The following is a 72,089-nucleotide window of genomic DNA, read 5'->3' on the forward strand; positions in this document are numbered from 1 at the left end:
GACAAGTGACTTCAAGCTTCGGTGTGAAACCATCGACCCGACTGACAGTCGCAAAGCCTGTATTTCCTTCTTGAGACATGTGACTTCAAGCTTCGATGTGGCACTATCACGTCACTGGCACGGTCAGACAATCCTGTTGTGGAAGACACATGCCGTGGCGATGTGGAAGAGGTCGTTTCAGGAGGTGAAGATGCAGCCATATGGAGGGAGGTGGGAGGAGAAGATGCAGTTGAAGAATGGCTTGATTCAGGTCATCTTCCAAGAATCAGGAACTATAACGACGTGAAGAAGATTGTGTTAGGTCATACAACCTACATGCACAGACCACTAAGGTCAGCACATAACCTAGCTACCAACTTGCTCATACTATCATGCACTTTACAGATATCTGTGAAGACGAGTTAAGATCTTTACTAAAATAATTAGTCATGACAAAAAGGAAAAAAGCAAACCCACATTCACCTTATTTGCAGGATTTGTCCTTGTCTTGGTTCGTTCTTGCTGCACATCCTATTAGATACAAATATAAATTATGAACTTCAAAGAAACGAAGTGAAAATTCAGTTAAAAACGTTACCAAGTATAAAAAACACAACCATGCAGGTATCTTTAAAAAGGAGTAATGCATACGCTACACACCTCTCGTTAACTCTTTCTAACACTGGACGTGCGACAACCCTGAAATTATAAGGATTCATAAAAAAAAGCAAGGCACATCATAAGGCACATCATAAGTGGAAAAACAGAGTATGTCAACACGGTCTATAATTTATCGCCGTCTTTCCATATCTGGATCACTTATCACTTTGTTTCATGGTCGTGTCGGTTCAGGTGTAAACACATGTTAATCAAATTATGTTCATAAATACAGGCCCGTTGCTGGTATAAGGATATACTTGCAGATGGTGCTACATAGTATTGTCTCATATTGTCTGGTGCTAGATAGTATTGTCTAATATTGTCCGGTGCTAGATAGTATTGTCTAATATTATCTGGTGCTAGACAGTATGGTCTAATATTGCCTGGTTCTAGATAGTATTGTCTAATATTGTCTGGTGCTAGACAGTATTGTCTCATATTGTCTGGTGCTAGATAGTATTGTCTAATATTGTCTGGTGCTAGATAGTATTGTCTAATATTGTCTGGTGCTAGATAGTATTGTCTAATATTGTCTGGTGCTAGATAGTATTGTCTAATATTGTCTGGTGCTAGATAGTATTGTCTAATAATGTCTGGTGCTAGATAGTATTGTCTGATATTGTCTGTTGCTAGATAGTATTGTCTAATATTGCCTGGTTCTAGATAGTATTGTCTAATATTGTCTGGTGCTAGATAGTATTGTCTTATATTGTCTGGTGCTAGATAGTATTGTCTAATAATGTCTGGTGCTAGATAGTATTGTCTAATATTGTCTGGTGCTAGATAGTATTGTCTAATAATGTCTGGTGCTAGATAGTATTGTCTAATATTGTCTGGTGCTAGACAGTATTGTCTCATATTGTCTGGTGCTAGATAGTATTGTCTAATATTGCCTGGTTCTAGATAGTATTGTCTTATATTGTCTGGTGCTAGATAGTATTGTCTAATATTGTCTGGTGCTAGACAGTATTGTCTAATATTGTCTGATGCTGGATAGTATTGTCTAATATTGCCTGGTTCTAGATAGTATTGTCTTATATTGTCTGGTGCTAGATAGTATTGTCTAATATTGCCTGGTTCGAGATAGTATTGTCTAATATTGTCTGGTACTAGATAGTATTGTCTAATATTGTCTGGTGCTGGATAGCATTGTCCAATATTGTCTAATGCTAGATAGTATTGTCTAGTATGGTCTGGTGCTAGTAGTATTGTCTTAATAAGTACATATGGATTTATAGTGCACATATGGATCCTGATCTATGCAATATGTATTAAATTCTAGTTGAAACCTTGGCATGAAATATTGTTGCGAAGTTGAATAATGCCAATGTAAGATATACTTGTATCCTATCAGAGCTCCCGTGTACCTCCAGATTATTTCATTAATAACAATTAACCTTGAGTAACAGATTTTCATATTTTTTAATTTGTATCTCTAAATTAAGCTACGAATGTACATTTTCAAGCAGTTGCTGTGTGACGTAATATTTACCATTGTTCTTTGACTTAAACAATATGTTCCTTGTTTCTTCTCCAGGTGAAGAATTGACTTGCCTCTGCGTGTGTTTGTGGCGGATATCTGGGATCATCACTGCTGATAGCGGTTCATAAACACCTGATATGGTCGGAATCGTACAATCGAAACAAACATTTCTCAAAAATAAAATGTTATTCAAACATTACTTGACTTCTATTAGATTTAAAAGGACAATAAATAGAAGCAAATCTGAAATAGCGTGATAGATTTGTGTTCAAGCTCTGAGTGAGTGAGTTGGCTTTAACGCAACTTTTAACCTTACTGAATGTCTGCTTAACAGTCAGCTTAGTGTGGTCGGAAATCCCGAAGTGATGCAGGTATCAGACGTTTACCACTTTGGTGAAGCCCACGAACACGGGTATGGTGCTCACAAACCTAGAAGAATAATCGTGGCGAACCGGATTCGAACCCACAATCAAAGGTTTTCAAGCTGTGATGTGACTGAAGGGAACTAAACACTGTAATATACACGGTATACACACCTTGCACAGCGACAGCTTTCCTACGTTCCGTCTGCAGTCCCCCGGAAGTCCTTGGATTGCAGACCTTAGATGTGCAGGATTTAGTCGGAACCTTTAGACAGCAATAAAACATCTTGTGTAACAAAGTGTATGTCTAGGAATCAACATGATGGTCGAAATATACATTGCAAGCGTTTCCGCGAACGAGAGGTCACGGGTGGCCGCATTGTGCAGAGTTGCGTTCCTTGGGCACGCCAGAAACCTATGATTGTGGGTTCGAATCCCAGCCACCCCGAGGATAGTCTCTGACTGCATTCGTCTGTTGCCAACGTTGCCATAAACACCAAATGGTGTTTCTGTGGACGTTAAATTGTCTTGCAACATCACGTTGACTCGATCCTGCTTCAAGCATACCAATGACTCGCAGACGCTCATTTTTTATATCCATTCTTGGGTAATGAAATGCATGGGGCTTGCATAAAAGTCAACTTTTGCATGGAATGCATGCTTTTCTGTAGCAGTTGCGTTTTTGTGACTTGATTCGATTCAATACATGTATTACAATATTGAAAACCAAACTTTAATTGTTTGAAAAATACGCTAAAATATTGGTGTCACAGTAACTTTTGTTGTTGAGTATAGAGTCCTATGGTAGACGTGATAATATTCTTATCCACGGACTACCGAAAGCTGCAGGTGATGAAAAATCAATGACAAGTAAAGATACTGTGTTATCTGTCCTCAATGAACATGCTAAATTCAAAACGTGGCAACCATTGGACATAAGACGTGCGCACAGACTTGGAGTTAAATGTGTAAATGCAAATCACCCTCGCCCAATGATTGCTAAGCAACATTCGTCTGACGACAAAGTTCGTACCTTGAAAGCGAGACCCACATTCAAGGAAGGGGGACTTGGAATTACTCGTGACCTAACGTCACGTCAACGTCAACAGCTTCAGGCACTTAAGGGAATCAACACTTTCGGGTATTTCAAAGACGGTCGTTTGGTGACAAAACCCCGCACCATGGAAACAACATCAACAACATTTAGCACTACAGACACGACCCGAGAAAACCGACCTTTTTATAAAATACCGGATGGAAAAACAGTGTCTCATGCTTCTATCAGCTAGGACATTTGCCGAGGCCCGGATAGTTTTTCACAAGATCCTAACACTATCAACACCGGTGTTACGTTAAACGTTGATTGTCCAAGCGAAACATTCACCTTTCTAAGTTGGAATTTTAATGGACTTCGAAACAAAATTGATGATGCTGATTTTATATCATACTTACAACAATTTAAAATAGCATGTCTTGTGGAAACTTTTGTCGACTGTAGTTTTGATAATAACTGGTTAGTTGGTTATGATATTTATTATAGTCCAGCAATAAAAACATCTGACTAAGGAAGGCTGTCAGGTGGTATTTGTGTATGTGTCCATCACATGTGTCCGTCAGTAAATTTTGTAAGTTAATTAAATCAGATGTTGATAATCTCCTGTGCTTGAACATATCAAAAGTGTTACTTACAGTTGACAAAAATGTAAACTTGTTATGTACATACATACCACCAGCTGGTTCGCCGTATTATAACCATGTGGTCTCAAACTGTAGTATTGATCATCTTGAAGAGTACATGTTAAATAATCAGTCGCAGCTTAAAGATTCTATCAGTTTAGTCTGTTGAGATATGAATGCTCGTACTGGTAAAAAAAACAATCCTCTAGTCGATACGCAAAACTATTTTGTTCATAGTAACTGTCCATTCCCAGAAGATGAAAACGTATGTGTTGGAGATCGGAAATCCCATGACACCGTTATTAATAAATTTGGTCAGATACTGCTAGATATGTTGTATACATTTCAGTTGTTCATTGTCAATGGGAGAGTGTATGGGATACCCTTGGAGAATTTACCTATTGTGGAAACCAAGGTGTGAGCGTTAATGATTATTTTATATGTTCCCCCGATTTCTTCGATTATATTAAGATGTTGAATATTGGCGATCGTCTAGAATCTGATCATTTACCTAATGGAATTGACCTGTAAGTCCCTCATATGAATCAAACACATACCAAATTAAAATATGAGGGTGTCACTAAGAAGAAACTAATATGGAATGACGAACTTTCGATCAACTTTCTGAGCAAACTATAAGAAGGTATAACATATTTTAAACAGCTACTTCAAGATAAACTTGATAATAATATTGAGGGGGCAATTGATGACTTTGTTGAAATTATAACTCCAGCATCTTGTATGAGAAGGGAATTAAAACTGAACATGGATAAAACTAAAACTTATAATACTGGATGTAGAATTGCAAGGCGTAACGCCCACAAAGCGCTGCGAAGATCCGAACAACCCGTACTAGTCTTGACAGAAAGAAATATTGCGAAAGTAGGAATAAATATAAAACTTGCTGTCGGAAATACAAATTTGATATGCGTAGACAAAGACAAGACAAACTGAAAAAGTCTATTAACAACCTTTCTGCGTTCTAGAAACAAGTACGATCTCTTAAGAATAGATCTTCTGCTACAGATAACATAACAAAGTCGCAGTGGCTTAGTCATTTTAAGAAGGTTTTTTTTTCAAATGATGCAATATTTACTATGACAATTGATGAAATGCAAAATTATTTTAGTGAATGCTACACAAATGATGATGAAGTTCTGCTAGATTCACCCATTGTTGAAACACGAAATATTAGATGCGAATAATCACCTCAAGGAGGGAAAAACAGCTGGTCCTGATGATGTAGTTATCGAAATGTCGAAGTGTTCTAAGTTTGAAGTTATGCCTTTTCTTTGCATCTGTTTCAATAAGTTATTTGAAAATGGAGTTTTCCCCAGCAATTGATCATGTTCTATTATAACCCCCCTGCATAAAAAAGAGACAGGAGTGACCCAGATAACTATAGAGGTATTTCATTAATGAATATTTTAGGAAAAGTATTTACTACAATATTAAACAATAGAATTTCTAAATGGGCGACCATGCGTGATAAGATTTCTGAATTTCAAGCTGGCTTTAGAAAAAGTTATTCCACCGTAGATCATGTATTTACACTTTATGCACTTATTCAAAAAACCTTGTCACGGCGTAAGCATAAACTGTATGTAGCATTTGTAGATTTTAAAAAGGATTTTGATTAAGCTATGGACATGTCTACGAAAAGCTGGTTTACGTGGGAAAATGTTTACTATTCTAAAATCAATGTATTCTAATGTGAGATCATGTGTTCGTTGTGGGGATAGTTTAACAGATTTCTTTGATTGTCCTTTGGGCCTAAGACAAGGCTGTATTTTGAGTCCGGTCTTATTTTCATTTTTCATCAATGGATTATATTACGAAATAGCTGCTAGGGTAAACACGGTATCCAAATGTTTCAAGATTTGATAGAAATATTAATGTTACTTTTCGCAGATGATGTCATTCTAGTGTCAGATACTGTTGTTGGTCTACAAAGGCATTTAAATATTTTAAGTACATACACGAAAGAATGTAAATTATCAGTAAATTTGGAAAAAACCCACTAAAATTGTGATCTTCAGAAAAGGTGTTCCAATAGCGTCGAAAGAGAGATGGTCATTCGATGGTCAGTTAGTCAAAATAGTAGATCACTACTCATATTGAAGAATGTGGTTCTCACACACAATGAATTGGAAGAAAACGTGCCCTTGACTTGTCCTTGCGTGCAAAGAAAGCTTTAATAAGTGTAATGTAAGTTGGATCGATGTCACCTAATATCTTCTTTAAGCTTTTTGATACCAAGATACAACCAATTTTATTGTATGGTTCTGAAGTATGGGGATTTCAACGTTATGACTGTTTAGAGAAGGTTCACTTATTAGCATGTAAAAAGTTTCTTTGTGTCGGATCTTCTACACCAAATTGCATGGTTTATGATGAATGTGGTAGATACCCGTTTTATATTAACTCTCAGATCAGATGTTTAAAATACTGGTTTAAAATTCTTCATATGCACGAACAGCGTCTCCCCGAATTAGCTTATAACATGCTTCTACATTTAGATTACATGGGAAAGAATACTTGGACATCACATATAAGAAATCTTTTATTTTCGCATGTTTTTGGTTTTATATGGCTATGTCAGTCAGTCTGAAATGTAAATATGTTTCTTAATTAATTTCGGAATCGGTCTATAAATATGTTCTACCAAGAATGGCACTCAACTTTAGAGGATAGTTCACGTTATGAATATTACAAAACTTTCAAGACTTTACTTCAACCAGAAATATATTTATCAGTACTCACTACGGAAAACTTAAGAAAATAGTTAATAAAAGATCGACTTGGTTTGCTAGACCTATTTGTAAATGAATGAAGAAAACTGTCCATTGAAAAAATAAAAAGAATTTGTCCATTGTGTAATCTAGAGATAGAAAATGAAATTCATTTTGTGTTTGTCTGTCCATTTTACAATGATCTCCGAAATAAATATATAAAAGATTATTTAATAGCATTTAATTTAATTATTTAATTTAAGAACGACAAAGAATCAAATATATTAAATCTTTCTCTTTATATTAAGCATGTATTAGCCAAAAGAAATGAATTAATCAAACAACGTGTATATCCCAATGTGTAACATATATGATTGTATCTACATGCCGAACTCCTTCTTGTATATGGGCCGGAGCCCTTTTGTACAATAAATTTCTTTTTCACCTTTTGAACAACAAACATCTTATATCGACTCGTGTTGATGCAATTGATATCAAAGGACACTAGGCTTAGATTATCTGTGTAACGCTAACAAGTATGGCGTCGCGTATATCGATAAGCATTGCGAAAATACACATGTAGCTCCTAGAAAATTGTCTCTCTCAAATGTTGGGGAAATGAAAGGCCACGGTCGAACAAGAAGTTGGTGTTGGATTTGTCGGGATTGTTTGGGCGACATTATGATCCTAAGGACAAATTCTATCCACTTGAGATATTACACAGGCAATGCTATTTTCAGGGCAGTTTTATTTTGTCTGTTCAATTGCTGACATGGGAAAGCCTCGGGATTCTGTTGATCATAATCCCCTGACAATTCGCCTTAACCACACGTATGTTTATCAATACATCAGATTTGTGTATTGAACGTTATCAAAAGTAACATAAAGTCACACATGTTTATACAATCCATTGTTTTGCTACATGACATTGGCTGACAACCCTTTGCAATGTATAGTGCAGACTTTTGTTTCACCCCAAAATACATTATTGTGTGGTATTCAGTAGGGTTCCTGTAAATCTACCTACATGAGTGAGTTTGTTGAACTAGCTCCATGTAAAATCCACACACATCCACACTCATCAACTAACCATTAACTGAACATCAACTAAACATCAACTGAACATCAACTAAACATCAACTGAACATCAACTAAACATCAACTAAACATCAACTAAACATCAACTAAACATCAACTGAACATCAACTAAACATCAACTAAACATTAACTAAACATTAACTAAACATCAACTAAACATTAACTAAACATCAACTCAACATTAACTCAGTATTAACTAAACATCAACTAAAAATCAACTAAACATTAACTAAACATTAACTGAACATTAACTAAACATCAACTCAACATTAACTCAATATTAACTAAACATCAACTAAACATCAACTAAACATCAACTAAACATTAACTAAACATTAACTAAATATTAACTAAACATTAACTAAACATTAACTAAACATCGACTAAACATCAACTAAACATTAACAACTTACAAGGGGGTGATTCTGAGGACGCACACTGGATCCTCCCGTCTTCTCAATCATCTTCAGTTGACGACAGGATGCAAAAATGAAGTCATCTTGGCAGATAAATTGGCACAACTTGATGTCAATATTCCTAAAAGTGACAGATCTTTTCTTCAGTCTCTCTGTCAACTCCAATCTACATTCTTGTGTGCTGCACGGGGGAAGTCCAAGAAGGATGTACACAGCTGCTGCTAAAGCCAGCTGCAGACAGCTTCTCGAACACAGCGGCCTCATCTTGAAGTGTTCGGAGAGGAGTGCAGGATCCACAAGCGTGCTAGAGGACTACCCGAGATTCCAGCGCAAGGATCACCACCGGGTGGACTGATTCCTTCTTTAAGCAGTTGACGTCACGTGATATGTTACACATGACGACGGTAACTGACGAGATCGGTTTAACGTGCGTGTCAACCTTTGCTGACACCAGCAATACAGATGGAGATGTCGTGAGCTTTTTTTGATGTATTCAACATGGGGAAAACAGTCCCATCAACTACACGACCGTCACCCCATCAGTCCGGTCACCTACATCACCGTCGTCCCACAAGTCCCATCACCTACACCACCGTCATCCCACCAGTCCCGTCACCTACACCACCGTCATCCCACCAGTCCCATCACCTACATCATCATCCCACCAGTTCCATCACCTACACCACCATCATCCCACCAGTCCCATCACCTACACCACCATCATCCCACCAGTCCCATCACCTACATCATCATCCCACCAGTTCCATCACCTACACCACCATCATCCCACCAGTCCCATCACCTACACCACCATCATCCCACCAGTCCCATCACCTACACCACCGTCATCCCACCAGTCCCATCACCTACACCACCATCAGCCCAACAGTCCCATCACCTACACCACCATCATCCCACCAGTTCCATCACCTACACCACCATCATCCCACCAGTCCCGTCACCTACACCACCATCATCCCGCTAGTCCCATCACCTACACCACCATCATCCCACCAGTTACATCACCTACACCACCGTCATCCCAATAGTCCCATCACCTACACCACCATCATCCCACCAGTTACATCACCTACACCACCGTCATCCCAACAGTCCCATCACCTACACCACCATCATCCCACCAGTCCCATCACCTACACCACCATCATCCCACCAGTTCCGTCACCTACACCACCATCATCCCACCAGTCCCATCACCTACACCACCATCATCCCACCAGTCCCATCACCTACACCACCATCATCCCACCAGTCCCATCACCTACACCACCATCATCCAGCCAGTCCCATCACCTACACCACCGTCATCGCACCAGTTCCGTCACCTACACCACCATCATCCCACCAGTTCCGTCACCTACACCACCATCATCCCACCAGTCCCATCACCTACACCACCATCATCCCACCAGTTCCGTCACCTACACCACCATCATCCCAACAGTCCCATCACCTACACCAACGTCATCCCACCAGTCCCATCACCTACACCACCGTCATCCCAACAGTCCCATCACCTACACCAACGTCATCCCACCAGTCCCATCACCTACACCACCGTCATCCCAACAGTCCCATCACCTACACCACCGTCAACCCAATAGTTCCATCACCTACACCACCGTCATCCCACCAGTTCCATCACCTACACCATCGTCATCCCACCAGTCCCATCACCTACACCACCATCATCCCACCAGTCCCATCACCTACACCACCACCATCCCACCAGTCCCATCACCTACACCACCGTCAACCCAATAGTTCCATCACCTACACCACCGTCAACCCAATAGTTCCATCACCTACACCACCGTCATCCCACCAGTTCCATCACCTACACCATCGTCATCCCACCAGTCCCATCACCTACACCACCATCATCCCACCAGTCCCATCACCTACACCACCACCATCCCACCAGTCCCATCACCTACACCACCGTCAACCCAATAGTTCCATCACCTACACCACCGTCATCCCACCAGTTCCATCACCTACACCACCATCATCCCACCAGTCCCATCACCTACACCACCCGTGGGGGTGGACGGGAGCTATATTTTATACATTTTACAGCATTATACATTTTTTTATAATCTTTTACATTTCAAACACATCAACCTCTAACTTATTAATATATTCAAAATGACAATGTGTTTCTCTTGATTCCTGATACAGTGTGTATGAACCTAATATTTTTTGGAATTACAAAATATACTGAACAACAACCTATGACATTGAATAAGAAAATATACTGAACAAGATCCTGTGACATTGAATAAGATTTAATGCAAAGTTATGTTTTTTACCAAATCTAAAACAATTTCGGTTTGCAACAGACAAAAGACTCCTGTAAGTGTTCAAATGGTTTGATTTGACATACTGACTTCTGAAAATGCGTGATTTCATAAAAAATTAAGCATGCCAAAATGTCAATTTTCAAATCAATAGTATAGCGTGTGTGATCACCTCTGGTTTCAATGCAAGAAACACATTTTCGTCTCATGGAATGGACCAGGCGTCGCATAAAGTCCTGTGGGATATCTATTCATATCTGCTGAAGCATGTTTCGAAGTTCCTGAAGTGTCTGTGGAACACGTGTTTTTGTGTCCATTCTTGGGTAGTGAAATGCTTGGGGCTTGCATAAAAGTCAACTTTTGCATGGGATGCATGCTTTTCTGTAGCAGTTGCGTTTTTGTGACTTGATTCCATACATGTACAACAATATTGAAAACCATACTTGACTTGTTTGAAAAATACACTAAAATATTGGTGTCACGGGAACTGTTTTAATACAGTACATTTAGTTGTGAATGGGGAGGGTAGGTTGAGAGTTGTCTTTCTTTTTTCCAGCCAGTATGTTTTAACATTCTCTCATTCCAGATATACGTGAGCTGATGGTCACTAAGAGCTCGGTTGCAGCTGGGTTAATGTCTGTGATATTACAGAGCAAATCCATCTTTCTTTAGAGTGTGAGTGAGTGAGTGAGTTGGATTTAACGCCGCTTTTAACAGTATTCAAGTTATATCACGGCGTGTCACCTTAATGTGGGAGGAAAGCCCGAAGTGATGCAGGTCTTAGACGTTTACCACTTCGGTGAAACCCACGAGCACGGGTATGGTTCTGACAAACCTAGAAACATAATCGGGACGAACCGGGATTCGAACCCATAGTCATAGGTTTCTGGCGTGTCCAAGGGACGCAACTCTGCACAGCGAATCGGGGCGCCTTAGGCGACTGGGCCACCCGTGCACTCTGCGGTGACGAACAAAACTCTGCGAGGGTGTCCACTTCGTTAGCTCATGACGTTTCAATGTCTTGAAGTAAATCGGTGTAAAAAACATGCTTAAACATTAATACCAGTCAATTTGCTGACACCAAATAGTTTGCTTCTTTGGTAATGGTGCAATGAAGATAAACACCAACAATAATAACAACAACAGGATGATACAAGTTGATAAGTTAACCCGCCTTACTTTGAAAACATACTATTTTTATCTGCTAAATGTCTTCTGTGAGATTTGTCATTTCAGGCGAGACAAAGGAAAATGGAAACCTGTTGTTTTTCCACCATGTACAGTTTCAAATCTGTTAGTTTCTATCTCTTTAAAGTTCCACTAAACCAGGGGCGGTCGGGTAGCCTAGTGGTTAAAGCGTTCGCTTGTCACGCCGAAGACCCGGGTTCGAATCCCGACCTGGGTACAATGTGTGAAGCCCATTTCTGGTGTCCCCCGCCGTGATATTGCTGGAATCACGGACGTACATTCTATATACGTCTTTGCTGGAATGTATTGCTAAAAGCGTCGTAAAACCATACTCACTCACTCACTCCACTAAACCATACCTTTCTGCATAATAGCTAAAAGATGTTCAATAGTGGTTATTGATATATTTAAATCTAAAGCTGCACAGAGGAATTAAGAACTATATTCCACTCCACAAATGGCAATCGCCTCATTCAAAATACCTCTTTATCGTTGAATTACAAAATGAATCGTATTATTTAAAAACACGTATTGTTATAAAAGAAAATGGCTTCTCCCCTTGCGTTTGAACTTTATTGAGCAATAATACACTGTAATCACTATTTATTTCTCATTGTACAGTGAAACCTCGTTGAGTCGAACACTTGATTGCCTGGGGGAAACTTCGAGTTATCCGGGGTTCGAGACAACCAACAAAATGATCTTTTACGCTAAATGTTTATTAAATTCTCAGACGTTTACGTTTTTGATGAAGCCAAAGCGCACGGTTGGATCTGGAATGGGAGAGAACCTCTTCATATCAAACCATGGCGCCTTTTACGACTTGATAACGTGGGAACCCCACTTAAGATTTGTGCCGCTGGAAATTCCGGTTTTTACCTTTTTAAAATGAAAATTCGAAAACATATACACTCTTCAAAAAAAAAAAATAGCACAGGTAGTATGTACTTCATTGAACCTGACTACACAAAACTCCGGTCTATAAATTGGATATATGTTATTGGAAAATGTTGTTGGAAGATATTCGACAAACGGAGCGTCAAACCGCAGCAATTTTCGATTTACAATGTCTTAAACGGCATTTTTTTCACACTTGTTCAAAAATGTCATGGAGGAAAACAGTAAAGATAAATGCACGTGAAAGTTATGGCAATCGTAACTCGTATTAGTGGCTGTAAAAAGGCAAGCAGAAGCGAATAATTTGTCATTCAATTTCAAGTTCGAAAAAGCCCAGACTCAGCGCTGCCCATCGAAACATCGCTATTGGACGAAAAGAGGGGAATCGCAGTCTTCTGTTGCACGCCACTTCAACGTCCACCACAGCACCATTTGCCGCCTTTGTGACCGACACACAGAGTTCAATTCCACTGCAGACCTTCCGAGAACCCGTCGACTACTACTGCAGACCCTGTCTGGCGCTCGGCATTAAGGGGCTAAAACAAGGACTGGTCGGCTCGGAGTCAGTATACTGTGTCTGAGTGGGGTATTCATGCTAAACTGCGACATTGTATCTCAGTGGGCTAGCACTTTAAATCGGCATCAGTCCGGACTAGTACAAGCAGCCACACACACACACACACACACACACACATGCATGCACGTCGCTATATAAGTGCAATAATCTTGGACGCGACGTTAAACCCAATTTCACCTCACCTCACTACTGCAGAGGATCGCTACATTCGATCACAATGCCACAGCTATGGATACTGCAGGACTGCAATGAACAGTTTTCAATGTCTTAGTACAACGACAACATGTGCCTATCTAGCTCCAAAATTTCATATTTGTATCTATGATACTAAATTAAATATATCGACTTTATTAGGTGCAATAAATTTACTAAAAATCTCCCTGTGCGTTTCTTATTATTTGCATAGTGTATATCACCACTTTACAATTCATAAGGGTAATATTAGAAAACGATGTCACAAGTGAGTGGTCAGTGCAAGCGCCAAGAAAGAACTTCAGATTCCTCAGCGGTATTATTAAAAATTCTGTCACAAGCGAGCAGTCAGTGCCAGCGCCAAGAAAAAACTTCAGATTCCTCAGCGGTTTTATTAGAAATTCTGTCACAAGCGAGCAGTCAGTGCCAGCGCTTAGAAGGAACTTCACATTCCTAAGCGGTTTTATTTGAAATTCTGTCACACGGAAGCAGTAAGTGTCAGCGCCAAAAAAGAACTTCAGATTCTTCAGCGGTATTATTTGAAATTCTGTCACAAGTGAGAAGTCAGTGCCAGCGCTAAGAAAGAACTTCAGATTCACAAACAGTATTATTAGAAACTCTCTAAAAAATGAACAACGCTTGGCAGCCTGAACGAAGAACTGCAACTGACAACTGTCTAAGGCCATCTTAATATTTAATTTTCAATTTATCTTTGGTTATATCGCCGTGGAATTGACAACGGCATTTAAAGAAAAGACTGAGTATATATTTCAACCTCATAAGAAAGGGAACAGTCCCAGCGGTGTGGCGGTTGTCTGTATATATAAGTCTTGATCCTCTGTTACAGAAATATTGTGAAACTTGTTGACTATGCATGAAGATGGTTGTCTTTAATCACCTCACCGTATATAAGGAAGGTAGGGACTGAGATGTGACAGGGGAACCTATTCATCACCTATTCAGATGTGAAGCACTTCTCCAGGTCCACGCCGAAGACCCGGGTTCGATTCCCGACATGGGTACAATGTGTGAAGCCCATTTCTGGTGTCCCCCGCCGTGATATTGCTGGAATATTGCTAAAAGCGGCGTAAAACCATACTCACTGACTCAGAGGGAACATACTTTTGACCTAAAGACGACCCATGTTGAGGTGAAATAGGAGATAGTAACAATGAGAGCAGTTTTTGAGAGAAACGAAATTTTGAGAAGTAGCTGTTAATGTCTCATTGTAAGATGTGATTTTGTAGGAAAATATGAGTTCCGTTGAGATCAGTCAGGTCCATCTTTTGCATGATCTTTTTGTGATGGGGTTAGGAGAATACATAATTTACGAAAATGGTATTGTCATTGAGCAGTTGGTGCGATTTGACACATGTAGTACGACTTCCGTAGATGTCGGAGAAGTGGTTTTATTGGACCAAGGCCGTAGTTAACGGGGGGGGGGGGGGCAAATATTTGTACCAGTATCACTTGTCCCCAACTTGTATTTTCATGATTCAAATAAAACTGTTTTCTATAAAAAAAATCCGGGGGGGGGGGGGGATTTACATAATGAGAGTAGGTTATAGCAGAAAGGAAGAAAATGTTTTATTTATGTCACATGTTGTATGTGTATACATTAGACATATAACAACTGGCATAAAAAACATACATCAGGCCATGAAAAGCCCATGAGACACAATGAACTATGAAAAACATAAACATTTATGTTATATCATGTAGGATACATTTGTGGGAGCGGGTTCTACTAATTACCGTACCGCAGGAGGAGCTCTAGACTCGTAGACGCTAGCGCGGGGTTGTGTATAAGATGGCCGTTGCATAATGGCTACCAAGAAAGGTAAAAGTTTTAAATATCTTTAACGGAGAGGTAAAACTTTATCTTTTACTGCGCCAGTTCAAATGAATAAAGTAGTGCCGTTTTCACAGGCCTGTTAGATCAACTCGAGCCTTGGCATAATGTCATTTACAATTTCTATTCTTTTCACCGTACGTTAATAGTTTACGATCATGAGTTTTAGAGTATCTGTCAATTGTGTTGAGATGACAAGCATCAATTGTAATTCTCGGTGACCATGAAACGATAAGTGAGTGAGTGAGTATGGTTTTACGCCGCTTTTAGCAATATTCCAGCAATATCACGGCGGGGGACACCAGAAATGGGCTTCACTCATAGTACCCATGTCGGGAATCGAACCCGGGTCTTCGGCGTGACGAGCGAACGCTTTAACCACTAGGCTACCCGACCGCCCTGAAAACATAAAACGTCCCATGTAAAACATATAGTAAGAAAGATGGTAAATAAGTATATCCAAATCGCATAAAAATACAATGATACGTTTGTAATCCTAATTGTAAAGCTTGGGTCCCACATGCCCCAAAATAGATGGCAGAACAAGTTCGCCATTACATACATGAAGAGACATCATCTTAATGAATATAACTATATATGTAAATGTTACCATAGTCTACCTAACGACACGAACTATTGAAAAATGGGCCTAACGTCATGAAGACACAGGCCAAAGATATAATACCACCATGAACAATGCATGCAGTCATTATTGCTTCATTACAGCGAGGATACCCTGAAACAACAAACACTCACCCAGTAGAGTAAGAGATGTGCAAATAAATAGATATCTACCGATATGATGGAACCCATTAACAAAACACTCTATCGAATGTAATTCTCACAATTTGTCATAACAAAAACTAGCATAGTTTTGATTTTTCAAATATCACAAATTCGATTGTTTATATATATGCTAAACTACATAATGTGATGTATTGAAATTCTACTGATATCGAAAAATCTATTTTGCGACATCAATCAATATAACTTGATATAAATCAAATTTGTGATATAAATTCATTCTTTGGATTCAATAAATGGATTACTAATATCATAAAATAAGGAATAAATAGTTAAGAATGGCGCCTTATATAGTGTTTATTGCGAGTCTGTTTCTGCATCAATATTTCTTTCATCTTATGGAAAACTGTTTAATAATATCAACTTATAAGTAACTATTATATGTAACGAATGAATTATATGTTTAGTTATCTCTCGATCGTGTTCACTGTTAACATCTATCTATTTTGAGTGAGTGAGTGAGTTGGGTTTAACGCCGCATTTAACAATATTCCAGTTATATCGCCGCGTGTCAGCTTAATGAAGGAGGAAATCCCGAAGTGATGCAGGTCTCCGACGTTTACCACTTCGGTGAAACCCACGAGCACGGGTATGGTGCTGACAAACCTAGAAACATAATCAGGGCGAACCGGGATTGGAACCCACAATCATAGGTTTCTGGCGTGCCCAAGGGACGCAACTCTGCACAGCGAATCGCGGCGCTTTAGACGACTGGGCCACCCGCGCCCCCTATATATTTTGAAGTGTATATACTTAAACTAGACATCGTACTGATCACGGAATGACACATCGTCTTAACACATTGACATGATGTGCTGTATACACAGCGATACTTTGATTCTAGAACGCAGCAAATGGTACCCCGATTATTGCTGTATAACGGTTCGCCCCTTGTATTCAGGCGTGCCATTCAAAGACATATGTCAGGAGTAACAGTTATCACAAGCTTTCTCATCGGTTATGGAGAGAAGTCTGACCTACCTACCTACCCACCTACCCACCCACCCGACTTGGGATTTCCGACACGGTTGTCGAAAGGGATATTTTCCAAACGAAGGCAACCGGGGGTGGGGTGTGGGGTGTGGCCGGTGGGAGGTGGGGGCTCTAGGGACGCTTAGTTATCTTCCGTAGAAATTGTTGAATTTGGTAATATATAGCATACCTCAGGGTGAGTATGTGTGTATGTGTGTGTGTGTGTGCGGGGGGGTGGGGGGTGGGGGTGGGGGGGTGTGTGTGTTGCGTGTGAGTGTGTGTGTGCGGGGGGGGGGGGGGGGGGGGGGTGGTGAGTGTTTATAGTTTTAGGATTTCTGTTTTATTCGTAGATTGTTTGATTGATTATTTTAGATGCGCCCGAGTTGACCTGTTTTTATATGGTATATGCCTAGCGCCTTATGGGTTTGTAAGCTGTTTAGTGGGTTTAGAAGAGTTGGTACTGTCAACTGATTGTAGTTTAGTTTTGAGTGTTGTTCTGTGTTGTTGGCAATGTGTGTAATGTAGTAATACGTGTTTGGGAGGAGAGGTTTGAGTTTAATTTAGTGTGTCCTGTTTAGTGTGCCCTGTCAATTCTCGTGGTTCTGTAATAGATTTTTACTTTTTTTAGTGTATTTTTGCAGCAAGTTTTTAAATTTGCTGTTTGATTTCTGATAGTTGGTTTTGTGTCCGGATGAAAGGACCCGTCTGTGTATGTGACACCACTGATGGCCCTTTTTCGTGGAGGGGCGGTCGGGTAGCCTAGTGGTTAAAGCGTTCGCTCGTCACGCCGAAGACCCGGGTTCGATTCCCGACATGGGTACAATGTGTGAAGCCCATTTCTGGTGTCCCCCGCCATGATATTGCTGGAATATTGCTAAAAGCGGCGTAAAATCAAACTCACTCACTCACTCACTCACTTTTTCGTGGATGTGTGCTTGTGTCGTGGGTTTGCCGGTATTTAGTTCAGTGGAGAGGGTTATGTCTTTTGAGGGGGTTTTGAGTTTGGGTATAAACAGTTATTTGGTGCTTATTTAGTTTTAAATCGTTTAGATTGTGTGTGTTTAAGTAGTTGGGGACCAAAAGGGTTTTTTTCGAGCGAGAGGGGGGGTGGGGAGTCTGTGAAGTACATATTCTCGCACTTGTCTCTTGGTTGAGTCCCGTCCGGGGTTCGAACCCACACTGCCAGAGGCACCTAATCGCCAGCACACAAAGTCAGCGATCTAACCCACTCAGCCACCGAGGCTGCCACAACAATGAAAATCCGGCAACTGGTAGTCTAGATCACATACTTGGTGTACCCCTCTGACACGTGTAAAGTGGCAGCGCTCCAATGGCCGAAAGCTATGAACACACAATGCCATTAAGAAAGTAGACGCAGATGTAACGAATGTTATATTTGGGATAACACATTTTGAGTTAAGTACTAAAACTCGTACTTTTGGGGGTTGAATCCCATTCGGGATTCGAACCCAAACTCCCAGAGTGAGACATGAAATCCCCAGCCCACAAAGTCAGCGATCTAACCCACTAAAAAGTGTTATCACACTGAGAAAGAGTCAGTATACTGTGTCTGAGTGGGGCATCATGTTAAACTGCGGCATGGTATCTCAGTGAGCTAGCACTATAAAATCGGGATCAGTCGGACTAGTACAAGCAGCCACACACACACACACACACACACACGCGTGCATGCACGTCGCTATATATGTGCAATAATCATGGACGCGACGTTAAACCCAATTTCACCTCCCGTCACTCACCAATAGTTTATCTGTCTGTAAACATCAGACAATCCAGTGATTGATAGTATGAACAACGTCCTGTGAAGCAGACTAACAGAGCCTGACTATACTATGCTGGTCGTTAGAGACGGCTAAATTGATCGGGTGGTCAGGCTCGGTGATATAATTGGTTGATGGCGAGTGAACGGATCTCGATAGCAGGGGTCGTTGTTCAAATTAACAGTCACTGGATTGTCTGCTTTCAGGCCTTTTTATTGGTGTTTGTTTCTTTATCGTTTAACGGCGAAATCGACCCGTGAAGATCCGGGGCAGAATAGGTCTTCAGCAACCCATGCTTGCTGTAAAAGGCGACTATGCTTGTCGTAAGAGGCGACTAACGGGATCGGGTGGTCAGACTCGCTGACTTGGTTGATGCATGTCATCGTATCCCAGTTGCGTAGATCGATGCTCATGATGTCAATCACTGGATTGTCTGGTCCAGACTCGATTATTTACAGACCGCCGTCATATAGCTGGATTATTGCTGAGTGCGGCGTTAAACAACAAACAAACAAACAAAACAAATAACGGCGAAATTAATCAGAAATATTCCAGCTACATGACAGCGGTCTGTAAATAATCGAGTCTGGACCAGACAATCCAGCCATTAATATCATGAGCATCGATCCACGCAAATGGGATCGATGACATGCATCAACCAAGTCAGCGAGTCTCACCACCCGATCACGTTAGTCATCAAGCATATATAGTCGTCTAGCTGTCACGGCATGCTTTATTGCTAGAATATTGATGACTACTAAAATACAGAAATTCTTTTCTAAGGACAACCAAAAAAATATCCTTTTTTAAGTAAATCACACAGGACGTTCGTTCACGTGAAATCCTAAACCAGCTAGACAATATTAGTGGCATGCGACTATTCCTGTTGTAGAATTATTTCCCTTTGTACACTAGGCGGCGCTTCGGGATCCATGGCGGCATGTAAACAAATTTACGAGAGAGTTATTTGAGTACTTCGCTTTTATCATATACACCGTCTGGACCATCGCCGATGATGTGATACACGTGGAGTATGTCGGTAGAAGCTAAGGAACACTTTTGGAGGGAACACCAAGACTCGTAAGTGGGAAAACTGTACTTGAATCGAGTCTCATTCCGTCGCGCATTCCACAGCACTGTGACTCTCAGATGTGGCAGTTTTGACGAGTTTGGAATAACGCCTATTTCAGGCCTAAACCCAACTGTTTTCTAGGGATGCAAGTTCAACTTTGAGCCAGTATATGTGAAAGGATATTTCATTAATTTGTTTGTTTGTTTGTTTGTTGTTTAATGCCACACTCAGCAGTATGCCAGCTATATATATGAGGCGGTCTGTAAATAATCGAGTCTGGACCAGACAATCCGGTGATTAACATCATCAGCATCGATTCACACAATTGGGATTTATGAGGTGCATCAACCAAGTCAGCCAGTCTGACCACCCAATCTTGTTAGTCTCCTCTTACGACGAGCATAGTCGCCTTTTAGGCAAGCATGGGTTGCTGAAGACCCTGAATCTTCAAGGGTCGGATAATCCATGAAACGAATCTCTACACTGTTTAAACTTTAGGTTCATACCAGGGTTTCAAATAGATCTAAGTATAGATGTCATGATGAAATAATTTTCAAATTTGGTGATGACATAGAAGATAGATGGTATAGATATTAGGGCTGGGACGAGTCCACATTTACTACCCGGGTACACACCCCCCTATTACTTGACCCTACCCGGGTACCCACTGTAGGTCTCGGGAGATGTCTCAAAATGTCCGATTGGGAACAGTTTTAGCATAACCCTGGCAAACGTATTTAGATACATGTTTTAAACAATCAGGTCATTCATACACTGAATTTGATTTAAGTTATATCTATATTCAACCATATGAAAAATCAGAAGGAATGGGTGGACAGTCAGAAAGAAAAGCGAACATTAGTGACTTGTAGTGTAACCATAGAGTTCCAGATAATTTGTGTCATTAAACAATATGTCCAGTGAGCAACCATGGGTCTGGGTAGTCCTGTGGGTACCCCGGTCCTATTCAGTACCCACCCGACCCAGGTACCAGAGTTACCCGTCCCAGCCCTAATAGATATGTCTTATCAAAAGTATGTAAAGTCTTGAACTAACAACATGGGTCTCAAGCACAATGACTGCACTACTAGTCACCAATCAGTTATCAGTTTTCATGTTATTTCTGACATATTCTGTGTACAAAGTTGACTACCAATAAGTTACCAATATATTTTTGTGAAACCATGATCAAAAGCAGCCATTTCTGTCAGTGAAATAAGATTCAGTTGATTTCTGTTATAACGCTACAATAGGGAATCAAAACTGTGGAAATAAAACTTTCCTGTCAACTTAAAGTACCAGTTATTGCCATCGTTTTTAGAGCACGTATCACGTGCACCGCTTCAGTTATTCAAAATAATTTTGTTAGTATCTCTGGTATCACACTTAATTTTTTTATTCATCAAAATGAATAAAAAAGTGCTGCTATCAGTTTGTCTGCAAACTGACAAAAACCAACATTCCCCTGATTCAATCTTCACTTGCTTATCCTTAACACTGTGTACTATGGATTTCGCGATATATACAGGCTATGCATGTTGCCTTTTACGACAAGCATAGTTGCCTTTTATGGCAAATTCATGGGTTGCTGAAGACCTATTCTACCCGGATCTTCACGGGTTTCTACCAGAAGTACATTTCTCTCGTATGAATCAAGTTCTGTAATTGAAAACCTATTTTGCTGAAAGTTGTTGCAAAAAAAGCAACCGGTGCTAAAATTCTAGCCTGAACTTGGCATCAGTTTCAGTGGAATTATTTTATTTTGTGCATGTTAATATGTGGATTATTATTAGCTGAGCTTACTAACCCAAGCATATATTTACTTCGAACTAGTGGCTTAAGAATCCGGGGTAGAATAGGTCTTCAGCAACCCATGCTTGCCATAAAAGGCGACTATGCTTGTCGTAAGAGGCGACTAACGGGATCGGGTGGTCAGGCTCACTGACTTGGTTGATGCATGTCATCGATCCCTATTGCGTGGACCGATGTTCATGATGTCAATCACTGGATTGTCTGGTCCAGACTCGATTATTTACAGACCGCCGTCATATAGGTGGAATATTGCTGAGTGCGGCGTCAAACAACAAACAAACAAACAAAAGTGACATCAAGTTACAGGCTGAAACAAAACATCCCCTTTTTCAGTTTACGCCGCATCAGGACCCACTTAGTGAGTGGGAAGAGAAGTCCTGCCACCAAGACCCGGACCCCAGTGTACGGGAGGAGGTCCCCAGCAGCCAGAAATACCCACCCTCCCTACGGCAAGTACAGACGGGCCACGCCCCCTAACTTACCCAGGTAACATTTATACTGGGAATTTCTAATTTTTAAGTGAAACTTACTGAAACATTAGTGTTGCATTTTGAATGCTAGTTTCATATCACCGAAGTCTGTAAATAATGGGGTCATGGCGACATGGTAAACAGGTGGATGATAGCATGAACAACTGTAGTGGTTATTCTTGTATCGGGCACTTGACCTATAAAAATGTAACATACATATTTATTTTCCTAAGAAGAGGGTTCTCCCAGTCAATCAAGACTCGATTTGTCTCTTATTTTTTGTGATTTTTCCCTATTTAGAACGTTTGAATGCGGGTGGGCAGGTAACACTAAAGATGGGCAGGCAACGCTTATGGGTCACCTGCCTGTTTGCCTTTTTGGGTTGTAAAATTATTTCAAACACTAGTTGTCCCCCTGCACTTCCCTGCAGCTCCACTGCCCTCCCCCCGCCCTACCCCCACCTTACCCCGCCTACCCCTGCAGCTCCAACACCCTACCCCTGCAGCTTCACCGCCCTACCCCCACAGGCCTACCGCTGCAGCTCCACCAGCTACTCCTGCAGCTCCACCTCCTACCCCCGCAGCTCCACCGCCTATCCCTGCAGCTCCACCGCCCTCCCGCTGCAGCTCCACCACCCTACCCCTGCAGCTCCACCACCCTACCCCTGCAGCTCCACAGCCCTACCCCTGCCCTCCCCCTGCAGCTCCACAGCCCTACCCCTGCCCTCCCCCTGCAGCTCCACCACCCTATCCCTGCAGCTCCACAGCCCTACCCCTGCCCTCCCCCTGCAGCTCCACCACCTTACCCCTGCCCTCCCCCTGCAGCTCCACCACCCTATCCCTGCAGCTCCACCACCCTACCCCTGCAGCTCCACGGCCCTACCCCTGCCCTCCCCCTGCAGCTCCACCACCCTATCCCTGCAGCTCCACCACCCTATCCCTGCAGCTCCACCACCCTACCCCTGCAGCTCCACGGCCCTACCCCTGCCCTCCCCCTGCAGCTCCACCACCTTACCCCTGCCCTCCCCCTGCAGCTCCACCACCCTATCCCTGCAGCTCCACCACCCTACCCCTGCAGCTCCACGGCCCTACCCCTGCCCTCCCCCTGCAGCTCCACAGCCCTACCCCTGCAGCTCCACCGCTCTACCCCCACCATACCCCTGCAGCTCCACCGCCCTACTCCAACCATACCCCTGCAGCTCCACTGCCCTACCCCTGCCCTACCCCTGCAAACCCGCTCATCACTGCAACCCACCTACCCCTGCACTTACCCCCACCGTTGTGTACTGTGCTGTTTGTGTGACAGACTCGACACCCCCCCGGAACATGAAGAACGCAGGTCTCACAGAAACCTAAGGAAAACAAGATACGAGGAAGTACCGCCAGTAAAACCAAGAAAAGCTTTTGTCAAGTAAGTAAAGAACTAACTCGGGAAAATAATATTCCTGATAAAAAAATAGTTTCAGTTACAATTTTTCCCAATCCTTGCATCAAAATCCTTCAAAGTTATATCATTGGGAAAGTTTTAACTGAATCACCAGTAGATTCCAAGAAAACGTGTGTACAGCTGATTGCTGTTTTTCGGATTAGTTTACAAGAAAATTTTTAATCTCAAATTTCAATTACTGAGCAAGGAGTACGTGTAAGTTTTTTTGCGCTTAATATATTATTTTTTTTCAAAAATACTCAATCTGCTAGAGAGGGTTGCGCAATTTACTCAAACAAAATATGGTATACCATAAAAAGCAATATTGAGTCTTGCTTTATATATTGATATGTTCATGCCATCTTGTTGCCATGGTTTCAGCCCTCCTGAATATGACAGCTGGGGGGAAGAAACTGACGATGACGAGGACGACCAACTCAAGCCCCACCCCCTCCCTTACCCTATATATGCCCCGCCCAATGTGGTCTACGGTCAGCCCTTCCCTATGTACTACCCTCCTCCACCAAAGGGGGCGGGGCGGCACCAGAAGCGCAGAGACAAGAAGAGGAAGTCTGACAGAGGATACAAAGACATTCACAGAGATCGATTACGTCTCTCGGAGTCCACCTCGAAAAAGAAGGGCCGCAAGTCCCGCCGTGACCCTGCTCGAAATTCTGTTCCTTTGAACAACGGGTACCCGATACCCCTCCACAGCTACCCGGGGCCGATGAACGGGTACCCGGTACCCATGTTGAATGCTTATGTGATGCCTGTGCATACAATAGCTGGGGGATCAGATTCAGAGGATGATGAAGAGGAGTCGGAGGAAGAACCTGTCCGGCACCGTAGAGCCTACACGCCACCCAGGAGGTCGTACCGGGTAAGTAAAGGCACCACCTCCATCATATTAACCTTAAGTCATGCTATTGTTTTTAGAGGTTCTCTAATTGTCAGGATAACAAAATCTCCAGACTGATGAAGCAGATTCTGTAAGGGGACTTCCTACAGATCGTCCCTCATCCCAAGAACATTCCAAGGTTTTGGAGTCTACAGAAGGATCTACGGACCCAGAATCTCACTTTTGTTTCTAGTCCCTGGAGTTGATGAATTTGTTTCATTGTGTCGTTGTGTTGTTTCCAGTCCCTGGAGTTGATGAATGTGTTTCATTGTGTCGTTGTTTTGTTACCAGTCCCTGGAGTTGATGAATTTGTTTCATTGTGTCGTTGTTTTGTTTCCAGTCCCTGGAGTTGATGAATGTGTTTCATTGTGTCGTTGTTTTGTTTCCAGTCCCTGGAGTTGATAAATGTGTTTCATTGTGTCGTTGTTTTGTTTCCAGTCCCTGGAGTTGATGAATGTGTTTCATTGTGTTGTTGTTTTGTTTCTAGTCCCTGGAGTTGATGAATTTGTTTCATTGTGTCGTTGTGTTGTTTCCAGTCCCTGGAGTTGATGAATGTGTTTCATTGTGTCGTTGTTTTGTTACCAGTCCCTGGAGTTGATGAATTTGTTTCATTGTGTCGTTCTTTTGTTTCCAGTCCCTGGAGTTGATGAATGTGTTTCGTTGTGTCGTTGTTTTGTTTCCAGTCCCTGGAGTTGATGAATGTGTTTCATTGTGTCGTTGTTTTGTTTCTAGTCCCTGGAGTTGATAAATGTGTTTCATTGTGTCGTTCTTTTGTTTCTAAGTCCCTGGAGTTGATGTATGTTTCATTGTGTCGTTGTTTTGTTGCAGTATGTTCAGCCACTACTGGACATTGAGCCGGACCACATCTCGGTGAGTTCTCGTGTGGACGGAGGTCGTGGGAATGTGTTTGATGTGGCGTGTAGTGATGGAGCCAGGGCATTAACAGTTTGTGCCAATCAGTAAATCCTTGATTATCTTCTCTTTTTATTCTGTATTTTTATGGCATTCAATGTCAAACGTTATAACAAAACTGTGTGCTTGTAATTACATGACTACCGTGTGGTGTGTTGGTGCAAGAGGTTTGATGATATCCAGGTGTGGCAGAAATCTCCTTCACTGCTCATTGGATCCTTGAATATTGAAAATATTTTTCTCATTTTGCCAACTTTGTTTGTCTATTAATCTGAATGCAACATATGGCATAACACTTATATACATTAGGGGCGGTCGGGTAGCCTAGTGGTTAAAGCGTTCGCTCGTCACGCCGAAGACCCGGATTCGATTCCCGTACATTGTGTGAAGCCCATATCTGGTGTCCCCGGCAGTGATATTGCTGGAATATTGCTTAAAGCGGCGTAAAACAATACTCACTCACTCACTCACTTATATATCCTGGGGAGTAGGCGAAAGTGTTAGGCTGTTTTTAATCAAACCAAAGTATTCACAAGCATGCTGGATTAAGGGCGGATCCAGCACTTTTAAAAGGGAGGGGCCCAGGATATCAAAATCCTCTCCCTGTTGGGGTGGGTTGTCTACAACATACTATATCTCTCTCTCTCTCCTCCCCCCGACCCCTTCCTGCTCCCCTCCCTTGCTGTAAGAGGCGACTTATGGGATCGGGTGGTGACTCGATGACTTTGTTGATGCATGTCTTCGTATCCCAATTGGATGGATCGATGCTCATGAGGTCACTCACTGGATTGTCTGGCCCAGACTTGATTATTTACAGTCCGACGCATATAGATGGAATATTGCTGAATGCGGGGATAAACAACAAACAAATAAACACGCAAACAAATGCTTGGATACATTTGTCTGCCATCCCCAACAACTGAAGGGATGGTGTAAATCCTGCCGGGTTCCATGCAGGTAGCTTAAGTACTGTAAGTCCCCATGGTCCCTAGTAGGGTGATCTACCTTCAGTTGCTGGCGATCCATAGCCCTTTTTTATATTGTATTGTTCCATATGGTACAAGGCAGACACAATTTTATGGATAACAACTTCTTTAATACTGTAAAAAGGACGTTTCGGTATAGATCCTTACGTCGTTGTCAAGCCGTCAACTTGTAAGTAATGTCTATCAAACAATTCTTTCATATAGTAGTATCTTTTTATGGTTGTATGCTAGTTTTAAATATTAATCTGGGATATTCTAGTTATTTTACTGTCCATCGATGACAGGTTTTTATTTAGACTAAATATATGTATTTATAATGAAAAACTTCTCGTCACGATATGGCTGAAATATTACCGAGGACACGTTTAATATTAACTCACTCACTCAATCATCCATGACATCTTCTCAAATGGTTTGAGTCAATCAAGAGTAGAAATATTAAAAAACAAAAACAAATTTGCTCCGTATTTGGAATGGCCTTGTCAATAACCGGTTTCAGCCACTGCCAACCAGAATCATCAAAGATTCAGAAGTACTTTTCAAATTATGAAAGCAATATGCATTTTCTACTAATACTGATTTATCTAAATATCCTCAAACCTCTACTCGAACTGTGTTGTGGTGAAATGTTGAAATGTTTTGTTGTGTTTCGTTGTGTTGTGTTGACGTTTTGTTGTGTTACGTTTGTTGTGTTGACGTTTGTTGTGTTGACGTTTGTTGTGTTGGTGATGGCTTTCGACTTTATTTTCAGGATGAGACTCACACACATTTCATTAAACATCCGCTGTTTGCCGAGGACTTTGTCACGTGGTTTATAACCGATTGTTTAGAGGAGGAGTTTGTGCCCGATGTTTTGATAGATGCTCTTACGGAGGTTGACAAGTTGGTGTGTATATATCGTAATGACCCTTCATATAGCACACTGACCCTGCCTTCACACCTACCTAGACTTGGCCAAGTCTGTTTGGCAAATAATATATGTTTTCTCAAGGGAGATAACCCCTCGTATTAGAAGTTTCTTAGAAATCACATGAATTGTCATAAAATCCCTCCTGGCCAGGTGTCTGTGAGGGCTGGGATTTTGGGTTTTTGTTTGTTTGTTGTTTAACGCCACACTCAGCAATATTTAGCTATATGACGGCGGTCTGTAAATAAACAAGTCTGAACCAGACAATCCAGTGATTGACATCATGAGCATCGACCTACGCAATTGGGATATGATGACATGCATCAACCAAGTCAGCGAGCCCGACCACCCGATCCCGTTAGTCGCCTCTTCCGACAAGTAGCTAGGGCCAAGGGATGTAGTGAGGGCATATGACAGACAGACTTGGCCAAATCTACATACCACTACTAAACCCTCGCACAACATTCCCCAGTTCATAGTCTGGTATGTAAAGTAGATTTTCAATATTTTTATTTTTTAAAATTTTAACAATATTTTGAGGAATTAATTGATAAAATTGAATTTTGGAGTGAATTCAAAATTGCTACATAGCTTTTAGGAAATTAATTCAAAATTGATCAATTTTAAATTTTCTTAATGTTGTAGATGCTGCTCAAAGATACCTATAGACAGCTTTCTTCATATTAACACCCAACTCTCCACACCAGCTTACACCCATCTTGATAGCACTAGTTGTACTGAAGTTAATATTGGTTTGCGTCACAGTAGCACATATGTGATATTAGTTTAGCCGTCCTATTTATGTTAGAATCACAACATTAAATTTCTTTTAAAACATGAATTTCTTGTAAATTTAACAGGACATTTTGAATGTTTTTAAATGTTAGTTTTCTATGAGACTTGCTATAATGTAGAGTAGGGAGTGTGTGGTTGAGCTGTGTGTGATGATGTAGTTTTTTTCCCTGTATTGACAGTTGTTTTCTTGCTCCTTTTCTGTTTGTACACACTGTTTCTCCACAGCTGTCACACCCCACATAGTGGACCCCTCCACACCCCTGTCACACCCCACATAGTGGACCCCTACTGATGTCACACCCCACATAGTGGACCCCTCCACCCCTACTGATGTCACACCCCACATAGTGGACCCCTCCACCCCTGTCACACCCCACATAGTTGATCCCTCCACCCCTCCACCCCTACTGATGTCACACCCTACATAGTGGACCTCTCCACCTCTACTGATGTCACACCCCACATAGTGGACCCCTCCAAACCTCCAAACATAGTCGACCCTTCTACCCCTCCACACCCCTGTCACACCCCACATAGTGGACCCCTCCACCCCTCTGTCACACCCCACATAGTGGACCCCTCCATCCCTACTGATGTCACACCCCACATAGTGGACCCCTCCACACCTCCAAACATAGTCGACCCCTCTACCCCTCCACACCCCTGTCACACCCCTCATAGTGGACCCCTCCACACCCCTGTCACACCCCACATAGTGGACCCCTCCACCCCTACTGATGTCACACCCCACATAGTGGACCCCTCCACCCCTCCTGATGTCACACCCCACATAGTGGACCCCTCCACCCCTACTGATGTCTCCCCCCACATAGTGGACCCCTCCACCCCTACTGATGTCACACCCCACATAGTGGACCCCTCCACCCCTACTGATGTCACACCCCACATAGTGGACCCCTCCACCCCTACTGATGTCTCCCCCCACATAGTGGACCCCTCCACCCCTACTGATGTCACACCCCACATAGTGGACCCCTCCACCCCTACTGATGTCACACCCCACATAGTGGACCCCTCCACCCCTACTGATGTCACACCCCACATAGTGGACCCCTCCACCCCTACTGATGTCACACCCCACATAGTGGACCCCTCCATCCCTACTGATGTCACACCCCACATAGTGGACGCCTCCACCCCTACTGATGTCACACCACACAATTTGGACCCCTCAACCCTACTGATGTCACACCCCACATAGTGGACCCCTCCACCCCTCCACACCCCTGTCACACCCCTCATAGTGGACCCCTCCACACCCCTGTCACACCCCACATAGTGGATCCCTCTACCCCTACTGATGTCACACCCCACATAGTGGACCCCTCCACCCCTACTGATGTCACACCACACAATTTGGACCCTGTCACACCCCACATAGTGGATCCCTCTACCCCTACTGATGTCACACCCCACATAGTGGACCACTCCACCCCTACAAATGTCACACCCCACATAGTGGGCCCCTCCACCCCTACTGATGTCACACCCCACATAGTGGACCCCTCCACACCCCTGTCACACCCCACATAGTGGACCCCTCCAATCCTACTGATGTCACACCCCACATAGTGGACCCCTCCACCCCTACAAATGTCACACCCCACATAGTGGACCCCTCCACCCCTCCACACCCCTGTCACACCCCACATAGTGGATCCCTCTACCCCTACTGATGTCACACCCCACATAGTGGACCACTCGACCCCTACAAATGTCACACCCCACATAGTGGACCCCTCCACCCCTACTGATGTCACACCCCACATAGTTGACCCCTCCACACCCCTGTCACACCCCACATAGTGGACCCCTCCAATCCTACTGATGTCACACCCCACATAGTGGACCCCTCCACCCCTACAAATGTCACACCCCACATAGTGGACCCCTCCACACCCCTGTCACACCCCACATGGTGGACCCCTCCACACCCCTGTCACACCCCACATAGTGGACCACTCCACCCCTACTGATGTCACACCCCACATAGTGGACCCCTCCACACCCCTGTCACACCCCACATAGTGGTCCCCTCCACCCCTACAAATGTCACACCCCACATAGTGGACCCCTCCACACCCCTGTCACACCCCACATAGTGGACCCCTCCACACCCCTGTCACACCCCACATAGTGGACCCCTCCACCCCTCTGTCACATCCCACATAGTGGACCCCTCCACCCCTACTGATGTCACACCCCACATAGTGGACCCCTCCACACCCCTGTCACACCCCACATAGTGGACCCCTCCACACCCCTGTCACACCCCACATAGTGGACCCCTCCACCCCTACTGATGTCACACCCCACATAGTGGACCCCTCCACACCCCTGTCACACCCCACATAGTGGACCCCTCCACACCCCTGTCACACCCCACATAGTGGACCCCTCCACCCCTCTGTCACACCCCACATAGTGGACCCCTCCACCCCTACTGATGTCACACCCCACATAGTGGACCCCTCCACCCCTCTGTCACACCCCACATAGTGGACCCCTCCACCCCTACTGATCCTCACTACAGCACTGATTGTCACAGTATTTCAAATTCAGACAAGTTCCGGCCAGACTTGCAAGTCTTGTTAAATGTTGCCAATTCGATTACAAATCGAGAAGTCCAGATTTGAATGAATAATCAATATCAATAACTACAACTGAGAATTATATGTACTCATTTCATAAGTTCTTATCATTTTTGAAAAAAAATCAAGCAGAATATCGGCTGTGCATATTGTAAAAGTCGACTGTCCAAGAGGAAAACAGCTCGTCTTGGACATTCGGGCAGGCGGGTATTTTAGACACTGCTATAAAAACTATTCACATGATTTCATGTTCATGGAGGGGGCACAGGTGGCCCAGTCGTCTAAGGCGCCACGATTCGCTGTGCAGAGTTGCATCCCTTGGGCACGCCAGAAACCTATGATTGTGGGTTCTAATCTCGGTTCGCCCCGATTATGTTTCTAGGTTTGTCAGCACCATACCCGTGTTCGTGGGTTTCACCAAAGTGGTAAACGTCTGAGACCTGTATCACTTCAGGCTTTCCTCCCACATTAAGCTGACACGCCGTGATATAACTGGAATACTGTTAAAAGCGGCGTTAAACCCAACTCACTCACTCACTCACTCACTCATGTTCATGGAGAGGAAGTAGCACAGCTGCCCAGAGTTGTTAAGCACAACCATTAAATGTTCAGAGTTGTGGCCCTTTGCGACACCAGGATCAGCTGGTAGTTGGTTTGAATCCAATACTTGCGTGTGGTAAACACCTCGGGCCTACATCACGTCTGTGACTTGCTGTTAAGTTGTTTTAAGTTTTGTTCCTCATCTCATTTCCATCTATGTGTTATTAAACATTTCTTCTGTTTACCATAGTTGCTCTTTGTGTTTCCAGCAGAGAAGGTGAGGAATCTGCAGGAATAATTCTGTGGTGGGGCCTTGTGCTCTTAGCCCCTAATTTTGAAAAAAAGGCCCACATTTTCAAATACAATGGGGCATTTTAACATTAACAATTTAAATGCCTTTTGCTGTAATTGACCCATCTTTTGTGTCTATATATAGAGATGTCTTCCCAAGGCAAGGGAATTAACTGCCTTTAAATGTCCAGTCTCCACCGTTGTCTTACTAGACTGCAGGATTTGCAAAAGATGTGTACTGTCCACTGGGCATTGACAGATATATTCCCAATCAAGGTACTTACATTCTTTTATGTAAGATAAGACCCGTTTTATTGCAATATATATATCTTGATCATCGATTAGATAATCTTGATGTGGCGCTACCATATTGTTTGAAGCAAATGAAAGTGATATAAGGGGTGGAATCTGATTAGTCAATAGGAGGCATATAGAAGGGACATGACTCGTAATAGCCACTGGTAGCGCTGTATTCGAGCCCAGAAATTCCAGCCTAGTTCGGCAAGGGTGGAAACTGGACTTTTACAGTCAGTTAACTCCCTTGCCTTAGGAAGATGATATAGAGATGGATGTATACAATTATGAATATCAGCAGCTGGATTCCTGTGTTTGTACCAATTAGTCTGTTGATGGTGATGATGATGTTGTTGTGCTGCAGCCAGCGGAGCATCCATGGTTCATGCCGGCGCTGCGAGCGTGTGACGACGTCCTGACGCGGGAGATCGAGGAGATGACGGTGGAGATTGTGAGGGAGGCTATGCTGGAGGAGGCTAGACCGTAGGTCATCATTTCTCAAAACATCAACATGTTCTTTATCACGACACAGGTGACCTAGTCGTGCGGAGTTGTGTCCCTTAGGCGTACCAGGATCATAAGATTAAGGGTTCTAATCCCAGATTCGCCTGATAATGTTTCTTGGTTTGTCAGCACTAAGGGTGTACGGCATTACCGGTACACCTTTATATTGTGGTGCAAATCTTCAGCAATACGTATTGCGATACGTTTGTAAATATAGCGATATATTGGGGCAAATATAAATAAGTATATTTATGTGTTCCTAATCGATATCGAGATGGAAAATAGTATCTTTCTGGTAAAACTTGCCTCTGCCGATCTTTTTATCAATTAGCGTGTACACATCGTGACTATCAAGCTCCTCACAGCGATAGCCGGTTTGCGGAGCTCTCTATACCGAGAGTATAACGAAGGTGTCACGCGCTGGAAAAAAGGAGATTGATGGTAACTGACATTAATACAGGGTATAACTCTAATTAACTCTGAAAAAGTAAATTGGCAATATATTGCAATATGTATCGCAATACAGGTTAAAGTATGGCAATTTATTGCAATACAATATCCAGGTAAATACACAGTCCTAGTCAGCACCATACCCATGCTTGTCTAAGACTTGGCTTTCCCCACACATCAGGCTGACATGCCGTGGTATAACGGAAATATTGTCCTAAGTGGTTTTAAACCCATTCTCTCACTCACTCACTCAAAAGGATTGTTTTGCCACGTCTTAATTGCAGAAATTCTGCTCTTGAAATAAGGTGCAAAAGGCTGTCATAAATTAGTATTTTCTTTTCTTCCAAAATGATCAATACTAAAGTACTCACAGAAATGAAAAAACCCTGATTTTTTTATCTCAGATTTTAAATAAATGCAGTTAATATACAAAATATATAAATATTCAAACAACTCAATTAGTTCTAATTGGCCCTTGGCACAAACACAGCGTATCAAAGGTTTTTATGTCTTTTTACACGTAAAAGTGTGTAAAAATATGAACAAAACAGACTATTGTGAAACTGAGCATAACCTGGTGTTAGTAGATCAAGGTGAATGTCCATGACCTATGACACCTTGGCGACAGGTGAAAACAGGTGCTTGAAACCCACGTGCATGTGATTTGTCAGTGGTTAGTGATTTGTGAGTTGCATTGTGGGATAGTGAATCATCGACAAAATATCAGAACGTAAAAGTAACATATTCCCTTCTCAAACAACAACTTATATGTCATTATTATTATGTACATAAACATAGCTGTTATTTTTATTGTTGTTTTGATAACTTTTTTTCCAGTCTAATTTGCATAATGCTTATAGCCTGTTTCTGCCATGTCAATTTAGACTTAGTTTTATTTTTGAATGTTGAAAGTGCCTACAAATTACCTCCTGTAAAGTACATTTTGTATTGAGCTCTGAGATAAAACTAGCAAATCCAGACTAGTACTTTTCCAGTTGTTTTGTTATTTCGTATTTACATCTACGTAATGCTTTGTGTCGATTATTAAATCCAGCAAAACAGGGTTTTTTTCATATTCATGAGTACTTTAGTGCGAGTGAATGTTGTTCTGTGTCACAATCAGCAATACTCCAGCTGTATCGTGGCATCCGGAAATAACAGTTTATGCTAGGATGGATGGATGGATGGATGATGGATGGACAGATTGAATGTGTCACTACAAGACCGAAGTGCTTCAACAGTTGATGGATGGATGGATGATGGATAGATTGAATGTGTCACTACAAGACCGAAGTGCTTCAACAGTTGATGGATGGAAAGATGGATGGATAGATTGAATGTGTCACTACAAGACTGAAGTGTTTCAACAGTTGATGGATGGATAGATGGACAGATTGAATGTGTCACTACAAGACTGAAGTGCTTCAACAGTTGATGGATGGATGATGGATGGACAGATTGAATGTGTCACTACAAGACTGAAGTGCTTCAACAGTTGATGGATGGATAGATGGACAGATTGAATGTGTCACTACAAGACTGAAGTGTTTCAACAGTTGATGGATGGATAGATGGACAGATTGAATGTGTCACTACAAGACTGAAGTGCTTCAACAGTTGATGGATGGATAGATGGACAGATTGAATGTGTCACTACAAGACTGAAGTGTTTCAACAGTTGATGGATGGATAGATGGACAGATTGAATGTGTCACTACAAGACTGAAGTGCTTCAACAGTTGATGGATGGAAAGATGGATGGATAGATTGAATGTGTCACTACAAGACTGAAGTGTTTCAACAGTTGATGGATGGATAGATGGACAGATTGAATGTGTCACTACAAGACTGAAGTGTTTCAACAGTTGATGGATGGATGGATGATGGACAGATTGAATGTGTCACTACAAGACTGAAGTGCTTCAACAGTTGGTGGATGGATGGATGATGGATAGATTGAATGTGTCACTACAAGACTGAAGTGCTTCAACAGTTGATGGATGGAAAGATGGATAGATTGAATGTGTCACTACAAGACTGAAGTGCTTCATCAGTTGATGGATGGAAAGATGGATGGATGATGGATGGACAGATTGAATGTGTCACTACAAGACTTAAGTGCTTCAACAGTTGATGGATGGAAAGATGGATGGCTACATTGAATATGCTGATGTGTCCCCTGTGCAGATACACCAAGGTCAGCCTCCCTCCCACCCCCCTCACCCCCTACTACATCCCCCCTCCCGACCCCCTGGAGATGTTCCTGGAGGACGTGGTGGCGGCGGCGGTGATGGAGCAGTGCCGGGAGGTGGTGCGTGAGACGGTGCTGGAGCTGGCACACAACTACCTGGAGGACGTCATGGCCGACAACATCCTAGACGAGCTGCTGGCGGAGGAAGTCCAGGACATGAGGAACGAGCTGGTGAGTAGGAATGGACTCGGTATGTGTTTTGTGATGAAACTAACCTGAAAATGAAATGTCTGGGACAACATGTTTGTTGTACACATTGAGTGATGATGCTCTGAATCTATCTCACTATTCCTGGGGGGCGGTCGGGTAGCCTAGTGGTGAATGCGTTCGCTCGTCACGCCGAAGACCCGGGTTCGATTCCCGACGTGGGTACAATGTGTGAAGCCCATTTCTGGTGTCCCCTGCCGTGATATTGCTGGAATATTGCTAAAAGCGGCTTAAAACCAAACTCACTCACTCACTCACTCACTCACTCACTCACTCACTCACTCACTCACTCACTCACTCACTCACTCACTCACTCACTCACTCACTCACTCACTCACTCACTCACTCACTCACTCACTCACTCACTCACTCACTCACTCACTCACTCACTCACTCACTCACTCACTCACTCACTCACTCACTCACTCACTCACTCACTCACTCACTCACTCACTCACTCACTCACTCACTCACTCACTCACTCACTCACTCACTCACTCACTCACTCACTCACTCACTCACTCACTCACTCACTCACTCACTCACTCACTCACTCACTCACTCACTCACTCACTCACTCACTCACTCACTCACTCACTCACTCACTCACTCACTCACTCACTCACTCACTCACTCTTCCTGGAGAGTTAGATGATGCTACTCCTGCCTTGCTCTGCTGTGGTATTTGAATCTTAGGACCACCTAAATATTTAAGTTTTAATATTAGGCTATGACAAGGATTAATCGATTTTCATGCTTAATTTCCAACAGCATCAGATATGTCACCTTGGCCCAATGACCACAACAGCTTTCATTTGGAAGTGACAATCGTGATACCTCTAATCACTAGGGCTGCAACAAATACACTATGAGGCGAATACGATTTGTATCACGAATATAGGGTAACGAATACGAATTTTAATTCACGAATACAATTACAAGTCAGCAGTTGGTGTATTATTTGTTCTATACAGTGAAACAATAACATAAATTATTTGACATGGTTTGTTAATTATTAATATATTTAACATTAATATACTGCACTTGTCCAGGTACAAGTATATGCTCAAATGCGACAATGACCAGTGACCACAATACTGTCAAATTAAATATTATAAGAGTGTTGTTTTTGAAGAGATCTATGCATTTAATATGTTTTGATAAACTTTTATGAATATTTTTAGGTACAGGGTATGTAAATGCACATGATTGCATATTCATATATATTCGATTCTAGTGGCTACGAATAACGAATTCAATTCATGAATGAATACGGTTCGATTAACCGCATACACGAGTGAATCGTAACAGCCCTACTAATCACCAACTCAGTACAGAGGATTTCTCTCGCTCAATAACTCAATAATCAGCAACCAATCAAAGTGCCTCTTTTGAGCACGAGTTTGGCAGAGATCTGCAATAAAATCATGTCAAATCACACTGTTATTATGAAGTTTTTCTTCAAAGATGTTCCGAGTTGTATTCAAGAGACATGCAACAAGGAGAGTCATGTACTGGAACAATACCTGCTTGTTTCAAACATAAAAGGATTTCCTGTGGGTGTTTCAGCTGGAGGAGGGTTAACTGAGGACGTCCTGTTGGTGTTTCAGCTGGAGGAGGGTTAATTGAAGATGTCCTGTTGGTATTTCAGCTGGAGGAGGGTTAACTGAGGACGTCCTGTTTTTGTTTCAGCTGGAGGAGGGTTAATTGAGGAGTTCCTGTTGGTGTTTCAGCTGGAGGAGGGTTAACTGAGGAGGCAATGTTGGTGTTTCAGCTGGAGGAGGGTTAACTGAGGAGGCAATGTTGGTGTTTCAGCTGGAGGAGGGTTAATTGAAAACGTCCTGTTGGTGTTTCAGCTGGAGGAGGGTTAACTGAGGAGGCTCTGTTGGTGTTTCAGTTAGAGGAGGGTTAACTGAGGATGTCTTGTTCAGGTTTCAGCTGGAGGGAGGTTAACTGAGGATGTCTTGTTGGTATATCAGCTGGAGGAGGGTTAACTCAGGAGGCAATGTTGGTGTTTCAGCTGGAGGAAGGTTAATTGAGGATGGCCTGTTGGTATTTCAGCTGGAGGAGGGTTAACTGAGGAGGCAATGTTGGTGTTTCAGCTGGAGGAGGGTTAATTGAGGACGTCTTGTTCGTGTTACAGCTGGAGGAGGGTTAATTGAGGATGTCCTGTTGGTGTTTCAGCTGGAGGAGGGTTAATTGAGGATGTTTTGTTGGTGTTTCAGCTGGAGGAGGGTTAATTGAGGACGTCTTGTTCGTGTTACAGCTGGAGGAGGGTTAATTGAGGATGTCCTGTTGGTGTTTCAGCTGGAGGAGGCTGTGTTTGACATTATAGCGGAGGACTTCCTGGAGGACGAGGTGATCGGTCCGGAGGTTGAGGATGAGGCTGTGGTGGTTGCCAAGGACATCATCCAGCACTACGACAGCAAGATCACACGGCGTGAGATGAAGTCAGTGAGTAAACAGGACTGAACAGGTCATGTTCTTGGGGTGGGAGAGGTGATTATAATTAGAAACACAACATATTTTCAGTCACTGAACAATCTGTTTCTCTGTGTCTGGACTCCAGGTACCTAATGTCTGTGTCTGTGTCTGGACTCCAGGTACCTAATGTCTGTGTCTGTGTCTGGACCCCAGGGCCCGGGATCATGAAAGTGGTCTTAGCTCAAATTTTGCTAAGCACGAATTTTGTCTTCAGTTTTTAAGATTTTGCTTAGCTAAGATTCGCTCTAAGACTGGATCTTGAAACGGTCTCAGCAAAATCTTAGCTAAGTCTAAGTCTAAGACCGTCGTCAAAGGGACACGCGCACGTAATATCGCACTACTGTAATCATTGGATGCCGAGGTTATTTTTCTGACGCACATTTTCCTAAGATCGGAAAAGAGAAGGTTGTGCGAGAATTGCGCTCACTCGGCACTGCTATAAAATTACGCAGTGATGTAGAATATTAAATTTCCTATCTGATGGTGTAAATTTAACTGTAAATATTAAACCGGTTTGAAAAAAAGACGCTGCTAAGTTTTGTTCGAGAATTTATTTTTCTCTGCTTTTTAGCGTACACCAATAAAAGTACTGTGCGACAAAAAATAATAATTTAGCAGCTTTACCGAAACTGAGCGAACAAAATACTGCCTAATATTTGAACGACATAAATATATATCAAATGGAGTTATATGAGTATGTATAACGACATAAATTCAATGCAAAAAAATAGCCTGCCGTAAATGACGAAAACTGATTTACCGCTATGACGTCAAAAGGCGACAGAGAGGTTACACACGTTCAAAGGAAAGGGGGCATAACTCCGCTATGCTTAGCACTAGTTTATTGTAACTAGGGTCACTTGGTGAGAATTAGCTGTGGGTAAGGACAGTGTATTTTCGTGGTGTTTTGTTCATGAGGAACCAAACTATTCCAACACAAATATTGATATTGAAACTGTATACGTTTAGGCATAAAAAACCCATCAGAAATTATACTTCATAAAAAATGAGTGATAGCGAAATGGATGGCCCTATGTAAACCATAAATAAGTCCTTAGATTCCAACATTCTCCTGATTGTGCAAGTGTAATTTGACTAATGTTGCACCTATCTAAATGGATCACTAGAAGTATCATCAAATGTAATTAATTACTAAGAAAATGACACAATTCTATTTGACGTCATGGCTGCTTGTTTGTCTTTGATAACGTCGGAGAAAGACGACACTGGTATTTTGATTGATATATATCTCCCCTAATTTTCGTTCATGATATGGAAAAAGTCCATGTGTTTAAAACGGAATTTGACGCTTTTTCGACACAACATAAAAAGACTGCGTTTACCATGTAAATAATGTCTTGAATAGATAAACAATTCGATAATGTACAGTGTATCTTAATTGGACAAGACACGCACCTGTTTGGCATCAATTTTACGTAATCATGCAAGTACTCAAAAAATTATTTCAAACCAAACAAAATTATTATTCAATATTGTACATGTATTTGTTCATTATTATGTATTTATATTTCTCATCAGCTTGTCTCAAAATTATACCATAAAAGATGCGAAAAAGCTTTCTTGGTATAGAATTAACAGGATAATCGTATAAGGATAATCGTCCACCAACGGGGTACATGGCACGGGTTATATTTTAAAACTTTTTACAATTCTTGTAGAAATATAGTAAACAGTTTCATATCTTGTGGTCACAATATTTGATAAAGGATGAACCCATTGACTATATAATGCAAAACTAGAGAAATAATTCATAAGTCGTTTGTGATTAACGCGCACCTGGCGAATCGTTAGATATCACTGTTCTGTATATCAAACGGCATAAAAAAAATTCCAAGACAAGGACAATTCTTCTAGAAATTTGTGCATATATTTTAACGAAAAATAATATCAATTTTCTTTAAGTTATATCTTCAGTTTAGTTATACAGCTATTCGTGGACACTGTTTATATGAACTTATAATATTGACTATTACACTCCCTATAAATACATACATGTTGCAGTTGCATTTACATTTCATCTAGTATCACTTGTCCAAAATAAAGAAATATCGTATACGACACTATAAACTTATCAATTTCATGTGTAAACATTGTTCAAACAAACAGGATATTATTAAAGCTTCATACATGTTGTGGCCTATATCTACTTATGATATCATATTGAACATTGATTAATATCCAAAGTGAAATTAAATGTGTGAAAAAATGTACACAAGACATGCACGATCTACATCATAATTGGAACTGTAAATAGCCTGCTAGGACACAATGATCGTGTGTACTTTCATTCAAGGACCTTCACCTCAAAGAAATTACCTAATATGTACAACATATGTTGACGTATGACATCACTACCGGTGACCGACTTTTACAAAATGGTGTGTTGACTGTCAACAGTACGCGGGATTTTACAAGGGGACTTTCGTTGATTCAGGGTTCGTATATACATAAAAGTGACATGTAAGTAATCAGACCCATTCTTACAATCTGTGTACTGTTATTTGTTGTTATATTTTTCATTGAAACCAACGGAAATTCCGATAAATACTGATAAATACCGTTGTCCTTGTGTGTGATTTTGCGTCAGTCATGGCGTCACACTGGACAAGTTCTGTTGAAAATTTCAAATCATTGCAATGTATATATTCCCCAATTCTCCCTACGATTCTCTTCCCGTGTTTATTCTGAAAATGCTGAGCCAATGTACTCAACGAATAGACGAATGGCTTTGTTTACATTTCCAACAAGTGCACTTTTTTCAGCGTTCGTTTTCACGACTCATTTATTTTGCTTCATTACATCTAGACAATTTGTATTGGTGACAAAGACCATTTGGCATTTGATTCTAAAATGTATGAGGAATTCAAGGATGTAGGTATCGCAGCTGATTTTGAAATATACATGATGGTATTTGCGTCTCATTACCGGTGTACGTATAACGTGATTTTGTAAACACTATCCAATATGGCTGACACAAAGCGACTGAGCAACTGAAGGTGAAAAGCCCAAATAGTAAAAAACTGAAGGAATATCAAAACTTGAATAATAGGTGGGAGACTGTGGGAACGCTGAGTGGGGTAGAATCTGTGCCAGTTCATCCCCGGTTATACCAACGATGAAAAAAATGGTAGGACGACGAAATCTATATCTCTCAAAGAGCTCTTCGTCGTTGTACAGATCAAGAGGGTTGAATCGGTCTCGAAATGTCCGATAATTTGCTATTTTGTCCTTTTTAGCCCCTAGGCAACGCATGAGGCGAACAACCTCCGCCGTCTTTCTTGCTACAAATTTTGTCTTAAGTCTACTCAGGGGCAGTCTTAGGATTTAAGATCAAATTTTGTCTTAGACTTAAGATATTCTCAGTGATTGAGCTTCGTGATCACGGATTTAAGACAAAATTTGGTCTTAAGTCTAAATCTTAAGAGTTAAGACAAAATATGATCTTAAGTTAGTTTCATGATCCCGGGCCCAGGTACCTAATGTCTGTGTCTGTGTCTGGACTCCGGGTACCTCATATCTGTGTCTGTGTAGGTGAAAGAGAAGACTGGAGACAGGCTGGTGGAGTCTCTGTGTCAGGACTAGCTACTGTCTCTCATTTCTGTGTCTGTGTCTGGACCTTCTCCAGAACCTCATGTCTGTGTCTGTGTCTGTGTCTGGACTTTCTCCAGAACCTCATGTCTGTCTGTGTCTGGACCTTCTCCAGAACCTCATGTCTGTGTCTGTGTCTGGACCTTCTCCAGAACCTCATGTCTGTCTGTGTCTGGACTTTCTCCAGAACCTCATGTCTGTCTGTGTCTGGACCTTCTCCAGAACCTCATATCTGTCTGTGTCTGGACTTTCTCCAGAACCTCATGTCTGTGTCTGTGTCTGGACTTTCTCCAGAACCTCATGTCTGTCTGTGTCTGGACTTTCTCCAGAACCTTATGTCTGTCTGTGTCTGGACCTTCTCCAGAACCTCATGTCTGTCTGTGTCTGGACCTTCTCCAGAACCTCTTGTCTGTGTCTGTGTCTGGACTTTCTCCAGAACCTCATGTCTGTCTGTGTCTGGACTTTCTCCAGAACCTCATGTCTGTCTGTGTCTGTGTCTGGACTCCAGAACCTCATGTCTGTGTCTGTGTCTGGACCTTCTCCAGAACCTCATGTCTGTCTGTGTCTGTGTCTGTGTCTGTGTCTGGACTTTCTCCAGAACCTCATGTCTGTCTGTGTCTGGACTTTCTCCAGAACCTCATGTCTGTGTCTGGACTTTCTCCAGAACCTCATGTCTGTGTCTGTGTCTGGACTTTCTCCAGAACCTCATGTCTGTGTCTGTGTCTGTGTCTGGACCTTCTCCAGAACCTCATGTCTGTCTGTGTCTGGACTTTCTCCAGAACCTCATGTCTGTCCGTGTCTGGACTTTCTCCAGAACCTCATGTCTGTGTCTGTGTCTGGACTTTCTCCAGAACCTCATGTCTGTGTCTGTGTCTGTGTCTGTGTCTGTGTCTGGACTTTCTCCAGAACCTCATGTCTGTGTCTGTGTCTGTGTCTGTGTCTGAACTTTCTCCAGAACCTCATGTCTGTGTCTGTGTCTGGACTTTCTCCAGAACCTCATGTCTGTGTCTGTGTCTGGACTTTCTCCAGAACCTCATGTCTGTGTCTGTGTCTGGACCTTCTCGTGAACCTCATGTCTGTCTGTGTCTGGACTTTCTCCAGAACCTCTTTTGTGTCTGGACTTTCTCCAGAACCTCATGTCTGTGTCTGTGTCTGGACTTCAAAACCTCATGTCTGTGTCTGTGTCTGGACTTTCTCCAGAACCTCATGTCTGTGTCTGTGTCTGGACTTCAGAACCTCATGTCTGTCTCTGTGTCTGGACTTTCTCCAGAACCTCATGTCTGTGTCTGTGTCTGTGTGTAGGTGAAGGAGATGGCTGGAGACAGGCTAGTGGAGTCTCTGTGTCTGGACTACCTCCTGTCTCTCATTTCTCGACAAGGCAAAGTGTGGACCGAGAGTGACTTCGCCAACAGATTTGTCGATGGTAAGTAATTAAACAGACCTCTCACTGTGTTTCTCTGTGCTGCCAACTTTGTTACATTGTCCAGCTCATTCCAGCTCCAGTGTTGAAAGTGAGAAAGGAAAATGTGAGTAGTTCATGAATTCATGTCCTTTCTTGGTGTCATCAAAGATGTTGATGTTGATGTTGATGCCTCTTTGTTGAAAGTTTTTTGTGTGTGTTTTGTTCCTTGGATAACGCCGCACTCAGCAATACTCCAGCTATATGACGGCGGTCTGTAAATTATCGAGTATGGACCAGACAATCCAGTGATTGACATCATGAGCATTGATCCACACAATTGGGATACGATGACATGCATCAACCAAGTCAGCGAGCCTGACCACCCGATCCCATTACTCGTCTCTTACGACAAGCATAGTCGCCTTTTATGGCAAGCATGGGTTGCTGAAGACCAATTCTACCCTGGATCTTCACAGGACCTTTGTTCAAAAAAAGGATCTTGTACAGACTGTAAGCAAGTACCGTGGTCACTGTACACATGTTCATGGCTGAGTGAGAAACGTTTAAGAACTGCAAGATTTTGTAGGTCAGTGTTTCTCGTTTGACAAATACCAGCTAGAATTGAAAGGTGTAGGTCTCTGTCAGATGTAGGTCATACATTCATTGTTTCTTGTTTCAGAAATGATGGGAAACATCTTACTTCGGCAGTATTTTGGAGTGAAGACAAATCGAGACAAGACGATTCATTGCAAGCCGCTACGTAAACTGCATGAGAAGGTGGTCACCGATGTGGTGAGTTTCTTCAGTGTGTTCTCTGTGGGGACCTGGGTGTCGAAGCACAAAACAACCTTAGCACTAAGACTGTTGTAAGTCTATGTTAAGGTAAGAGAGTTACGATCATCTTAGTGCTAAGATCGCTTTGTACAACGCCACCCTGGGTCACAGATTTGGAGCTGACTAAACTTGAGCCTTGGTGGTCACTGATGTGGTCAGTGTCGATAGTGTGTGTCCTCCTTGGTGACCTGGGTCACAGATGTTCCTCATGCTTGTCTTTGGAGCTGACTAAACTTGAGCCTTGGTGGTCACTGATGTGGTCAGTGTCGATAGTGTGTGTCCTTGGGGACCGGGGTCACAGATGTTCCTCATGCTTGTCTTTGGAGCTGACTAAACTAGAGGCTGGATGGTCACTGATGTGGTCAGTTCTTCATTGTTATCCTCCGTGGGGACGTTGGTCAAAGTTGGTCCTCATACTTGTCTTTGGAGCTGACTAAACTAGAGGCTGGATGGTCACTGATGTGGTCAGTTCTTCATTGTTATCCTCCGTGGGGACGTTGGTCAAAGTTGGTCCTCATACTTGTCTTTGGAGCTGACTAAACTAGAGGCTGGATGGTCACTGATGTCAGTTCTTCATTGTTATCCTCCGTGGGGACTGGGGTCAAAGTTGGTCCTCATACTTGTCTTTGGAGCTGACTAAACTAGAGGCTGGATGGTCACTGATGTCAGTGTCGATAGTGTGTGTCCTCCTTGGTGACCTGGGTCACAGATGTTCCTCATGCTTGTCTTTGGAGCTGACTAAACTAGAGGCTGGATGGTCACTGATGTGGTCAGTTCTTCATTGTTATCCTCCGTGGGGACGTTGGTCAAAGTTGGTCCTCATACTTGTCTTTGGAGCTGACTAAACTTGAGCCTTGGTGGTCACTGATGTGGTCAGTGTCTTCAGTGTGTTTCCTCCGTGGGGACTGGGGTCACAGTTGGTCCTTATGCTTTTCTTTGGAGCTAACTAAACTTGAGCCTTGGGGGTCACTGATGTGGTCAGTGTCGATAGTATGTGTCTCCTTAGGTCACGGTCGGTCCTCATCTCAGTAGCCGACATAGAAGCAGTCAGGAAGGCAAGCTCTCATCCTTGATCATCCAGGTGACTTGGGTTTCAGGCTACTGGGATTTGTCTGAATATTGACTTCAGCATTAGGGATCGAGTATTTGTATTCTGGAAGGGGTTGGGGGAGGTGGGAGACAGAAGACATTAATCAGCACTACAAAAAGGGAGAAATGAAACAAGTTCTCTTTGCACAACAACACAGTGGTCTTCAGATCATCCAGCAGGTCCAGTGGAAGTTTTATTTTTTGTTAAATCTGTGGACAAATTCTTCTGTTCAAGGATATATTCAGGTACAGGCCCCCATTCGTGACCAACTCATGTTATTCCGGGACAAGCCGAATAGCAACTCGTTCCCCTCTCAAGGCCATTTTTGCGACCGAGTTCCGTCTTAGCGCAAACAGGCATACCTAAAACAATTGTCAACTGGTTCACGTATATTTCCCCATATATTATATATATATTTCAGATGCAATTTGAAGCACGTCTGGACATGCGGAATTATACAGTATGATTGAACACATTTAACTGTGTCTTGTGTATAGTTTTAGATGCAAGACATATGTATAATCAAAAATTATTTCTGGGGGATTCTTTGACGAAGAACTTGAAATCATACGCGCATTTTGATTGGTTTGTCGTATTTTCGCACATAACATTCATCAATAGGGGGACGAGTACAGGCCCCATCCCCACCTTAAATAATACTCAAAATAAACCTCAGTGTCCATGTTTACACTGAACTCACTATAAATCACTTTCTAATAACTTGACAGTGATCTTGTTCCCTGGGGATTTTGAGTTTTTACATTTTATTATGTCCCAGTGACACTCCTGTTATTAAGAATGTTTGACGGTTTGTGTTTAGTTTTGTTTTGAATGTTTAAAAAATATAAAATGTTTCACCTTGTTCGAGTACTTGGAGGTTACCTCTATGGAAGGTTGGTGGTTCCATCCCCTGCTGCATCATCCCACCAAGGTGTTAAGAAGGGGTGTGTGTTGCTACCCTGATGACACTTGGGATTAAAGGGATAAGACAAGGACATATCGACTCAGTGTCAGGATACTGTCTCACCTCAGTTTGGGCTGCTGTGGTTTTTTTTCGCATGATATATTTTGTCAATTTTAGTTTTTACTAGGTCATCAGAACCAACATTCGTTCGTCACCATGACGACCTTGTTTCTGTTGCTGGACTACTGACTTTGTCACTCACTAACTTAAAAGTATACATGTTGCCAGGCCCTCACTCACTCACTCACTCACACATGCATACACATGTTGCCAGGCGCTGGATGTGCTGCTGCAACAACTCTCCTCCTCCCTGGATGAAGACCTGGCTGACGTTGATGAGTATGAGAGAGGTGTGAATGACGGAATCGACTTGCCCACCGCGCCAGCCATTGTCAGGTAGGCAGTTTAACATGGGATGACGCTACAGGTGGCATCAGCATTCACTTATTGTATTTTTCCTCAGAAACATGTTGTTATCCCCCTCTATGTAGTACAGGAGGATATAGTAATCAGGTTGTCTGTCCGTCCATCTGTCTGTCTATCCAACTGCTGCCTTTTGCTATTGAGGGATTTTTGTCTTTGACTGTTCATAGTGGTGTCCGGACCATATCTCCGGAACTACATGGTATTCATGAAACTTTGCACACACAGAGATCAGGTTGTCAGCTGGTGCCTTTTGCTATTTTGGGACTTCTAGAATTTTTATTTTTAATGTTTTCATGGCAACAAGTTTGTCTTTGACTCTGTTCATAGTGGTGTCTTGACCATATCTCACCGGAACTACTTGGTATTCATTCATGAAACTTTGCACACACAGAGATCAGATTGTCAGCTGCTGCCTTTTGCTATTTTGGGACTTCTAGAATTTTTATTTTTAATGTTTTCATGGCAACAAGTTAGATTTTGACTCAATTTGCAGGGATGTGTTTTTCCAGAGCATATCTCCAAAACTACTGTTTTTCTTCAATAAACACACAAAATGACACACAATGACACACAATGACACACGATGACCAAATGGTAAATTGTCGATAGCTAACAGATGGGAAATGTTTATGTCTATATTTGTATTAAGCTGTAAAAGAATGAGCTTCAGTAACTATTGATAACCACAGTTGGTAGATCACAGCATAAGCCATGTACCAGATGTGTGACATCCACTCACTCATATCTTTGCAAAAAAATACCTGACAATGACATACAATGTTCCAAATCCCAAATCCATGGTGATGTTTTGATAGCTCAATGACTACTCTTGTATATAGACAGACTTATTAGATAGAAATACTCTGGACAGATCGCTCTTGCAGGACTCGCTGCCCTGTTCAAAGTTGTGGGGGTCGGGAGGTTTGACATCTTCTGATGACTCTTGTTCAAACCAGTTTTGGTTCATGTGCCACCATTTTCCCAGCAAATGCTGTTGCTTGGGAATCCTGACAGCAGAGAGTCCAACAGACTCAAGATGTGAAAAGTTGCTAAAAACTTCAAGAAGAATACCCGCAATATCAGGTTATATCTAGATTAGGCAACTATGCTTTATGTGGTGGTCAGTGGGATTACAAGTTTCTTTTGAGAATTACAAATGCCCCACTCAAGCCAGATAGTCCCGACTGCCTCCATCCTAGTGGTTAAAGCGTTCGCTTGTCACACTGAAGACCCGTGTTCGATTCCCGACATGGGTAAAATGTGTGAAGCCCATTTCTGGTGTCCCCTGTCGTGAAATTGCTGGAATATTGCTAAAAGCGGAGTAAAACCATACTCACCCACTCACTCATGTTTGTCATCTGTTGAAGAAATAGAAGGTTTACTTGGAGCCCAACACCGCTGCTGGGAGCTTTATTTTTGTTCTGTATTTTCAGGTGACACGGCTCCACTCATTTAGCAAGATGGTGAGGATCCAATCAACTCAGAAAATCAAAGACAATTGTGTTGCATTTCTGTGCACTGCTGCCATGACACAGTCGCTACTGCTGGTCCAAAGAAAATGTCCATAGAACATGATCGGGGAGACAGATGTCTGGCATATGTAACCTACATGTTGGAGGGGGAGATAGACAGGATTAAGTCTGGATATTATCAGGGTAACGCTATATTCAGGGTATTTTCATTTGCAGAAGCCCGAGGAAGGAGGGCAGTTGAAAAGACCGAGGGCTTCTGCAAATGATAATATCCTGAGCCTTACAGTTATTATAGCTAACATGGATAGAATTTATTACAAAATAAAAATAAACAACAATATCGGTTTTGAAACATTTACTGCAATCAAGAAGTAATGATAATGATTTGACAAATAATACATCACCTGGGTTATACTAAAATATATGGCAGGGGAGAACTGCGTGTCATTGTAACCTGACTGCTTGTCACAATGCTCATTATGTCAACCACCGGTTTATCTAGCAGCCATCTTGTTTCTGTGACATTCCTCGCTGTTGTATAGAACAGCATTCACTTGACATCTCTTGCTCTCTTCTGGGGGCACAGGGGGACCAGTCGTCTAAGGTGCCATGATTCTCTGTGCAGAGTTGCGTCCCTTGGGCACACCAGAAACCTATGATTGTGGGTTCAAATCCGGGTTCGCCCCAATTATGTTATAGGTTTGTCAGTACCATACCCGTGCTTGTGGGTTTCACCAAAGTGGTAAACGTTTGAGACCTGCATCACTTCGGGCTTTCCTCCCACATTAAACTGACACGCCGTGATGTGACTGGAATACTGTTAAAAGCGGTGTTAAACCCAACTCACTCACTCTTAAGAGGTACAATGATTTAAGGTATCTCCAATACCCTGTACTGTGATATGGCAGAATATTGCAAACAGCATCTTTTGAGGCAAGGAAGTTAACTGACTATAAAAGTCCAGTTTCCACCCTTGCCGAACTAGGCTGGAATTATGGAGTTATATCGTTAGTCCAAATGGCATAACAAAATTGACATCCGGTTCGTAAACTACCATGCAGATTTTGGCAGGATTTGCAAAGCATTGTACTGCCAACTCGCCATCAACAAATTTTTTCCAAATCTTTAATCAGTCTGCTCACATGATTTGATGCATTTCGCGAGGTAAAACCCGTTTTATCACAATATAGATTTTGATTATTGATCAGATCATCTTGACTGAGCACCGCCATTTTATTTCAAGAAAATGCAAGTGATATGAAAGGTGGCATCTGATTGTTCAATATGAGGGACATAGAAGGGACATTACTCGTAAAAGCCACTGGTGGCGCTACGATCGAGCCCACAAATTCCGGCCTAGTTCGGCAAGGGTAAATTGGACTTTTACAGTCAGTTAACTCCTCACCGCGGGAAGATGTACAAAGTGTGGAATATATCCCACCTCATCTCATGTCCCCCTTGTCCTGGTGGAAGACACCACCAGATAGTGTAACATACTTCATGCTCTCATTCATTTATCTTCATGTTCTTTCATCTTTTCTCCGTTTCTTGTCTAGTTAAGATCTGATTGCCAAAATACAGTCCCGACTGATTAGGTATTGCCAACCAATGTTTGATATGTATATTTATATCTGATGTTTATATTTACATTTTGTTGCAATGATCCGTCCATTGTTATTTGACTATGTGTGTGTAGTCATGATATCTCAGAGGGGCCAGGTGGCCCAGTCGTCTAAGGCGCTGCAATTCGCTGTGCAGAGTTGCATCCCTTGGGCACGCCAGAAACATGATTGTGGGTTCGAATCCCGGTTCGCCCCTATTATGTTTCTAGGTTTGTCAGCACCATACCTGTGCTTGTGGGTTTCACCGAAGTGGTAAATGTCTGAGACCACAATCCCTTCGGTCCCTCCCACATTCAGTTGACACGCCGTGATATAACTAGAATACTGTTAACTGCGGCGTTTAACCCAACTCACTCACTCAGTTTCTTGTCTATTTAAGATCTGATTGCCAAAATACAGTGCCGGCTGATTAGGTTTGCCCAACCAATGTTTCGACGTAATAAGCACCCCGCTCTAATAAGCGCCCATGCTAATATATATAGTGAAAAATCCTAATTAGCACCCTTCCGATTGATCAATGTACACAAGACTTATTTATTTGTATATAATACGCACTCGTGTGTTATATGCAGCCTTAATTATGGGCAATTAAAGTCTGGAAAAATATATCTGTCGTGTATAATACGCACAAACCTTTCTTTTGTATCATTTCAGGCTGTCAGCATAAACTACGAAATTTACAATCTTTCAACTCTTGTTTTTTTCTCACCAAAATTATATTCTAATAAGAGCCCCCTATTTCTCATTTTGAGAGCGCCCTGGGCGCTTATTACGTCAAATATGGTATATATATCTTGTGTTAGATTGACATTTTGTTGCAATGATCCGTCCTTTGTTGTTTGACTATGTGTGTGTAGTCTTGATGTCTGAGGTGAACCTGGACAAGGAAGTAGTAGACATCACCCACATCCAGACTATCATCTGTAGAGAGGCGTCGGTATTGGAGTTGATGTTGTGGGTTCGCATCCCAGACTCATCCGGGTAATCGTTCTTGGTTTGTCAGCACCAAAGTGTAAGACCTGCATCACCTCGGGATTTGTTCCCACTTTAATCTGACACCATAATGTACGACATTACTGTTTGAGCCAGTGTTAAACTTACCTACACAATGTTGCTGTCTACTGACCTGTGAGAGTTTGCAGTTTGAAAACAATGGTTTATTTATATTTTTTTTTAAATTGTCACCTTTATTAAGAGTTGTTATGGATTTAAAGCATCCTTGTTTAGCCAGAGTAAAATGCGACTATGCTTGTCGTAAGAGGCGACTAACGGTGGTCAGGCTCGCTGACTTGTTTGATGCATGTCATCGTATCCCAATTGCCTAGATTGATGTTCATGATGTCAATCACTGGATTGTCTGGTCCAGACTCTATTATTTACAGACTGCCGTCATACAGCTGGAATATTGCTGAGTGCGGTGTTAAACAACAAACAATAATGTCAACTGAGGTATGACATATTAATCCAGTGTTAAACTCACTCAGCATATATAATCCAGTGGTAAGTGGTCACATGACCTTATAACTATTTCTTTGCACCTTGAAAAAAATGGTATACTTTTTATCAATTTGTTTTGAATAGTTACTCTTTTAGAGACTTTATGGATCTGATTGTTCGCCCAAGGTTGTTCTGACGTGACCCGTAATGGGATGTCCTCAGATCTTTGTTTAGCGGTAGCGAGAACTGAGATCTGATTTTAATGAGATTGGATTGTTCAGTGTATGATATCCCCATTCCTTTACAATACATCTCCTGGATCCCTTACCAGGGTATCCAATTCATGACAACTACTGTCCGATGTAGCCTGTATCTGGAAAGTGTAAATTACCATGGCAACTGCATCTCTGTATTCCTCAATCTGGACGAAGGCTGTTCAAGATTTTGTTTTTATTTTCAAATGTCTACTTTGAATTGAAGATGAACAAATATTTTGAAAATAATAAATATATGAAGGAAAAAGACATGTTTCATGTTGTATGTTTACGGTTCAGCACTGTGCTACTACCGTATTCTCCCTAATAAGCAAAGACGATGGAAACTACCATTTCGTTATGACGATGATGATGGTGAAGATTAATTGGCGTTAATGATGTTAATAGTTTCCACCCAGATCAGTGACGGATAGCATGAGTAACTCACGCCCTTGTTGTATGGTGACACAAACTGACATATTTTATTGCGAAAAATGAAATGGATTAGGCTCAAGTGACACACTTACGAGGCTTTCTGCTAAACATGATGACCTATTGGACAGTTTCAACATATGGAGTGAGTGAGTGGGTGGCTTGAACATAACCAAAACACCATGACCTATTGGACAGTTGATTTTGATTGAAACATATTTTTATTCACAAGGAGTGAACGGGGTTGGGGGACAAGTTCTTCCAACTTAGAATGCCCTCTCCCTGGTATTTACAAAAAATTCACAATTTCAGATTCAATATATATGCATAAAACATAAAAGACTATAGATGAGAGAGAGAGAGAGAGAGAGAGAGAGAGTAAGAGAGAGAGAGAGAGAGAGAGATACATTGTTGAATGAACATTTCTTTACACAAATCTTTTAGTTGTACATATATAATGTTGTACTGCCTTAAATATAGCTTCATTTTCTGTAGCAACGTGATCTGCATTGCAGTAAGTGTACATCAACAGGTATGTTATGAACAATATTTTTAAGGCTGTTTAACATAATTTCACGCTGATGACTAAACAATGGACATTCCATGAGATAATGATATGCATTTTCACATGTATTCGAACATGTACAGTTCGGGTGATCTTTTATACCAATTCTATATAAATCATAATTCAACTGACTGCACATGTATCTCAGTTTTGTGTGTAAGATATTATATTTTCTTTTTCCATAAGCGAAGTACGCAGGTGACGTAGGGTGGTGCTTTTGTAACGAATTTTTAAAACAAGAAATCGTAGAATATCGATCTGATAACGGAATAGAGTTCCACAGTCGGATAGACGATGGGTAAAAGGATTCACACGAATGTCTTAGTCTTGTGAGAGGAACACTGATGTTTTCTGAGTTTCTGAGACTGTATGAGTTTTTTGCAGCAACGGTTTTGGGTAGAATATCTGTTAGATAGGAAGGGGCCATGTTATGATTAATTTTGAAGAAAAGACAAAGTTTACGTTTCTTTCTACGCTCAACTAAGGGTTCCCAACCGGTTTCGTAATATAATGAATGCCTGGGGGCATATTTAGGTAGACCAGTTACAATGCGTGCAGCTTCTAATTGTAATTGTTCTAATTTCTCACTTTGTCCTTCGGTGCAACCATCCCAAATCTCACATGCGTATTCAAAGTGTGGTCTTATGAACATTTTATATATATTGTTAATAGTATTTCTGTGAAGTAGATGTTTGAGTTTTCTCATTGAGTAAATCATCTTGGAAGTTGTTTTAATTATGGTATCTATATGACAAGACCATTTGCCACTGGCTTCAAGTATAACACCCAAGTGCTTATGACTGTTTACAGATCTGATTTCTTTTCCGTTGAGATATAGTTTTAGACCTCCATTGTTGTCTTTGCGAGAGAATAGAACCGATTTGGTCTTTTCGGGATTGTACGTTATGAGCCAAAGTTTCGCCCATTCACTTAAGATTACTAAATTTGTGCTTAAGGAACGTTCCAGTACACTGTTATCATTGGATGACATGCCAATCGATGTATCGTCGGCAAACAGTCTTGTCATACAGTCTTATTTATCAGCAATGTCATTTACATAAACAATAAAGAGTAAAGGACCAAGCACAGACCCTGTGGCACGCCAGCCTTCATGTATCTTGGTTTGGATATTTCCCCATTCACAAATACGCTTTGGACAGTTTCAACATATGGAGTGAGTGAGTGAGTGAGTGACTTGAACATAACCAAAACACCATGACCGATTGGACAGTTTCAACATATGGAGTGAGTGAGTGAGTGAGTGAGTTGGTGACTTCAATATAACCAAACAACATGACCTATTGGACAGTTTCAACATATGGAGTGAGTGAGTGAGTGAGTGAGTTGGTGACTTCAATATAACCAAACAACATGACCTGTTGGACAGTTTCAACATATGGAGTGAGTGAGTGAGTGAGTTGGTGACTTGAACATAACCAAACAACATGACCTATTGGACAGTTTCAACATATGGAGTGAGTGAGCTGGTGACTTCAATATAACCAAAACAACATGACCTATTGGACAGTTTCAACATATGGAGTGAGTGAGCTGGTGACTTCAATATAACCAAACAACATGACCTAATGGACAGTTTCAACATATGGAGTGAGTGAGTGAGCTGGTGACTTCAATATAACCAAACAACATGACCTAATGGACAGTTTCAACATATGGAGTGAGTGAGTGAGCTGGTGACTTCAATATAACCAAACAACATGACCTAATGGACAGTTTCAACATATGGAGTGAGTGAGTGAGTGGGTGACTTGAACATAACCAAACAACATGACCTATTGGACAGTTTCAACATCACACTGTTCTACATGCTTCATAATGTTTATTTGCATGGTCAAAGCGCAAAGGTCAAATAGAGGTCAACATTTTAATTATCGTGAAAAACGGAATACATGTGGTGAACCCCCTTCTTACTACACAAGAAGTTTTCATGTATGGTCGAAGTAGAAAGGTCAAATCAAGGTCGGAAGTTAAACTATAATAAAAAACGGAACATATATGTCGAGCCCACCTTCTAACTACACATGCACCAAATTTCGTTACATAGCTGAGTTATGGTCACAATTGTAGTTTTCGCCATGTCAGATTCCAACCTCTTAACCCAATTCAGCTGTCATCGGTGGGACAAAGCAAGTTTCAGCCTCATTGGCTGGTGGACAACGAGATCATGGTATCAGCTCACTTTCAGTCAGGTGAGCTAATAAACTGATTAGTTTACGAAAAATCTTCATCAAATCAAATATATACACTCATCAAATTACATATAAAATATGACCCAAATATGCTATCAATTATCCCCGTGTTATGGGTTTTGGGCGCTTAACAAACATTCACAGTTTTCTCCCTAATCACACGAACAGCTGTGAAACATCTCATTCACTTATAATAGACAACTTTCTCTTAAAAACAAGCCATCATCTGAGTATTTACAATGTCTGAGTGATACTGCATACTATGGTGCGATTAGTCGCGATAATCGTGGCCGTCCGAAAACCTATGATCCAAGGACATACAACAGCTTCTATGCACTTCCATGGGGATGTTGTGAGTAACGAAGTACTAGTTATATGCTTGACACTCGATATGAGTTTCCACCGCAGTATCTGTCTTCTTACTAGACGTGGCTTGAGGACTTGATTTGTCTACTGTAGCAGTCAGGTAGTATGGCGTTGTTGATGTCTCCCTCGCAGTATCTGGTTTCTCGCTAGACGAGGCTTGAGGACTTGATTTGTCTACTGTAGCAGTCAGGTAGTATGGCGTTGTTGATGTTTCCCTGGCAGTATCTGGTTTCTCGCTAGACGTGGCTTGAGGACTTGATTTGTCTACCGTGGCAGTCAGGTAGTATGGCATTGTTGATGTTTCCCTCGCAGTATCTGGCTTCTTACTAGACGTGGCTTGAGGACTTGATTTGTCTACCGTGGCAGTCAGGTAGTATGGCGTTGTTGATGTTTCCCTCGCAGTATCTGGCTTCTTACTAGACGTGGCTTGAGGACTTGATTTGTCTACCGTGGCAGTCAGGTAGTATGGCATTGTTGATGTTTCCCTCGCAGTATCTGGCTTCTTACTAGACGTGGCTTGAGGACTTGATTTGTCTACTGTAGCAGTCAGGTAGTGTGGCGTTGTTGATGTCTCCCTCGCAGTATCTGTCTTCTTACTAGACGTGGCTTGAGGACTTGATTTGTCTACTGTAGCAGTCAGGTAGTATGGCGTTGTTGATGTTTCCCTGACAGTATCTGTCTTCTCGCTAGACGAGGCTTGAGGACTTGATTTGTCTACTGTAGCAGTCAGGTAGTATGGCGTTGTTGATGTCTCCCTCGCAGTATCTGTCTTCTCGCTAGACGAGGCTTGAGGACTTGATTTGTCTACTGTAGCAGTCAGGTAGTATGGCGTTGTTGATGTCTCCCTCGCAGTATCTGTCTTCTTACTAGACGAGGCTTGGGGACTTGATTTGTCTACTGTAGCAGTCAGGTAGTATGGCGTTGTTGATGTCTCCCTCGCAGTATCTGGCTTCTTACTAGACGTGGCTTGAGGACTTGATTTGTCTACCGTGGCAGTGAGGTAGTATGGCGTTGTTGATGTCTCCCTGCCAGTATCTGGTTTCTCGCTAGACGAGGCTTGAGGACTTGATTTGTCTACTGTAGCAGTCAGGTAGTATGGCATTGTTGATGTCTCCCTGGCAGTATCTGGTTTCTCGCTAGACGAGGCTTGAGGACTTGATTTGTCTACCGTGGCAGTCAGGTAGTATGGCGTTGTTGATGTCTCCCTCGTAGTATCTGTCTTCTCGCTAGACGTGGCTTGAGGACTTGATTTGTCTACTGTAGCAGTCAGGTAGTATGGCGTTGTTGATGTCTCCCTCGCAGTATCTGTCTTCTTACTAGACGAGGCTTGGGGACTTGATTTGTCTACTGTAGCAGTCAGGTAGTATGGCGTTGTTGATGTTTCCCTCGCAGTATCTGGCTTCTTACTAGACGTGGCTTGAGGACTTGATTTGTCTACCGTGGCAGTCAGGTAGTATGGCATTGTTGATGTCTCCCTCGTAGTATCTGTCTTCTCGCTAGACGAGGCTTGAGGACTTGATTTGTCTACTGTAGCAGTCAGGTAGTATGGCATTGTTGATGTCTCCCTGGCAGTATCTGGTTTCTCGCTAGACGAGGCTTGAGGACTTGATTTGTCTACCGTGGCAGTCAGGTAGTATGGCGTTGTTGATGTCTCCCTCGTAGTATCTGTCTTCTCGCTAGACGTGGCTTGAGGACTTGATTTGTCTACTGTAGCAGTCAGGTAGTATGGCGTTGTTGATGTCTCCCTCGCAGTATCTGGCTTCTTACTAGACGAGGCTTGAGGACTTGATTTGTCTACTGTAGCAGTCAGGTAGTATGGCGTTGTTGATGTTTCCCTCGCAGTATCTGGCTTCTTACTAGACGTGGCTTGAGGACTTGATTTGTCTACCGTGGCAGTCAGGTAGTATGGCGTTGTTGATGTCTCCCTCGTAGTATCTGTCTTCTCGCTAGACGAGGCTTGAGGACTTGATTTGTCTACTGTAGCAGTCAGGTAGTATGGCGTTGTTGATGTCTCCCTCGCAGTATCTGGCTTCTTGCTAGACGAGGCTTGAGGACTTGATTTGTCTACCGTGGCAGTCAGGTAGTATGGCGTTGTTGATGTCTCCCTCGCAGTATCTGGCTTCTTGCTAGACGAGGCTTGAGGACTTGATTTGTCTACCATGGCAGTCAGGTAGTATGGCGTTGTTGATGTCTCCCTCGCAGTATCTGTCTTCTCGCTAGACGAGGCTTGAGGACTTGATTTGTCTACCGTGACAGTCAGGTAGTATGGCCTTGTTGATGTCTCCCTCGCAGTATCCGGCTTCTTGCTAGACGAGGCTTGGGGACTTGATTTGTCTACTGTAGCAGTCAGGTAGTATGGCGTTGTTGATGTTTCCCTGGCAGTATCTGGCTTCTTGCTAGACGAGGCTTGAGGACTTGATTTGTCTACCGTGGCAGTGAGGTAGTATGGCGTTGTTGATGTCTCCCTCGCAGTATCTGGTTTCTCGCTAGACGAGGCTTGAGGACTTGATTTGTCTAATGTAGCAGTCAGGTAGTATGGCGTTGTTGATGTCTCCCTGGCAGTATCTGGTTTCTCGCTAGACGAGGCTTGAGGACTTGATTTGTCTACTGTAGCAGTCAGGTAGTATGGCGTTGTTGATGTCTCCCTGGCAGTATCTGGCGTCTCGCTAGATGAGGCTTGGGAACTTGATTTGTCTACTGTAGCAGTCAGGTAGTATGGCGTTGTTGATGTTTCCCTCGCAGTATCTGGCTTCTTACTAGACGTGGCTTGAGGACTTGATTTGTCTACCGTGGCAGTCAGGTAGTATGGCATTGTTGATGTCTCCCTCGTAGTATCTGGCTTCTCGCTAGATGAGGCTTGAGGACTTGATTTGTCTACTGTAGCAGTCAGGTAGTATGGCGTTGTTGATGTTTCCCTCGCAGTATCTGGCTTCTTACTAGACGTGGCTTGAGGACTTGATTTGTCTACCGTGGCAGTCAGGTAGTATGGCGTTGTTGATGTTTCCCTGGCAGTATCTGGCTTCTCGCTAGATGAGGCTTGAGGACTTGATTTGTCTACTGTAGCAGTCAGGTAGTATGGCGTTGTTGATGTCTCCCTGGCAGTATCTGGCGTCTTGCTAGACGAGGCTTGAGGACTTGATTTGTCTACTGTAGCAGTCAGGTAGTATGGCGTTGTTGATGTCTCCCTGGCAGTATCTTGCGTCTCGCTAGACGAGGCTTGAGGACTTGATTTGTCTACTGTAGCAGTCAGGTAGTATGGCGTTGTTGATGTTTCCCTGGCAGTATCTGGTTTCTCGCTAGACGTGGCTTGAGGACTTGATTTGTCTACTGTAGCAGTCAGGTAGTATGGCGTTGTTGATGTTTCCCTAGCAGTATCTGGCTTCTTACTAGACGTGGCTTGAGGACTTGATTTGTCTACCGTGGCAGTGAGGTAGTATGGCGTTGTTGATGTCTCCCTGCCAGTATCTGGTTTCTCGCTAGACGAGGCTTGAGGACTTGATTTGTCTACTGTAGCAGTCAGGTAGTATGGCATTGTTGATGTCTCCCTGGCAGTATCTGGTTTCTCGCTAGACGAGGCTTGAGGACTTGATTTGTCTACCGTGGCAGTCAGGTAGTATGGCGTTGTTGATGTCTCCCTCGTAGTATCTGTCTTCTCGCTAGACGTGGCTTGAGGACTTGATTTGTCTACTGTAGCAGTCAGGTAGTATGGCGTTGTTGATGTCTCCCTCGCAGTATCTGTCTTCTTACTAGACGAGGCTTGGGGACTTGATTTGTCTACTGTAGCAGTCAGGTAGTATGGCGTTGTTGATGTTTCCCTCGCAGTATCTGGCTTCTTACTAGACGTGGCTTGAGGACTTGATTTGTCTACCGTGGCAGTCAGGTAGTATGGCATTGTTGATGTCTCCCTCGTAGTATCTGTCTTCTCGCTAGACGAGGCTTGAGGACTTGATTTGTCTACTGTAGCAGTCAGGTAGTATGGCATTGTTGATGTCTCCCTGGCAGTATCTGGTTTCTCGCTAGACGAGGCTTGAGGACTTGATTTGTCTACCGTGGCAGTCAGGTAGTATGGCGTTGTTGATGTCTCCCTCGTAGTATCTGTCTTCTCGCTAGACGTGGCTTGAGGACTTGATTTGTCTACTGTAGCAGTCAGGTAGTATGGCGTTGTTGATGTCTCCCTCGCAGTATCTGGCTTCTTACTAGACGAGGCTTGAGGACTTGATTTGTCTACTGTAGCAGTCAGGTAGTATGGCGTTGTTGATGTTTCCCTCGCAGTATCTGGCTTCTTACTAGACGTGGCTTGAGGACTTGATTTGTCTACCGTGGCAGTCAGGTAGTATGGCGTTGTTGATGTCTCCCTCGTAGTATCTGTCTTCTCGCTAGACGAGGCTTGAGGACTTGATTTGTCTACTGTAGCAGTCAGGTAGTATGGCGTTGTTGATGTCTCCCTCGCAGTATCTGGCTTCTTGCTAGACGAGGCTTGAGGACTTGATTTGTCTACCGTGGCAGTCAGGTAGTATGGCGTTGTTGATGTCTCCCTCGCAGTATCTGGCTTCTTGCTAGACGAGGCTTGAGGACTTGATTTGTCTACCATGGCAGTCAGGTAGTATGGCGTTGTTGATGTCTCCCTCGCAGTATCTGTCTTCTCGCTAGACGAGGCTTGAGGACTTGATTTGTCTACCGTGACAGTCAGGTAGTATGGCCTTGTTGATGTCTCCCTCGCAGTATCCGGCTTCTTGCTAGACGAGGCTTGGGGACTTGATTTGTCTACTGTAGCAGTCAGGTAGTATGGCGTTGTTGATGTTTCCCTGGCAGTATCTGGCTTCTTGCTAGACGAGGCTTGAGGACTTGATTTGTCTACCGTGGCAGTGAGGTAGTATGGCGTTGTTGATGTCTCCCTCGCAGTATCTGGTTTCTCGCTAGACGAGGCTTGAGGACTTGATTTGTCTAATGTAGCAGTCAGGTAGTATGGCGTTGTTGATGTCTCCCTGGCAGTATCTGGTTTCTCGCTAGACGAGGCTTGAGGACTTGATTTGTCTACTGTAGCAGTCAGGTAGTATGGCGTTGTTGATGTCTCCCTGGCAGTATCTGGCGTCTCGCTAGATGAGGCTTGGGAACTTGATTTGTCTACTGTAGCAGTCAGGTAGTATGGCGTTGTTGATGTTTCCCTCGCAGTATCTGGCTTCTTACTAGACGTGGCTTGAGGACTTGATTTGTCTACCGTGGCAGTCAGGTAGTATGGCATTGTTGATGTCTCCCTCGTAGTATCTGGCTTCTCGCTAGATGAGGCTTGAGGACTTGATTTGTCTACTGTAGCAGTCAGGTAGTATGGCGTTGTTGATGTTTCCCTCGCAGTATCTGGCTTCTTACTAGACGTGGCTTGAGGACTTGATTTGTCTACCGTGGCAGTCAGGTAGTATGGCGTTGTTGATGTTTCCCTGGCAGTATCTGGCTTCTCGCTAGATGAGGCTTGAGGACTTGATTTGTCTACTGTAGCAGTCAGGTAGTATGGCGTTGTTGATGTCTCCCTGGCAGTATCTGGCGTCTTGCTAGACGAGGCTTGAGGACTTGATTTGTCTACTGTAGCAGTCAGGTAGTATGGCGTTGTTGATGTCTCCCTGGCAGTATCTTGCGTCTCGCTAGACGAGGCTTGAGGACTTGATTTGTCTACTGTAGCAGTCAGGTAGTATGGCGTTGTTGATGTTTCCCTGGCAGTATCTGGTTTCTCGCTAGACGTGGCTTGAGGACTTGATTTGTCTACTGTAGCAGTCAGGTAGTATGGCGTTGTTGATGTTTCCCTCGCAGCATCTGGCTTCTTACTAGACGTGGCTTGAGGACTTGATTTGTCTACCGTGGCAGTCAGGTAGTATGGCATTGTTGATGTTTCCCTCGCAGTATCTGGCTTCTTACTAGACGTGGCTTGAGGACTTGATTTGTCTACTGTAGCAGTCAGGTAGTATGGCGTTGTTGATGTCTCCCTCGTAGTATCTGGCTTCTCGCTAGATGAGGCTTGAGGACTTGATTTGTCTACCGTGGCAGTCAGGTAGTATGGCGTTGTTGATGTGTCCCTCGCAGTATCTGGCTTCTTGTTAGACGAGGCTTGAGGACTGGGTTCATCTTCAATGGTGTCATATGGTTCAAGTACGTCAGTTTTTCGCATTTGGTTATCAGCAACTGGGACAGGTTGTTGATTCACTGGTTGAGGATGAACGGCACTGATGTCTTGGCCCACTTCTTGATAACCATCATCAGACCTACTGGAATTGGAGGCCATCCTGAGGCCTGGATGGTTGTCTTGTAGCCCAGCATCATCTATATCTGCATAGACATGGTAACCGTCATATGCTACTCTTCCAGTTGATGCTTGTGTGCCTTGTATTGGGGAGATGTAGGAGGAGGCAACTCTGAAAACAAAGTTTGTTGTCATCTGCATTTTACATATACTTTAATAAGAAAAGAAAACCAGTTATCTTTCGCATAAAAGCTAAGTTGAGAATGTTGATGCATTGCGAATGAAACAGTGAGTGTGTGAGTGAGTGAGTATGGCCTTACGCCGCTTTTAGCAATATTCCAGCAATATCACGGCGGGGGACACCAGAAATTGGCTTCACACATTGAACCCATGTCGGGAATCGAACCCGGGTCTTCGGGGTGATGAGCGAACGCTTTAACCACTAGGCTACCCGACCGCCCCTGCGAATGAAACAAACATGCTGAGTTAAGTGTAATCAATGTTTATAGTGCATGCTAGCAATTTTCTAAGTTGACTGCTCAGTTGCAGTAATAAGAAGTGTTAGGGTTCGGGTTCGGGTTCGGGTTCGGGCTAGGGTAAGGGTAAGGGTAAGGGTAAGGGCTAGGGTTAGGGTTAGGGTAAGAGTTAGGGTAAGGGTAAGGGTAAGGGTAGGGTTAAGGTTAGGGTTAGGGTTAGGGTAAGGGTTAGGGTTAGGGTAAGGGAAAGAGTTAGGGTTAGGGTTAGGGTAAGGGTAAGGTTAGGGTTAGGGTTAGGGTAAGTGTTAGGGTTAGGGTTAGGTTAGGGTTAGGGTTAGGGTTAGGGTTAGGTTAGGTTAGGTTAGGTTAGGGTTAGGGTTAGGGTAAGGGTAAGGGTAAGGGTAAGGGTAAGGGCTAGGGCTAGGGCTAGGGCTAGGGTAAGGGTAAGAGGTAGGGTAAGGGTTAGGGTAAGGGTAAGGGTTAGGGTAAGGGTAAGGGTAAGGGTAAGAGTTAGGGTTAGGGTTAGGGTAAGGGTAAGGTTAGGGTTAGGGTTAGGGTAAGGGTTAGGGTTAGGGTTAGGTTAGGGTTAGGGTTAGGGTTAGGTTAGGTTAGGTTAGGTTAGGGTTAGGGTTAGGGTTAGGGTAAGGGTAAGGGTAAGGGTTAGGGTAAGGGTAAGGGCTAGGGCTAGGGCTAGGGCTAGGGTAAGGGTAAGAGGTAGGGTAAGGGTTAGGGTAAGGGTAAGGGTTAGGGTAAGGGTAAGGGTAAGGGTAAGAGTTAGGGTTAGGGTTAGGGTAAGGGTAAGGTTAGGGTTAGGGTTAGGGTAAGGGTTAGGGTTAGGTTAGGGTAAGGGTTAGGGTTAGGTTAGGTTAGGTTAGGTTAGGGTTAGGTTAGGGTTAGGGTAAGGGTAAGGGTAAGGGTAAGGGTTAGGGTTAGGGTAGGGGTAAGAGGTAGGGTAAGGGTTAGGGTAAGGGTAAGGGTTAGGGTAAGGGTTAGGGTAAGGGTAAGGGTAAGGGTAAGGGTTAGGGTAAGGGTAAGGGTAAGGGTTAGGGTTAGGGTAAGGGTAAGGGTAAGGGTTAGGGTTAGGTTAGGGTAAGGGTTAGGGTTAGGTTAGGTTAGGTTAGGTTAGGGTTAGGTTAGGGTTAGGGTAAGGGTAAGGGTAAGGGTTAGGGTTAGGGTAGGGGTAAGGGTAAGGGTAAGGGTAAGGGTTAGGGTAAGGGTAAGGGTTAGGGTAAGGGTAAGGGTTAGGGTAAGGGTAAGGGTAGGGGTAAGGGCTAGGGCTAGGGCTAGGGTAAGGGTAAGGGTAAGGGTAAGGGTAGGGGTTAGGGTTAGGGTTAGGGTAAGGGTAAGAGTTAGGGTAAGGGTAAGGGTTAGGTTAGGTTAGGTTAGGTTAGGTTAGGTTAGGTTAGGTTAGGTTAGGTCAGGTCAGGTTAGGTTAGGTTAGGTTAGGGTAAGAGTTAGGGTTAGGGTTAGGGTTAGGGTTAGGGTAATGGTAATGGTTAGGGTTAGGGTTAGGGTTAGGGCATAAGAACAAAAGCTCAGTGAAATCTATTTTCGCCAAAAAATTAATAACAATGATTACAAAATTAGAATGCTAAAAATCAAATAGTCAATACAGTGTGCTCATTTAATATTTACAATTATTGACACATTTGCACACCTATTTAAAAGACATGCATTGCACGCTACTCTATGACACTGAATTTCTACTGAAATATAAATGTTTTTGTTCCTTGAATCACATATTTCATAATATGCTCAATGATAGATATTACTAAACACAGGAGGCCTTCTGCCAGGATGTCACTTTCTGCAGCAAAGATGTTTTTTAGATGTTAACTTTGTTAACGAATGGAAAAAGAACAGACGTCATTTGGCCGAAACTTAAACTCAATTCAAAAGTATAATTTTCCAAACTTCCCTATGTAGCTCAGTGTATATTTACCCACTCACACCATGACTGTATTTGCGCCTCCACTATTGTCACTATGACGTAAAAGGAATTATGACGTCACAATGATGGTAGGATGTCGCCTATGACTACATGTTATGTCTCCCTCTACTGTTAGCTGGGCCCTGTCTCCAATATCACAATATAGCTTGGCGCAAGTTGACGACGCGCATAGGGAGCCGGGAACCAGCTTACCTCTACTGTCACTAACTGTTAGGCATTATGACGACATACATACTGCCGTTGTACGTCGCCTAGGACTACGTTAAAGGTTTCAGTACATCTGAAGAGCCACTGCTCGTCTGAGCTTGTATTCCGAAAGGACTTTTGACAAGAACACAAGAACACATATCTGGACTCTGAGGTATTTTTAAACTATATATCTGAGTGTTCTCACCTTCGTTCATGGAATTCTGCAAAAAAATGAAAATTGGGTTGTCATCAGTATGGTTATTGATAACACTCAAGACCAAAGGTCAAATGTTGTATATCCTAACATACAGACAAGAGAAAGTTATGCCCTAATACAAATAAGCAGCATAAACAATCAATTTCCTTTCATAAATCATACAAAGTATTGTGGCTGACATCAAATGTTCCGTACTTGGTCTTCAAGAGAGCTACGACTTCGTTATGAGGTACTGGCAGTGGCGAAAAGCAAACTATCCAGCGTTTAAAACAATTGTAAAACATCTTAAAGCATATGTGATAAATATAGAACCAAGATGTATCACGTGTGGCAAATGGTCAGAATGAAGCATGCGCTCTCAGGAACGGACATTGTGAGGTTAGTGACAGGGGTTTAGGTGTGGGTGGGGATGGGTGGGTGGGTGGGAGTGTGTGTGTGTGTGTGTGTGTGTGTGTGTGTGTGTGTGTGTGTGTGTGTGTGTGTGTGTGTGTGTGTGTGTGTGTGTGTGTGTGTGTGTGTGTGTGTGTGTGTGTGTGTGTGTGTTGGGGCCAAATAAAGGTTACATATATGATCAAGAAATGTGGATGTGTGTGTGTGTGTGTGTTTGTGTGTGTGTAGGGATGTGTGTGTGTGTGTGTAGGGATGTGTGTGTGTGTGTGCGTGCGTGCGTGCGTGCGTGTGTGTGTGTTGGGGCAAAATAAATGTTTTGTGTACTTGCCGTTTCCTGGGCAGGGATTAACTACATATATGATCAATAAATTGTCACATTGTTTCATAAGACAGTCTTCACACTCACTTTTCAATTTGTTGAATGTCGCAATCATCATGGCAACTGCAACGCATAGAATTATAACGCATGTGACGATGGCGACGTATGTGGTGGAATTCGTTGTACCTGCATGAACAGAATATGCAAGTGTCTATGGAAATGGTTTTGTCACTTTTTCATACTAATATTTGACACAGATGGTGGATGATGTTCCCAGATAACATTGGGATAGCAGTGTGGGGACCATCTCTGCTCACCTGGTTTGAGGACCAGACATACAGATGGTCGATGATGTTCCCAGATAACATTGGGATAGCAGTGTGGTGACCATCTCTGCTCACCTGGTTTGAAGACCATCATACAGATGGTCGATGATGTTCCCAGATAACATTGGGATAGCAGTGTGGTGACCATCTCTGCTCACCTGGTTTGAGGACCAGACATACAGATGGTCGATGATGGACCAAGATAACATTGGGATAGCAGTGTGGTGACCATCTCTGCCCACCTGGTTTGAGGACCAGACATGCAGATGGTCGCTGATGTTCCAAGATAACATTGGGGTAGCAGTGTGGTGACCATCTCTGCTCACCTGGTTTGAGGACCAGACATACAGATGGTCGCTGATGTTCCAAGATAACATTGGGATAGCAGTGTGGTGACCATCTCTGCTCACCTGGTTTGAGGACCAGACATACAGATGGTCGCTGATGTTCCAAGATAACATTGGGGTAGCAGTGTGGTGACCAGCTCTGCCCACCTGGTTTGAGGACCAGACATACAGATGGTCGATGATGTTCCCTGATAACATTGGGATAGCAGTGTGGTGACCATCTCTGCCCACCTGGTTTGAGGACCAGACAAGCAATCAACACTTGGTATAATATAATACACACGTGGAACAATGATGCCATATCATCACCACCTACAAATGTTGGGTATGACAACCAAACTGAGTATTAATTGTGCAGGGTTTTACCAGATGGAGCATATTATATTATATCCATACACAAATTGAGAATTGATGAAAAATGTGTTTGTTTGAATCATAATCTTTAATCCAGTAATTTATCAAAATTGTCGATTGGACGTTACATATGTTACATATGTTACATTTGTGTGTTTGACTTACATATGTCACATTTGTGTGTTTGACTTACATATGTTACATTTGTGTGTTTGACTTACATATGTTACATTTGTGTGTTTGACTTACAAATAATACATTTGTGTGTTTGACTAACATATGTTACATTTGTGTGTTTGACTTACATATGTTACATATGTTACATTTGTGTGTTTGACTTACATATGTCACATTTGTGTGTTTGACTTACATATGTTACATTTGAGTGTTTGACTTACATATGTCACATTTGTGTGTTTGACTTACATATGTTACATTTGTGTGTTTGACTTACATATGTTACATTTGTGTGTTTGACTTACATATGTTAGATTTGTGTGTTTAACTTACATATGTTACATTTGTGTGTTTGACTTACAAATAATACATTTGTGTGTTTGACTAACATATGTTACATTTGTGTGTTTGACTTACATATGTTACATATGTTACATTTGTGTGTTTGACTTACATATGTTACATTTGTGTGTTTGACTTACAAATGTTACATTTGTGTGTTTGACTTACATATGTTACATTTGTGTGCTTGACTTACATATGTTACATTTGTGTGTTTGACTTACATATGTTACAAATGTTACATTTGTGTGTTTGACTTGCATATGTTACATTTGTGTGTTTGACTTACATATGTTACATTTGTGTGTTTGACTTACATATGTTACATATGTTACATTTGTGTGTTTGACTTACATATGTTACATTTGTGTGTTTGACTTACATATGTTACATATGTTACATTTGTGTGTTTGACTTACATATGTTACATTTGTGTGTTTGACTTACATATGTTACATATGTTACATTTGTGTGTTTGACTTACATATGTTACATATGTTACATTTGTGTGTTTGACTTACATATGTTACATTTGTGTGTTTGACTTACATATGTTACATATGTTACATTTGTGTGTTTGACTTACATATGTTACATTTGTGTGTTTGACTTACATATGTTACATATGTTACATTTGTGTGTTTGACTTACATAGGTTACATATGTTACATTTGTGTGTTTGACTTACATATGTTACATATGTTACATTTGTGTGTTTGACTAACATTTCTGTTCAGCGTGTAATACAATCAGCGGCCCCTGAGCAAGGGCAAGTAAATGACATCATGAACTATCTTGGCAATCAAGTGGCAATTGACGCTGGCATGGGATTCCAACATAATTATTACAGAGAGTTCCCGAGGCTTGAATACAGATATACCTAGGTCAATCCCTGCGGGGGGATATGTATACTTGTGGCTGTAATAATGACAAAGGTAGACTACAATTTATGACCAAAGCAACAGCTGGTAAGGATTAAAGTAGGTCCTTAATTTGATATTTCCTTATCAGAAAATGAAATATGCATAAATCCAACAATCTTACTTTTGACAAAGTGTTGAAGGTTTGTTTGTCATATGTTTAACGACACATTCAACACTATTTCAGCTATACGAAAGTGGTCTCCCTTAGGTGTGCCAGGAACTTATGATAAAGGGTTTGAATCCCAGATCTGCCATGATTGTGTTTCTAGGTTCGTCAGCACCAAACCTAGTTTGTTTGTTTAACGCCGCACTCAGCAATATTTCAGCTATATGACTGTGGTCTGTAAATAATCGAAGCTGGACCAGACAATCCAGTGATTGACATCATGAGCATCGATTCACTCTATTGGGATACGATGACATGCATCAACCAAGTCAGCGAGTCTGACCACTCGATCCCGTTAGTCACCTCCTACGACAAACAAAGTCGTCTTTTACGGCAAGCATGGGTTGCTGAAGACCTATTCTACCCCGGATCTTCACGGGTCACTTACAGTTGTGCACTGACCTTGGTGAAAAAGTTCAACAAAGAGCTCCAGTCTTCCCTTCTCATTGATAAAGGAGAGTCGATACGTTCCTAAGTCGCTGTTTTGTATTCTTGAGATGGAAAAGTTGAAATCATAGAAACCGTCTCTGGTTAGCTCCTGCATGGATAGCTTGTGTCTGGAGCTGGCTGACATATCCACGGCATGGGAGCCTTTGTCCATGTATTCAGCCAGAATAGTCACCAGTTCTGGGAAACTGCAGATAGAAAAGGTCCCACGGGCAAGCTGTTGGTTGTATATCATCTGAAGAAAGTCGTTGGGGGAATCACACCGTCTTGGTTGTGCTGAAAGTTCAAGAATATTATCAAGAGCTAGCATCAGTATAGTTTGCAAGACTCTCCTACTGACAGGGGACACGGGTGGCCCAGTCGTCTTAGGCGCCGCGATTCGCTGTGCAGAGTTGCGTCCCTTTGGCACGCCAGAAACCTATGATTGTGGGTTCGAATCCCGATTCGCCTCGATTATGTTTCTAGGTTTGTCAGCACCATACCCGTGCTCGTGGGTTTCACCGAAGTGGTAAACGTCTGAGACCTGCATGACTTCGGGCTTTCCTCCCACATGAAGCTGACACGCCGTGATATGACTGGAATACTGTTAAAAGCGGCGTTAAACCCAACTCACTCACTTACTCATTCCTACTGACATGCCAACCAGAAGCGTTCAGTGGATTGATGTTACTGCATTAATTCAATTTTCTAACTACATAGTGGTGTTGCTAGTTTGGAATATATTGCAACAATTTCACGTCGACAGTGGAGAGATAAACAATGTTGTCTTCTAAGCGTGCGTGGGGGTTTTCCTATACAAAATTCCCTAAATAAATCTGTCAAAAATAAACAAAATTAAAAATGTAAAAATGTATTGTTGAGAATAATTGAGTATAATAACAGCTCTTGTGAAAGATTCATAATTTAAGAATACAGTAAACTACGGTAATAACGAACTCAAAGGGACCAATGTTTTGTGTTCGTTAAGAGTTCGTAATAAGCGTTTCAACTAAAGCATACCGCAAATGGCCGAGACCAAAACAACAGTTCGTTATATCCGTCATTTCGTTGTAAGCGTGTTCGTTATAAAGGTAGTTTATTGTATTCCTCACATATGACGTTGTTGATGACGACAGTTTCCTTCCCCACGGTGACACCGACGTCGTTTCTGGCTACACACACATACGTCCCAGTGTGAGTGCAGTTGATGTTCCTGAGAACCACGTCATGAGTGCTGTCGGTCTCCTTCTGCTGAACATGGACGGATGGCGGTGGCACGCCGTGGACGTCGCACTGGAAACTCACAGTCTCACCTTCATTCACAGTTACATTTCTCGCCCCATTCACCATCACGCCGGTAATGACCGGTCCCGCTGTAATATAAAAATACACATGACACACACACAGTTTGTGACGGTAAACTACGGTTATAACGAACTCAAAGGGTCCAACATGTTTGTTCGTTATCGTTTAAACTAAAACATACCGCATATAGCCGGGACCATAAGAACAGTTCGTTATATCCGTCACTTCGTTATAAGCGTGTTCGATATAAACGTAGTTTATTGTATACCAAACAAAACATATATTGCAAAAACAACGGTCAGAACAGGCCCCATCCAATAAGAACACCTACATCGAACTGTGAGTTGAACAGTTGATCTGTTTTCTTGTGTAACATCAACTGCATTTGATGCTTGGCAGATATATTCTCCGGTATGGTTCCACTGTGTATTCCTGATCGTGAGGTGCTGGTCAAACATTGCATATTCCCCACCGTTATCCGTATTGATAACCGACACCCAAGGAGTTGGATTGCCCCTTACACAACACTGGAATACGACTGTCTCGTTCCTAATCGCTGTCAAGTTGAAAGTGCCATTCACTGAGAACGTTTCAATGGTCGGACTGACTGAAATATAAACTGATTTGTTTTAATTTGTTCTGTATGGTAACAAATTACAAATATATAGCTTAGGCATATTTACATGTGAACAATATTAAGTTTATAGTTTTGATGATATATCCTGATGTAATAAAGTAAAAGAGGTGAGGTGAGGTGAAATGGGGTTTAACGTCGCGTCCAAGATTATTGCACTTATATAGCGACGAGCATGTACGTGTGTGGCTGCTTGTACTAGCCCGGACTGATGCCGATTTATAGTGCTAGCTCACTGAGATACCATGCCGCAGTATAACATGAATACCCCACTCAGACACAGTATACTGACTCCGAGCCGACCAGTCCTTGTTTTAGCCCCATGATGCCGAGCGCCAGACAGGGTAAAAACAAGTACCAACTTTTAACGTCTTTTGGTATGACGCGGTCGGGGATCGAACCCCGGACCTTCCGCTCTCCGGGCTAAAATGGAAAGAATTATCATTAAAACGCCCGCATTTTATCAGAAATGAGCGGGCCACTGTAACTTGATAATGCCCTCATATTACTTGACGACGGGCCATTATAACGCCCGTTGTTAGGTGACGTCATAGGATAGGGGTAGGTGACGTATCGTTCAATAGTGACGTCATCTTGTTTGTTCTATGACGTTTCCACATTTGTAAAAGTGGTTCAGTGACATTCGTGTTGATTGCAGTAAATGTTTCAAAATCGATATTGTTGTTTTTATTATTTGAAAACAAATTCCATCCATTTTAGCTATAATAACGGTAACGCTATTTTTCAGGGCATTAGCATTTGCAGAAGCCCTCGGTCTTTTCAACTGCCCTCCTTCGTCGGGCAGTTAATGGAAGACCTCGGGCTTCTGCAAATGATAATGCCCTGAAAAATAGCGTTACCCATATAATAGGAGAAGGAAGCGGTGCGTATTATATGCAATTAGGGGTCGGAAGGGGTGCTAATTGGGATTGTTCACTAGCCAATATATCAGCAAATGTCACCGTGGGCGCTTATTAGAGCGGGACGCTTATTACGTCGAATACGGTATGTGGAATTCAGCATGATGAGTATGCTGGCAACATAGTTATACGCGAATGTTTAAGGCATGTATTCATTCAAAGACTGGTTACCAAGATAAATGACCCAAACCAAATCATCTGTACGTACACAGGCGAAGGCTACTGCTCCAGTCTGACGTGAGGCCACCCTCCGCAGCCTGACAGGAATAGCTGGTGCCATTCTCTTCCTTTATATTGAACTCCAGAGAGGCATCTGTCATCCGATAGCTCCCACCACTGTGTACCTGGACACCATTCCTCCTCCAGTTGAAGGTCATGTTCAGGGGATGATGTTCAGGGAGACTCCGTGTAGCAGACCAACATGTGAGGATTGATGCAGCTTCGGGGTTAACTGAAGTCATGTTTGATTCTGGCTTCACTGTCAAACTAGTCATGTTTGGTTTTTCTGGGCTTCCTGTCAATACAAGGAAGAGTTTGTAAAAAAGAAAGATTTTTCTAATAAAGTTCTTTCTGCAACTACTGCTGATAGACAGTCATTAAACTTGATTGCTTAACGACCTCGTGTCAGTGTATTTTTTAACACTGAAAAACTGAGACTTATTCTTGTCTGGTTGCACTGACATTTTCAGATGAAAGCACTACTTTGATTACAAGAACATATACATTTTAACATTTCAATACAAGTAAATACCATTAAGGAAAAACATTCATTGATGGATATGGCTGTAGTGCAGAGCAACGTGCACATTGAGGTCAAACTACGGTCTAAAAACATGGTCCACTTGGAAAGCACTGTCACATTAACTCTTCTCGTCCCACTCTGCAAATACTACAAAAGGAATATGTAATCGCACTGATATATCTATGATGTTAGAGATGACAGCAAGACATATTACGCTCACATGAGACTACAAGGACGTGTGTACAGTCTCTTATTATATGACATGTCAGAGATGACAGCAAGACATACAGTACTCACGTGAGACAACAAGGACGTGTGTGCAGTCTGGTATTATATGACATGTCAGAGATGGCAGCAAGACTTACAGTACTCACGTGAGACAACAAGGACGTGTGTACAGTCTGGTATTATATGACATGTCAGAGATGGCAGCAAGACTGACAGTACTCACGTGAGACAACAAGGACGTGTGTGCAGTCTGGTATTATATGACATGTCAGAGATGACAGCAAGACTTACAGTACTCACGTGAGACAACAAGGACGTGCGTACAGTCTGGTATTATATGCCATGTCAGAGATGGCAGCAAGACTGACAGTACTCACGTGAGACAACAAGGACGTGTGTGCAGTCTGGTATTATATGACATGTCAGAGAAGACAGCAACACCTACAGTACTCACGTGAGACAACAAGGACGTGTGTACAGTCTGGTATTATATGCCATGTCAGAGATGGCAGCAAGACTGACAGTACTCACGTGAGACAACAAGGACGTGTGTGCAGTCTGGTATTATATGCCATGTCAGAGATGGCAGCAAGACCTACAGTACTCACGTGAGACAACAAGGACGTGTGTGCAGTCTGGTATTATATGCCATGTCAGAGATGGCAGCAAGACTGACAGTACTCACGTGAGAGAACAAGGACGTGTGTGCAGTCTGGTATTATATGACATGTCAGAGATGACAGCAAGACCTACAGTACTCACGTGAGACAACAAGGACGTGTGTGCAGTCTGGTATTATATGACATGTCAGAGATGACAGCAAGACCTACAGTACTCACGTGAG

At 42.6% G+C, this 72,089-nt stretch overlaps 1 protein-coding gene across 2 annotated transcripts; it reads left to right on the forward strand.

Moving 5' to 3' along the window:
* The first annotated feature begins 19,915 nt into the window (after positions 1 to 19,915).
* LOC124113541 lies at positions 19,916 to 48,405 on the forward strand. 2 transcript variants are annotated; one of them, XM_048402097.1, is made up of 13 exons: positions 19,916 to 20,071; positions 22,209 to 22,361; positions 23,651 to 23,755; positions 24,152 to 24,650; positions 25,497 to 25,538; positions 27,318 to 27,452; positions 32,370 to 32,488; positions 35,147 to 35,381; positions 37,725 to 37,871; positions 42,813 to 42,933; positions 43,592 to 43,704; positions 46,075 to 46,196; positions 47,660 to 48,405. In XM_048402097.1, the coding sequence occupies exons 1-13, from the start codon at positions 20,025 to 20,027 to the stop codon at positions 47,661 to 47,663; spliced, it is 1,842 nt and encodes a 613-aa protein (XP_048258054.1). In that variant the 5' UTR covers positions 19,916 to 20,024; the 3' UTR covers positions 47,664 to 48,405. The 2 variants fall into 2 exon arrangements, with proteins under 2 accessions (XP_048258054.1, XP_048258055.1); XM_048402098.1 differs by lacking the exon at positions 27,318 to 27,452.
* Positions 48,406 to 72,089: the final 23,684 nt, after the last annotated feature.

The sequence above is a fragment of the Haliotis rufescens genome, unplaced genomic scaffold (assembly GCF_023055435.1).
Source record: "Haliotis rufescens isolate VD_foot unplaced genomic scaffold, xgHalRufe1.0.p SCAF_24, whole genome shotgun sequence".
Lineage (NCBI taxonomy): Eukaryota > Metazoa > Mollusca > Gastropoda > Lepetellida > Haliotidae > Haliotis > Haliotis rufescens.

Excerpts from the sequence above, each read along its gene's own strand:
- LOC124113541 (XM_048402097.1), top strand. The coding sequence starts at position 20,025 with ATGTCGGTAGAAGCTAAGGAACACTTTTGGAGGGAACACCAAGACTC. Across the intron at positions 20,072-22,208 it reads TGGAGGGAACACCAAGACTC|TTTACGCCGCATCAGGACCC; the intron begins GTAAGTGGGAAA and ends CCCCTTTTTCAG. Across the intron at positions 35,382-37,724 it reads AGGACATGAGGAACGAGCTG|CTGGAGGAGGCTGTGTTTGA; the intron begins GTGAGTAGGAAT and ends TTGGTGTTTCAG.